Raw genomic sequence first — 72,089 nt, forward strand, 5'->3', positions numbered from 1 at the left:
TGTCTTGAAGTGACATAAGTGATAATGGCAAATATGCCTCGGCTCTAGTAACAAATAAACTGATTAGTCTATGTCAAGAAACTGTGAGAGATGATAGTGGTTCATGTACTGCAGCTAACAATTCAACTGGATGCTCTAACTAAGCGGACGACGAGACTGCGGATATATCGGGAACGGAGCAACTTTTTATATGACTGAAATGTTTCGATGAAGAGAAACTCGTCATAAGAGAAGAATTACTTGGATTTACAGAATAGGGTAAAATGAACGCATAAATGTTTGCAGGGACAATCGTAAAACAGTGCTTCAAGCTCCGAGGACAAGGATACGATGTATACTCGACTATGGCTGGAAAAGAACATTTTGCACAATACCATATTAAAGCCGAATATCCTAAATTCGGCAGAGACCAACGTCGCCTACACTTCCTACTTTTTTAAATCTCCCCTCGTTTTGACGCGAATGAATATTTAAGACTATGTGTTAAGTGTATTTAAAGTGTACAATAACCACAGCCATCATTTGCTTACATGTACATGAGAGTTGATTTTCGTGTGAAACCAACAAGGGGTCATTCTGATCCAAATTTTTCAGTTCATGAATTCCAGATCACCGATTCTCCCGGGGAGGGGGTTCAGCTGACTCCATTTTCCCCAATGTTCGGACGCCCATGCTCTTACGAGCTGCTTATAGAAGGCATTTGAATTCAATAAATTGAAACTTTTTTGTTTGGGAAATAATTGCGTTGTTAAAAATTGTTTGGTCTCTTGAAAGGCAATATAAGATTTGTTTCCATCAAAAGTTCCGTCCGATACAATATGCAATATACTTAAAAAGCAGCATAAAGGCAAGCACATGTTGTATTGAGGATAACTGAACTCGGTTTTGTTCAAATATACGTTCGTACCTTAATTCTTCCTCCTATTTAATTAAAATTTTCAAACCATTCATGTGCATTCATTTGTTGAAAAGAGGTTTTTGTTCAATCATCATGAGTTGAGTATTTCTCACACCGAACTCATTTTCACCTGTTTTCACGATTTTCTTTCTTAAGTGTAGTTGACGCAAAATCCTGTTGTCGTCATGTGTGTCTTTAGGAAATATCCAAGATCGTGGGTTTTCAATGATGGGCTGTCACGATATGATGTCCAGGTGTGTGGGCCGATGTAAATGCTCTTAAATGTCTTTTGTTTCGCGGTTCATCTTAAGCACGCGTTTTTTATAATCAAAACCTTTGAATATTTGGTGCATTTTTTTATCTCTATGTAACGACGTTAAGCAAATAAAAAATATTAAAATACAATTATGTATGAAATTTGACATATCAAGCCGAAAACCCGAAAATAAATCCTTTATTTACTAAAATTGATAATTTTTTCGATGGGTTTTTACTAACATTAGGTAATTAATGAAACCATACGTGAACTGGTATTTGCATATGTATAACATCAATGTGTTCCTTCGGCCTAGTGAGACAGTTATTTGCAATTATGAAATACAAATCTCCAGGCGTATAACCAGTACATAAATTTCGGTTAGCAGTCACAAGTATAGCAGTCACAAGTATATTGTTGCATGCAAATGACCAATAGCGTATACAATCCAGGACAATCCATAAAACATCACACTAATCATAAGAATAGAACTTAAGCTGGTTCACTTACTTGGAAAGGTCAATTTATGACATTCGGTGTTCAAACCAGTTTGAGTGAACGTCAAACCCCTAACTAACCCAGCAGTTATCATTTACAAATGAAAGTACACAATCGCCATCAAATTAACCACACACCATACACAAAAACATTTTTTTATAGTTCTGATGTCACCGCCTTTGAACAGTCAATGTACAAATGAATTGGGTGAACTAATTCACATTACGAGGGACACATACAAAGTACCTTTAAAAATCTACTGTTCCAAGTATTGTTCCTTAATATCACAGGAAGCCCTGGGGCGTTTCCAATTCGCTCGGAGAAGAATTACTACTTGACGAGTGTTATTACATTTGGAAGGTCTGCATTAGATTTTTTTCAAAATGTATATGTGTATGTCATGTGAAAATAACGATCTTGGTTTGAAAAGGTGAAAGGTGTTGAACAAATTCAGTGAGTGAAAGCAATATTAGGTCTCTGTAGGATTTATGCTCTTTACCTAAAACATTGATTTCAAATGCATAGCACTTTTCATATAGCTGCACTAAATATAAAGATTCGCTTCTTACCTTATAATGTCTGTTAATTAAATTCTACTTTCGTTTTCTCACTTATTTGTATTAATGTAAAGGATTGATAAACGGAACGTGAGAGAAATAAAAGTGTCAGTACTTAATGCGCTATGAAACAAGTTAATTTGCAGTAAGTTCTTTTCATACTTTGCAAACATGTAGTGCTTTCGGTGCTTTATATTACCAGTACAGAGTAATTGCGTCATATTCATTTACCAAACCGCATTTTTTCTTATTTTCTAAAAAGCTTATTTGAGAAGTATCAGAAGTTACAGATACATTGTTAACAGTCATTTTCAAGTCTTCATCTTTGTCATCAGTCGATCTAAGTTTCAGGAATTGCAAGAAATAATAATTACAGTAAATCGGACAGTAATAAGAGGGGTGTTACTACTAGATCAAAAAAATTCTTGTATTTATTATTGAGCGTTTCACATAGAAGGACATGTCGCATTCCTACGATGGTTTAAATTCATTTTGTAGCAATATCAGTCGTTTCAGAGTCAGTCAGTATCTTTTGCGGCATATGGTTAAATGACATGCACAGTTCATGTGCGCTTTAAACGGAAACGATGGAGGAAGACATCACTTTGTTAAATAATTACTTGGAAATTGATGTGTCCTTAGGGAGTCATAGTAACGCGTTTTGTGTATTTAATGTGCATTTTGTTTCGGATATTGCTGTCGTGCCAGTACCTTGTAAAACCCAGATACGTCTATGTAGAAAACACATTGTTGTGGTTAAAGAAATGTAATGGCTTTCATAATTGCTGGAATGAATCTGATTGGTGACGGCGCTGAATACAGTTAAATAATGTCTTGTTATTAATTGTGAACATTGTGGAATTGCATTAATTTTTGTGAAAACTGTTTCCGTACCCCCCGTTCTCACATAGACGCCGATTCTACTACGATCTAAGTGTGGCCGAAAACGTGGCCGATCGTGACAAATCGCAGGAGAAACGTAGTAGAGTCTTCATAAGCGCAGTATGATCGCGGTAGAGTCTTCATAATCGCAGAGCTCTACGCTCTCGTCACGCTTATTTTGAACATGCTCAAAACAAGCGTAAAAGGATCGTGTCCAACAAGAATCGGTGTAGAGTCGTAAAAAGAGCGTAGTAGAAGCGCCGTAATCGTACAGGCAGCGCGGAAGCATCGTGGAGAGATCGTCATGATCGTAGTAAAAGCGCAGTAAAAGCTCTCAGTAGCGTCGTAGTATGATCTTGAATGTTGCGGCAGCAAACGCAGAAAGCGTTTGACGTAGGGGCATCGCAGAACGGTCGAAATGAAGACCATTATTTTCCAAATTGCTCGATTAGAGTTCCGATCGGCTCGATCCTTTTTTTCAGATCGTGGCTTGATCGGGATGATCGTCGTAAAGTCGCAGCTATGTGTGAACGGGGGGTTAATTATCAACGTTAAAGATTTGCAAATCTCCCCTTTAGTACCCGTCATAATTGTATACTGATTTTGCTATTTTGGTCTCAAATAAATAAGGTTAACACTTTATTCTTAAAGTGAATATAAATAAACGAGCGTAATGTATGTTTTGCTTTATATTAATGTGTCATATTATATATGTATTATATGTATTATATTGAATATAACAAGACATTGACCAATCAGTTGTCGATTAATCGGGTGCGCCGGTTGCTATCGACCTGTCCGCCATTTTTTCGACGAGTTTTGTTTAAAACGTTAATGATGCATGGTTATACGGTGTCCATTGGATTTATGTAAATCGGACGGTAGGTATCCAGATAGATTATTTGGAAGCATTTAACTTATACAATTTTACAAACCGAAACGTGATTTTGACGAGCGCGAACGGCAGCTTCAATGCTTAGAATGAACAAAATCACCATGATAGAACGTTAATTTACTTTTAAAAAGTACCCAACTTATTTTGTGTGTAGCAGTTCCCACTATTAAGATTGATACATATATATATATATATATATATATATATATATATATATATATATATATATATATATAATATATATATATATATATATATATATATATATATATATATATATATATATATATATATGCAATGCAAAATATGAAATATATCACATTGATATGTACACAGATAAGTGATTTCGCTACCCGCTTTCCGTCACTAATCAAAATCCCTGTTATAAAACGCTATTTTGTGCCAAAACAATTGAAAACAATGTTGTTTCAATATTTTCATAAATAGCATTCATAAATGCCCTAGCAGAATGGTTATTTAATGCCACCATTACACGGGGTAACTTGTCGGTACGCGCGCGAGCGTTTCCTATTGGAAACTTCGATATGCACACTATTACCGAAATCCCCGTTATATAACCTTATTTTTTTAGAAATGATAAAACTGATTTGTTGTTTTAAACTTTTAAATAAAGTGATTCACAAAGGTCCTATTAGCACTGTTTCATGTTATTAATATCACCTCTCTGAGTAATAACGAAGGGGATAAGGTACCCGCTCGGCGTCGGAAATTGGGTTTAACTTTTCGAAATGCCAATTATGAAACTTTTGTTCTTGTCAGATGCACTTTCATACCATGTTTTGTTAATAATTGTGTAATAAACATCGGTACATATCATTGTAGAAGTATTATTTATTATTGTAACCGCCATTAAACCTTGCAACCTTGAGATTTCGGTACCCGCGCCTGAGAGCGTGGCTTGCTTTCCGAAATCCCAGTTATAAAACGCGTATTCGTGTCAGATGCACGTGTATACAATGTTTTCTTAATATTTTCGTAAATGACATCAGTAAATATCACTGTAAAGTGTTATTTATTACAAATACCAACATTAAACCTAGAAACATGGGGATTAAACCTAGTAGTACTTGTTTCTTTTCGGTACCCGTGCAAGCGTCTCAGAGCGTGGTTTACCAATTATATATAGTGAATATCATTTAAAAACTAATCTTTTTTTGCGTTTCCGAATCATTGAGTGATACAAACAATTTTACCAGTGTTATACGGGATTAAAATGATATTAAAATCATCAAGAATATCGCGTTATATAAGCATAGACGCCAATTCGGTTTTAGCCTGTCTAGGTTTTCTGACCGCTATATTATTGCATTAAGTGGGCGGAGCGATTGACTTCCAGGTGTTTTTTTAATCTGGCCCATCGATATGTTACGATGAATATGAATTCATTAAATGACTAGATATACATGTTTTATCCTTGCGCTCGCTTTCCGTTCACAGTTTTGTACAAGCTCATTGCTACAAACTGACCTATGACTTCTTAAGTCTATTAGCACATAAGCAACGGTAATAAGTGGATAAAATATGCCATTTTTACATTTACACTCCTCGTGTTTAGAAGAGTTAAACCATATCACGTCAAGATGCGCAGCTGTTCCGAACTCATATCATAAGTCATCCCTAGTGCTCCCCCCCTATTTAAGACATTTAAGGCTGTTCTCTGAATGAATTTAAACGGGACAACACAGTGTAAGAAGTTGTGTTTGAACATTCTCTGACAACATAAAATCTGCTTTTACTTCTTTTGCATTCCCAAATATTGGTGACAGAGTGTATTTACAGAATGTGTTCTTATGTCATTACTGCAGTGTATGGCATTATAATGAAACAACGCTCCTAGATTAGGAAATAAGTGCAGAAGGTAATTGCCTGGATATCCCCACATAAAACACATACAAATGTGAAATTAAAAGAGTTGTATTTTCATGTGTTCTTGATATTTTTATAATATAAAAATATAGATACTTTCCAGTAACATTTTTAGATTTTTTAAAACTACAATCAAGCTATTCGCGGAAAATTACAATCGGTTTTTTTGAAACAGCGGACAGACACTGGAGATCATGGACTTGATGGTCTATCTCTACTATTATCTTTAATGAGATAGTCTCGAGCATGCGACAGCCGTTCACTATGACAACACCATCGCATGTACAAAATCGCGCATAATAATGGCGATAAAACTACCCATCATATAGGACGAAAACTCAAACATGTTAGTTGAAAATCGACACATATGAACGTGGTCTTTCTGTCTGCAGTTACAAACCATATAATCGCAAATCCTAAGTATAACTTTTGAGTAAAATGGGTAGGCATGATTGATGGATGACGAGTACAATTACATGTGGTTGTAGATGTTGTATTGTACACAAGACCGGATCTGGTGAGACCAAGTGATTCATAACCCGACAATAGGAACTATATACAGTGTTTTATGTTATTAGCATCATAATGTAAAATAAAGCTTTAACACATTTTTATTTAAATATGCGTGAAAGGTCTAAAGAGACAAGATCATTAGACTCATTTAAGGTACCTTAACCTTTAGACGGCGTGACTCTCACATGACTTTTGCACAACCTCTGGATGAACTTAATATTTAGTCATGTTTCATGAAAATCCTTCGTAGGGTGTACGAGATATTGGTATAGTCTCGTGCGTGCGTCTCGTGGTGTTATGGACGAAGATCAAATTTGTACTCATCTCCTCTCTAGCTTATTGTTTGGCGATAGGTTATTTAAATGCATTAAAGCTTCTCACGTGCTAGCTACAGTAATTATCATAGATGTGACATGAAATTAGTTCTTTTTGTTGCCTCGACGATTGTTTTACACCTCTAAATCATAGAGAAATATTGACATACATAACTAAGTGTGCAGCATCAAGCATTTCTGCAACATTCTGTGGACAAATGACTCGTTGTCACTCTAACAATTTCAAACATTGTAAGACATTTTAATCTTATTTGCATTATATAATAATTCTTACATTTTGATTGATATAAGTACAAAATTTGACTCGTTAGTATATATATTTTTTGTAATTTCTGAAGAGAATTCAACCTTGTCTGGGAAATGGAACAATGTCTAAGCGCCCGTCCCAAAACCTAGTCATGAAAATGCTTTATTCTCCAATTAATCGAGTTTTATGTACGTGTAGTCGCCATTGTGACAAATTAGAAAGTACATAACATGAAAACCTACACAAAACATACATCAGTATAATGTTTAATAAAACGACGATTACATTTTTCAATATGTTACAGCGTATTTACATCGCATGCTGCTAACGTGAGATTCGAAAAATGGCTATGAGTTGTACGATACATATTTATGTACACATCAGCATTTTCAGTTAGTGTTTTAAATGTTAGTATTAATGTAAAAAATATGTAAACATACATGATAAGTAGTCAGTTCATCTATATACAGAGATATATTGAATGAACAATATTAGTACATATTCGACACATAGTTATAGTACATACACACTGCAAAGAAGTATAAAAACACACAAACAACCAAATATAAATAAGTACATTAATTTATATTATATCAAATTTCGTGCATGGGAGCTGTTTCCCGTTTAATGTTTAATATGAAACAAAATAAATCAACAATATACGCGATTTTCTTTCATATACTGAATACACTGGTAAATCTGTATAATATTTCATTATAACGTGTTCTTTATCTTCATGATAGAAGCAAATGACTGCAGATAGAAACACACTTATTGCTGTCATCTCATCACATAATATTCACTTTTTTCCTCCAACCGATATCGTTATTTATAATCAGTCCGAGCACTTGACAAGTTATTATTTCTCGCGCACACTTATTTCGGTAATTTTCGATTTCCTTTCGTCTTTGGTATTCTGGAGCTTGTGCCTTTATTCGATAATAAAGAGAAGAAGTTTATATTAAGGTGAGTAAAATAAAAGAGATATGCATTTATTTATAATAAGACAAACTTAAGGTAGAAATTATTATATCATTATGAAATTAAACACAGTTTCAGCAATTTGTGATTTCACCAGGTATGTTAGTTTATGAGAACAAGTATACACTTGTCCCACATCTTTACAATTGTAACTTGGTTATTTTGGTTGTGTTATGTTGCTCTTCTTTTCAAATATTCAGCACGTTAATATATTTTACAACGACTTAATTGGTATTTTAAAAGACATGAAAGAATTTAATAATATAAATGTGTTTAACCTGCACTATGCACATTGGTTTAGGCATGATCGACAGCACTGTAGTCGTCGGAACGTCTGTATGCATAGTTTCATAAAGATTTTACTACATGTTTGTTATTACACATCGTATTCTAAGCTTTTAATACATGCGTTACCCTACCCATATGTAAAACCATTGGACCTCATATAGCATAACAAGTATCCTTTCAATGGAGTTCATTTATTCAAGAAATATGTTTTGATAAAGACACTATTAAAGCGTTTAGGCGATTGCTTTATAACTTACTCTGTCCTTGTTGCGTCTGAAAGCAAATAAAACTGACAATAAATAATAATAATCTATGTATTATAGCGTCTTCAAAAAATAAGCAAAATTATAACTTCACTTTATTAACATTTATTCTGATATTACCGGGAAATTTAATTATCTTACCAGAAAGTGTTTCAAATACAGTTGTTTTTGCCGATTTTGGCCTGAAAGTAAAACAAATGAAGCAGTTAGTGTATTTGACTGATAAACGGTTTAGAGTGTACATTTTGTCATAAATAGTAATAAATAGTTTATAGACACTAAAACAATTAACACAAATACCGATGGTAAACATTAAAATCGATATGTTTATAAACACCGACACTCGCTTGCCAATATCATAAAGCTCATAAATAAAGACAATTATTTTTTAAGTTTATTTAATGTTTTGAGTTGCAAACATTTACCTTTCTGTCACTGAAAGGATAAAATATCGATATGAATACATTTGATATATACCAAATATAATTCATGTATTATGTTTAGGATTGGGTTTAGTTGTAATACGAATGTTACTTTTTAATTTGGTTACTTTTTCAAATTGTAATTGTATAGTATGTATAGTATTGAAAAGATTTTATATATATATTTATACAAAATGAAATGCAAAATAATTCAAAGGTACTTCTTATTAAACACATTTATAATTCTGATTCATCATACAACTCTCAAGATATGTGGGATCGCGCTTAACAATGTTTCATTACAATTATGAATCCAGCTATTAGACGGCTTTCTTTTAGATATTAATATTTCCTTAGGTCGATACGATCAAACTAGTATATTTAATGTTATAGTTGGTTAAAATGAGTGTGTGTGCCATGCTATTAAACACAAGCACCGCACATGCAACTAATGTATTTTCCCAAGTATAACATCATGCTAAACGACCATTTTCTCTGCAATCAAAATTAACCCATCTAAAACGTATTTACACAATTTTGACGGCTGGGTTGTTTAGACAAGGCATTCAAGCCAATAAGCCAGTAAATACAATTAACTACCGCTCTTTATGTAAAATATGAAATATTTTAAATAAAGGTATTGAAATATTACTTATTACTAACTTATATTATAAATGCTGTAGCTACTTAGCTTGAAATGAATTTGTCTAAACTAGTATTGTATACATGTATAAATATATAAAGCGTGATTTAACACCAATAATATATTCATGAATTATGATAGGGGCCGATCGAACGTATGTCAACTCAGGAATAAACAGGTGTGTAAATACATTTATCATTTTGGCAATTTTTAAAAGATTAATAAAATGGCAGTAATTTACAAGAAAGGTAATGATTGTAATGATGCAAAGCATATCAACGTATACAAATATTTCCCAAGTTATGATAATGACGAAACCCACGGCGTGGCGACACAAACCACGTTTTGCATCATAAATATTACTTACACAGACTAATTCAACATCTTAAACGTTTTCTGACTCAGCCTTAAGAATAAAATAAATTTTCAAAGAAAATAATACCGATGGTTCAGCGATATGCAAGTGTTGCAACAGAGCTTTTCGTGGTCCTCACAAAAAAGTTTCAATTTCTCGATAGTGGCCAATGTTTCATATCGGATCTTTCATACCTCGTGTGTGTTTTATACAACTGATTGTGCAAGTTTAAACACGATCCACAGTAAAATGTGGTGCATTTTTCACAATATACTTCCGCCTCTTTTGAAAACCCTTTTTCTTCACAGGGCATGCAAGAATAATCCAGCATGATATCCGATCCTTTATACACTGATGACCGAGTAACTGTTGTCATTTTAAAAATATATCTATATATGATACACAAATATCTGATTAAATCAAGCAGTTAACTGTCTTGAAAGTTTTGTTCTGATAAGAGTCTAAGAAAACGTGTCACATGATTACGTATCTTATCGATAACATCAACTGACCTAGAAAGATTGTTTACTACAAAAATTGAAATTTAGGTCCTAAGATTCGTGTCATCTATAATGCGAGTTTCAAAATAACTATATTTGTTTTGCGTATTGATGGGTAGGTATTGGCACGTACTTTTAATTGCGCGTTCTGTTGACAAAATAGATTAATAATTATTTAGCAAATTCTAGCAATATTCATGTGTACCATCGTACCAGCATTAATTATCGGAGCATTAGCCGACTGCTCGACTTCTCAATAAGTTGAAGTAACCGAGTTTGCCTTCTAGTAAACGGGGAGAGCGCATGAAGTAAATATGTGCAGGATAAATCTGTTACTTTTACTGATACGTTCACCCGTAAAACACTATGCAGATGAAATCGCAGTGCTGTCACTAAGTAAATTTCAGTCAAAATGGTTCGCGGAAAGAAATAGTATTTAGTATTTAAATATATCATTGTCGGTACGTATTGGTTGGTAGCACTTACTTTTTGTTCACTGATTTTGACACAATATTTTTGTGAATGTAGTTCTCAAATTGCTTAGCCCTTAATATGCGTTTTGGTCTAAGACGTTTCACATAGGATCGATATTCATATTGATAGACCCTTCGACATAACTGAAAACGGTATAAGAAAGCTTCTGCTAGACCTTAACCCACACAAGGCACAAGGGCCAGACGGCCTGTCACCACGATTCCTCACTAGTGTTTCAAGCCTGCCTTACGCAAGGTCCGAGTAAACAGTACTCGACGACTTGACGCACGCTATGGTCACTCTAACATTTAAAATGGGCGATCGCTAATTTCTGTAAATTCTGTTAATTTACTACTTTGTGGCCAGGAGACACTCTTTCTTCAAAGTAGTAAACACCGATCTTGCAATCATTAAAATATTTGATTAAATGAATATGCGTATATTAAAACTAGTAAAAGTTGCTCGTTGTGTGTGTTTAAGTATCAATATTCAATCAAAGTAAAATCTTATGTTTATGCATTTAATATTTTTGCTTTCTTATTATTAAACAGCTGCCAGTCATGTACAAAGTACTTTTATAATAAGAAAATTAAACAAGCCACACTTTAATTTTATCAAGAAAAACTGAGATAAACATTTGTATTGTTCATTAATCCTTTTGAGCAAAATTTCTGAGCAAAATTGGCTGAATATGACACACTTCTTTATATGTTTGATTGGGTAATGATTTTACAAGTATAAAATCTATATGTTTAGTTATTTTGTAACTGTTTTGTGTTAGTAACGTTCACTACTGTCATATATAATTGTGTATAAGTATTGACGACTGACACCGATGTGTTTCTTTGATATTCAAGCCTGACATTCGACACTGGACCATATGGTTTATTGAAATCACTGTATTTGGTAGTATTTGGTGAAAGCAATGTCTTTGAGTTTAGTACAAACTACTTTTTACAAAAAGAAAATTATTGGGTTTTAAACAATTGGTGACAATTTAAAAAAATATTTGACAACATTTAAGTGTTACAGTGCCACAAATTTGATGAAAACTGTACTAGATTGTTTTATAATTCTTTGTTAACATTTAAACTAAAACAGTTTGCTTGCGTTAGATTGTACTAGAATGTTGTGCTGTCTCTTATGTAAATTATTCCCAGAAGGATAACATCATTGATTACAAATTTAATGTATATTAGTTTGTGTATCCAAAAAACATGTCCATAAGTTTGTATGACCGTTAAGACATTTGTCCCGTCTTTTATGAGACCTCACCTGAACACTTGGAATACAATTTATTGTTTAAGCAGTATACAAAGTATCTGTAAAAGAAATAATTATACTTCGAAAGTTACTACACCTGCTGATGCAAAGAGTGCGTCTATTTTGAATATATGCATTATGGACAAATTATATAAACTTATATATAAATAAGAGGGCCGAACGGCCCTAGGCCTATAACCTAATATTGCATATGAAAAAACAACAACATTGAAGCCAATTTTTTTACCAAACAATGTACAAAAACCAATTTAATGACAAACGTACACGTGTGAGTTCTTTTATAAATAAATATAACACAACTATTTGGAAAAATGAATGCCAGCAAGTAATATGTAGCAATGACAGCGCATGCACAAAACTTTGTTCACATGTAGATTTGTTAGGGACTGCTACAGTACAAACTACCTGTACATAGTCACAACATCAAATACTGTCGTTGATAAATGTGTTTTTGTCATCATGTGTTTAACATTTTCAAGCTGCAATTGCTGTCAGTGAAGGGTCAAATAAAGTATATAGATTTAAAGCGCTTAAAGGCATTCCGAAACACCCACTTAGAGTACAATCGATCACAAAAGCATAATTGTAAACAAACATTAACCTGATAGCAACATACTTAATTTTTATTCTGATTATCGATGCTTTTAACAGCCAAAATTGACCGAAAGGCTGGGACTAAACGCGGAACTCATGTATTGAAGCTTTGAGGACGGGTCCTAATAAACTTCGAAACTTACACAAACTCACAAAAACGTTCAGTTAGTTGAAATCATGTGGAGTTTTGTATTTTAAGTTGAGCTTTATCCCGACAAGGTATTTATACGAACGTAAATCATACACTTTTTGTTACTGGCACTGGGCAATCCATCCTCATCTCGAGCAAGAGTGGCAATCTTTCTCCTCCCCCTGCTATCAACCTGTATAACAGTTCATGATTCATATCCACAGACGAGAATGTGTCCCGCAGCTGAGACGTGTACATTCCATGAGACTTGCATGTCTGGATCAGAGAACGTGAAGAGAACGTCCCCATCCTTGGCAAGTGTAAGCAGCTTGTTATTACCACGATCGGTGACGAAGATCCTGTCACCGTTATGACCCAAGGCACACTTCAACACTGCCAAACAAGATATCATGATAAATGCTTGATTTAAATCTTATATATAAATACAACAATGCATGCTACTGACAAACAATTATGACAGTTGCAATTTGTTGGTGCGTTAAAAAAGTAATTTTGTAGGACTAGATGGTATTTTCAAGAATCAACTCATACACTCACATTCGAAAGTCACATTGCGATTATTTGCGGTTTATATCATACGTGTGTATACATGCACAATCATATTCGGATATTATAAAATGAAAAGAAACTTGAGTATTCTTATCTAAAGTAAAAATACCTGAATATTCATGAGATATATCTTTATACAATTTCTTTATTAGTTCCCCTCTCAGACTGTACTTGTACAGCGCAGACCCCGAAGTGATGTACAGCTCACCCAGTCGATGGCTAATTCCAATACATTGATCTTCAAGCCGATGAGTCCTGCCTTTGATCAGACTCCCTTTATCCACTGTAAACAATTGCCCCTCGTGTGTAGCTTGCTTATTAAGAGTAATCGCCACCTCTGATCGACAAACATGGCATATGTCGTGCGCATGTGTAACCAGGGGAGTTCTGCTGATCACTTCATATTTCTGGTTCAACAGTTTTCAGCGACGCATTTGAATAGTCCGTTAAGACGATTTGACTATCAGGAAGAAAACATACCCCTGAAATGCTGCACAAATAGGTATCGTCATTTGAATGTACACTGAACTCAGTCTTAACAATCACAGAAAATGCACGATATGAAGTAACCAAATCTGTGTGTATTATTATGCCCAAACCATGTAATTCCGACAAATATTTTTCAATATTAGTGTTTACCTGAAGCGATAATGAAATACCAGGTTTTCCGGAAAGTTCTTGTATATAAGATTCCGATTGTTTTTTCTTTTCCAACCATTTTTGATTTGCTACGAAGACGAGTCCATTATTGTTTTCACCTATTTCATGAATTGTATCTCTGAAACATTTCAACTCCTCATACAGCTTATTGCAGTTATCAACATCGTTTTTAAAGTCTGTCTTGAGGTTTGCAATTGAAAAATCCAGTTCTGTCAGTGTCATTTTCTCAAGCTCATCTAATGCAGCGTTAATTTTGTCACGCACATCTGTTATGTATTGTTTGCTTTTCTTCAATGAATCTTGCAAGGACGCAATGTTCTCTTCTCGACTCTTTCGTAGCTCTTTCAGTTGTTGCGTTATCGTCTTGATGTCATCAAAAAGTTGTTGAAGGTCTCCAGGTGACGTGATATTTACTAAATCTGTTATGAGAGACACCTTAGCGCACTGACAGAAAATACAATATTGAACAGGTCAATATTATGTTGTTTTGTCATAATACGATATTTATATGTAGTTTGCGTAATCTAAAGTCTCCGCTATGTTGTGTACATTTTGGAAAATATGTGGCTCTAGAATGGTCATACAAGTGCACATGGATATGAATAGCTTACGTTATTCAGTTAAATAAGAAAAATAATTTTAGACCTCTGTGTATTTAAATTATCTATCTCGTACAGTTGAATAATTGGCAATTTTTAAAAGATTAATAAAAAGGCAGTAATTTACAAGAAAGGTAATAATTGTAATGATGCAGAGCATATCAACGTATACAAATGTTTCCAAAGTTATGATAATGACGAAACCCACAAACGACACAAACCACGTTTTGCATCATAAATATTACTTACACAGACTAATCCAACATCTTAAACGTTTTCTGACTCAGCCTTAAGAATAAAATAAATTTTCAAAGAAAATAATACCGATGGTTCAGCGATATGCAAGTGTTGCAACAGAGCTTTTCGTGGTCCTCACAAAAAAGTTTCAATTTCTCGTCCATGTGTAACTCACACTTCTCTACACAATCTCGTGTAGCCCTAGCTTGTGGCCAATGTTTCATATCGGATCTTTCATACCTCGTGTGTGTTTTATACAACTGATTGTGCAAGTTTAAACACGATCCACAGAAAAATGTGGTGCTTTTTTTACAATATACTTCCGCCTCTTTTGAAAACCCTTTTTCTTCACAGGGCATGCAAGAATAATCCAGCATGATATCCGATCCTTTATACACTGATGACCGAGTAATTGTTGTCATTTTAAAATTATATCTATTTATGATACACAAATATCTGATTAAATCAAGCAGTTAACTGTCTTGAAAGTTTTGTTCTGATAAGAGTTTAAGAACGTGTCACATGATTACGTATCTATCGATAACATCAACTGACCTAGAAAGATTGTTTACTACAAAAATTGAAATTTAGGTCCTAAGATTCGTGTCATCTATAATGCGAGTTTCAAAATAACTATATTTGTTTTGCGTATTGATGGGTAGGTATTGGCACGTACTTTTAATTGCGCGTTCTGTTGACAAAATAGAATAATAATTATTTAGCAAATTCTAGCAATATTCATGTGTACCATTGTACCAGCATTAATTGTCGGAGCATTAGCCGACTGCTCGACTTCTCAATAAGTTGAAGTAACCGAGTTTGCCTTCTAGTAAAAGGGGAGAGTGCATGAAGTAAATATGTGCAGGATAAATCTGTTACTTTTACTGATACGTTCACCCGTAAAACACTATGCAGATGAATTCGCAGTGCTGTCACTAAGTAAATTTCAGTCAAAATGGTTCGCGGAAATAAATAGTATTTAGTATTTAAACGTATCATTGTCGGTACGTATTGGTTGGTAGCACTTACTTTTTGTTCACTGATTTTGACACAATATTTTTGTGGATGTAGTTTTCAAATTGCTTAGCCCTTAATATGCGTTTTGGTCTAAGACGTTTCACATAGGATCGATATTCATATTGATAGACCCTTCGACATAACTGAAAACGGTATAAGAAAGCTTCTGCTAGACCTTAACCCACACAAGGCACAAGGGCCAGACGGCCTGTCACCACGATTCCTCAATGAAATTCGCCAATGGGATTACCCCTGCACTGACACTAGTGTTTCAAGCCTGCCTTACGCAAGGTCCGAGTAAACAGTACTCGACGACTTGACGCACGCTATGGTCACTCCAATATTCAAGAAATGCGATCGCACAGCTACTGCAAAATTCAGGCCGATATTCCTGACCTCAATCTGTTCCAAAACCATGGAGCATCTATGGTATCCTCACCTATAGTCAGCATTGTTTCAAGGACAGACGTCTCTGCGAAGGCCAACTTGTACTCACGATTCAAGACATTGGCTCATGATTGGACGACGGTAACCAGATAGATGCTATGCTACTTGAATTTAGCAAAGCGTTTGACAAGATACCCCACAAGAGACTTTCCATCAAGCAGGACAACTATGGGATCCGCAATGAACTGCTGAATTGACCAGTCGCCAAATTATCGATAGTCACATAGTCACGTGGTCTAGTGATTAGAAAACTCCGACAAGCAGATCGCAATTATAGCGCATTACGTGAGTGAAATACTATACTTGTAACGATGTATCATGCTCTTTTTATTAAAGCCGCACACTAAACTAAACTGCTTTGTACAACTTTAATACAGTCATAAATGCTTTAGAGAGAAATGGCGTAATCAAAATAAATGAGTTAACTATCAGAAACGTTTCTTATACATATTATAGGAAGTTGATGAAAAATCAGTGGTAAAAATGAGCATTTATTTCATATTGATTTTGAACTTGTATTAAAACCGTCTGGTAGTGAATCCGGTTGCTATTCATATATAATTTTGAAAATATTTTTATTAAATACAAATGACACATCCATATCATGATGGGTTTTTTGTTTATTAAAAATGTTTAGATCTTTGTTTTATTGTGTTATTTTTAAAAAGACACCGATTTTTTAAATTTAGATATAAATTAAATTTTGATTGTAACCATAATATAATACAGGCCAAGTTTCGTGGTTTCAATAACAGATCTAATATGCATTCTTTTTCATTTATGTTTAATGGGAACCTGCTACATTTCACTATCGAAAAATGAAATTTTAGTATTACGGTGCTGTTCACGAACATTCGAATTTAATACATTTAGCATATAAATCATTTGTTTATTTATAGCAAGATGGCCCTTATATGTTAATTGCAATTTTCACATTTCTCCTCGTATCAATATATGTTGTATTAGAAATGTTGTTGTTGTTGTTGTTGTATTATAAGCCTTACATTTTACACTTGAAGTCGCTTTAAGCTAGCTAAGCCGCGTTGAAATCGCCTTTTTGTTGTTTTAACTTGAGTTAAAACAATATTTAAGTTAACAATTTATAATGATTTCCATTGTTTATGATCCACAGAAAATAAATATATAATTGGAAATCATTTAAGTAATTAAATATTTCTTTTCTTGTGTACAGTACCTAACAATGCCGTAATGTTCATTCATTCTGAGATCCACGCAACATACTGTCATTTATTAATCATCGACAATTACGCTGAGATTAATAAGCACGTGTGGCAATTATTATGTTGCCCAAATTGCTTTATAATATTGTGCATCAAACGGTATAACACGTTTTATAGAACGCATAACTGGTGTGGTTACACTATTTATTGTGTTTGTTTTCTCATTACTCGTTCATATGTTCAAGAAATACAGATAAAATAATAACCTTTTATAAAGTATGTATAGCACCTACAATTTTGAATAATGATCGAACAGTAATGATCATGCATTTGATATAAAATCTGTGTAAACTCTTAAAAATTGCGTCCATTTCATATGTACGATACGCTTTGTTTGTCGGACAAAATGGCGGCCAGATAAGCGTTGCTGAGGGGTGTGTGAAAAATCGATATCTGATTGGCTGATCGAAGAATGTGGGCGGAGCGATCGATACTTTGGCGACTGGTCAATTGGATCAGGAGTTTCCTCAGCAACAGAAGCCAATAAGTCCTTGTCGAAGGTCACACCTCATCGTCTGCCCCTGTCACATCAGGCGTCCCCCAGGGCTCTGCCCTCGGTCCCTTACTTTTTTCTACTGTACATATATGACGTGCCAGGAAGAGTGACTTTCACCACACGCCTTTTTTAAAATGACAGTCTACTGTATCGAAAAACTGAAGATACAGACATCCTGCAAGAGGATCTGAACAAAAATGGAACAGTGGGAGAGGGACTGGAAGATGCAATTTTACCCATCGAAATGTGAACCCATCCATTTGACCAAAAAACGGCATCCAATCAAGACGACCTATGAGCTTCACGGCCACCAACTCGCCAATGTCACAAGTGGTAAATACCTAGGGGTCACATTTTATGAAAAACTGCTCGGGAAAATACATGTTGATGAGATCTCCAAACAAGCCAACAACTCCCTTGCCTTCCTAAGACAACATATCAGCAAATGCCCGACTGATGTGAAGGACGATGCTACAAGGCCCTAGTGCGCCCAATCCTGGAATACGCATTTACAGCATGCAACACATATACAGCGGGAAACATATCCCAGCTAGAATCAGTACAGCGCAGAGCTGCATGATTTGTCAAGGGAGACTACAGGAGGACAAGCAGCCCAAGCCATATGATCGCCTCCCTGGGATGGTCATCCCTGCAAACCCGGCGTACTGACGCTAGACTTGCATTCGGTTTTCCAGCAGCTTTGGCACAGTATCTGAGGTAACGTCTCAAGAAACCTGGTGTAGAGTTGGTCCTTTTTGGGAAGTGTTGGTTTTCCATTCCAGATCATTGGATAAAGTAATGCCTTAATATAAGTTACATTTGACGTTTTTAAATTGCGTTGTCAATAGTGTACAAGAAAGTAGCCAAGGATTGGGTACTGAGGAGATATCATTTCTTGGCGTTAAACCGCATTACCTTTATATGGGTCCAATTTTGTAGGTTGTCAAGGTCTTATTTGAGATTCTATGGTCTTTGATTTAGTTCATAGTTCTATACTGTTGGCAATTATCTGCAAATAGTTGTATGTGAGACTTACTCTGTCTGGCACGTCATTGATATGGCAGAGAACAAGCAGGGGACCTAACACTGTGCTTTAAGGTACGCCGGAGCCTACACTAAAATGGTCGGAATTCTCTCCAACTACCACACACATTAGTCAGTTGGTAAGGAGATTTTTTGGAGTATTGGACCGCGAATAGCATAGTTATCAAGCTTCAGCAGTAGGCGTTGGTTGGGCACAGCGGCAATGGCCTTACTAAAATCAAGCATTATGGTGTCAACCTGTTTGTTATGATCGTAGTATCCGAGCGTTTCATCGGCTGTTTCACAAGATTATCCTGAGCGGAAGCATGATAAACGTTTGTTTATACTTTGTGCCAGTCCAAGTGGTTAAGAATATGGGGGCAGATGATATATTCTAATAACTTTGGGAGCAATTAAAATAGTGTCATTATTTTATATATGTAAAGTTTCAACTGTTCAGAACTTACGGGTTGCATGTAAGTATAATACAAGAGAAACACTCACAACAAAACGCTTGAGACATGAAAACATATCAATACATAACAAACAATTTATAATGATTTTCGTTAATTTATTAAATACATACAAGTGCACAAATTCAATTTTCAAAAGCTCTTATAAACAAATATTTGCACTATTATTGAAAAACACAGAATCCGGCATAAGATCTGATTGATAAATACTAGCAAAATAAAAACATATTCAAGTTATATAGTTAATTTTAGAGTTGTTTCATACAGTTTCGTTAAAAGCAGTTTAAAGAATTTCAAGAGGGTAGTCATATGTATAGTAACTCTCTGTGTCAAATAAAACTTTTGGGACGGACAGACGCCATATATTTGACATCTGACCTTGAAGGATGACCTTCACCTTCACCTTTCACCACTCAAAATGTTCAGCCAAATATCAAGTTGCTATCTTCAATAGTGAAAAAGTTATGGCCAATGTTAAAGTTTTTTTCGGACGGACGGACAGACTGACTGACATACTGACGGACAGTTTAACTGCTATTTGCCACCCTACCGGGGGCATAAAAACAAGTGTTGTATAGTATATAACACCATTATATAGGCAAATATTTTCAAATAGTTCATTCAAATAGCCATTGTTTAAGGCTTTTCCAATTGCCTCCTCTAAAGTAGTTATTACTTTTTCTTGCCCTTCTGTTTTCCTCCTGCTGGTGAGGCATCAGGGTTCTCTCCTTGGGCAAGTGCAAGCTGACGTTTGAGGTCAAGAAGTTTGGACACTTCTGTGTCAACCAGCGCTTTCTCTGCCTTTGCGGTCTTTAATTCTCTAACTTTGTTACCCTGGCGAAAAAATAGACACAACATTTTTTTAACATATGCATGGACAATAATAAATAAATGCATTAAATAAAGTAACTTCGTTTGATTTAAACATATTTATTAAGCTTGCTTGCATCGAAAGCCTTAAACTTTAGAGAAAATTCGTTTCCTGTGAGGAACCAATACTCGGCAAGATCTTGAGATCTTACCAACTCCATTTCATCATTGCAACAGCCACCAACAGCAAGTCTCTTTTGAAAACATGTATTTTTAAATCTGGAAACTGCAAATCTCTATCAAATACAACTTTTCAATAAGATCACATACAAACATAATCTAGCATAAATAAATGTGCTGTAAATAGAACACTTCTTGTGGTGCTAATAGCTAATACATACCTGCTCAGTAACAAGCTTATTTAGTCTCTCAACTTCTGCAGGACTGGAAGTCACGTTGTTGGCTGTTACTTTCACCTCCTGTTTCACCCCTGGCTGATCTCCCTTCTCACCCTTCTTTTACTTCCGCCGGTTTCTGTGACGGCAGAGGGTACTTGTGCATCAGCAAGCTGTTTCTTCAGATCCAGGAGGATCTTCACTTCAGTGTCTATAACACCCTTCTCTGCCTTCTTTGCTTTCAAGTCTCGAACCTTGTTCGCCTGGAAATATCAACAGAGCATACCATCAACTCAGGGGTGTAGACATTATCTTTAATCAACATATGTTATTTGCCTATGGACACATTCAACAAAATAGTCTGCAGAGAAAAGTATTTTTCCCATATAAAAATACTGATATATGTTATTCTGAGCATTTCAGTGTTTTTGTCTCGTTAATTATAAATTGAACACATGTATTCTTTTAAAAATAAACATTAAATATTAAGATAATAAACTTCCAACTTTTATCATTTTCACACCTTGATATTGTTCTTGTTCTTGAATAAGTAGATAGGACAAATTTACTCATCAGGCAAAATACTTCTGTTTGTTTATTTGGGCGTTTCATCATTATATAAGTCATATCAGATTGAACTTTTAACCGGTAATTCAACCCACAAGCCGTGGCTTTGTTGCTCTACCAACTAAGCTAGCAGGACTGTTATGAAAAATAAATGCTGCCTTGGACCAAATGGTCATTTTACTTCCACACCCCTGCATTTCATCACCACACATTAAGAATTATCAACTCTTAAATCATCCTATTATGATAATTTCTTACTCACATGTACTGTGAAATAAACATGTGATGTAGCAAATGACTCGTCGGTTTTTTAACTTGTATATAACTTAGCTGATTTTATACCTCTCCGTGTAACTTAACTTATATAACTCTCCTGTTTTGTTATCCCCTCTTGAACCCATAAATCCTCCATCATGTTACCGCCCTTTGTAAACCATTTATATAATTAACTTCTGTATTACCTAACCTTGTAAACCCCCCCATTTTATTCACATTGTTTACCTGCCCATGAAACCACTAAATATAATACACCTCCTATACTACCTCCTCTTGTAACCACTCCATATAATTCATGTTCTTCATCACCCCCCGCCCCTTGTAACCACTCCATATAATTCAACTTCTTTATTTACTGCCTTGTAACCACTCCATATAATTCACCTTCATTATTTACTCCAGTGTAACCACTCCATATAATTCACCTTCTTTATTATCTCCCCATGTAACCACGCCATATAATTCCCCTTCTTTATTAACTCCCCTTGAAACCACTCAATCTAATTCATATTCTCTGTTATCTCCCTTTGTAACCTCACTGTGACCCACATGATTAATTACCTCCCCATATAACCTCTCTTTGACTGACCTGACTTGTTACCTCCCCTTATAATCGCTATATCTCTGCAGGACTGGTTGCTGTCTGGGAGTTCTGTGAAGGTTCCCCTCCTTTCTTAGGCTGTAACACGTTATGTATGAGAAAATGTGCTTGAGATCAAAATTAAAGTAATGTATTAGAGATAAATGTGCTCTTCTGTATGTATATTGTTTTATTGTAACATCTGATTGTTTAGATCAAGATTTTGTATTACTCAACATTTTGTTGGAAACATATATATAATGGCTGTTACTAAACTGTTTACACAGAATTTTCAAAGTTTGCATTCTTCTAATACTTTTTTACATTTTTTTAATACTTTTTTTACTTGTGTTAGGGTTTTCTCGTTATCAGATTCTACTGAATACTTTGTTTTTAATTTTTTATGTAAAATAAATGAGAACTAATTTGTTGACAATTACCTTGTGTTTGCTGGGAGCAGCAGGTCCCTGGCCTGCAAAGCGTTTCTTTAACTCTGCGATTGTGCTTGATTCTATTTTCTGGAACAGCGGTGATGGCTGCAAATAACAAAAGCACTTGTTAGTGCTTGAAACCGAATAAAGAGCATATCAACCAGACAAATACTTTGTATTTTTTAACTCTTTGTGACTGGAATCTTTGAGTGGATGGTTGAACAAAAAAAAACACTTTAACTGCACAAGAATTACGAAACCTTCAACACACCTGCCCAATCTTGTGCCCGGGGTCCAGGTGACACACAAAGTCCTCATAGACCTCATTGCAAGACTGGGGGGCGTTCAACTGGCGCTGGATGGTCGCGCTGACCTCTGGCATGTACGGGTGCAGCAACACGGACAGCAAGCAGGCAAGGTTTGCAGCCAGACTCACTACTGTACCCGCACGAGACCTTTGGACGATGTGAGAAATAAAAAAATAAGGCTTAACTGGGACGATATTTAATGCACAAGAATTTAGTCCCATAAAATGTGCTCAGAGCGAGGCTTTGATTATCTGTAAGAGGCTGAGGGGCTGTATAATAAGGGATGTACAGTTAAATTGTGTTCACCGATATGAACCCTTATTATTTATTTAGTTTTTCTTAAATACGTACAGATAATACTTATAAAAAGGGGCTAAGAAGGAAATGTATTGGTCAATGGATTTTGAGAACCTGCTTATTTAAACTCCTTGTAATATGTTGTTATGTTTTACATGTGTTTGCATATGTGCCAACAATAGAAAATACTGGCTTGCCTTGCAATTATTGTATCCTTTTTAAAAGCTCAATATGCCAATGGTTTTGGTCTTCATCAGGGAGTAAGTTCGGGCAGTTTAATAGCAGTGCATAAGAGTCCAACTGGACTAGTGGACTTGAAAGTTAATGTTAATCCCTTCATATACCATATACTAGAATAGTGTACTTATATACACATATTGTTGGCATCAACTGATATAGGTCAACTACTAACAGCCTGATCAATCTAGGTCAGGTACAATCTGCCTGATCAATATGACTTGAAGTCCATCAAATTATTGTACTATTACAACTTATAATATTACAGAAATATCACATATATTTTCTTTTCAACAAATTCCAGACGTTTATATATACCTCATTATATCACACGGAACAAAAATGAGTACCATCTTGGTTCCTTACTTCTCAATGTCTGATCCTTTCACAAGCAGCCATGGCTTGTTTAACTGCATGAACTGGTTCCCAAGTCGAGATATGCTGAGAACGTTCCGGATGGAGTCCCGAATTCTGGAACAAGATACACAGAATCAACCTTGAAAATTGGTTCCTATTCACACATCTATTTTCAAATAATTTATTTCAAGTACAAGACATTGAAATGCTGGTATCAGGACTTTCTCGGGCTCAAAATATTTGTTGACCAAATTTGCCTCGAAAAGACAAAATTCTTGTCATTTGGGGTTTAAATGGGGTCTCTTTAGCAAGATGGGTTGGTTTGTAGCTGGGTGGTTAGTATTTATATCTTAAGAGTAAAGACATTGTCACAATAAATGAGATCAGTTGTAAATGCATCTCACTTGATATTTTGCTTCAACAAAATGAAGTGTGTTTATTTCAAAAGATTTCCCTATTCCAGGAATGACATTGGTTTATTAGGTAAAATTCTTTGTTTATGTATCTGGTTCTCAGTCAAATGTACATTGGAACATTAAATAGCATATTTCATATTTGAAATGTAATATGCAGAGAGCGATATCTAGTCATTACCATTATTGCTTTTGAATGAAATTACTTTCTTTTCTTGCATATATGAAATTCAATTAATACTTAAAATTACAGACCTTGTATTTTCCATATGGTATATGTTAACACACATCTGTTTACCTTATAAAAAGATACATGGCTTAACAACAAGTCATAAAAATATTGCTAATAAATACTATTAAGCTTACAGAAAGTTTTCTGCAGACCATGGGTTTTCAATATTGCTGATGTCCGTGAGTAGCTATTTGCTTATCAAAATAGTTTCATGGCTTAAAAACAAGTTGGCATCGCTTCTGGAAATTGAAGTTAAATGCACAGGCTAATCAGGGACAACACTTTCAACCTAAACTGGATTTTTGCTAAAATCAGACTTCCTTTACACTAAAATTACAACAAAAGCAGAAGGTGTTGTCCCTGATAAGCCTGTGCAGACTGCATTAAGCCCTGTTTTCCCAGAGTGCACATCAAGATTTTTTGCGAACCTTGCGTTTTCCATATTGTCAATGTATGAACGCAGCTCTCTCGTCACCAGAGCAATCAGATTGAAATCGTCAGCTGAGAGGTCCATCTGTTGTATACTGCCACCAAAACTATTGCTCACAAACATCGGAGCTCTGAAAAATCAGAGTTTTATAAGTTTCAGGATAAAGTTTCCTGGTTTGATCACTGCTTGAACCCTGAAATTTTCTTCAGCAAGAAAATAATCAAAAGTTTTCCTCTCTGCACTCAGGTGTATGAATGGGTATCTGTGCGGGAAATATGCCAATGTCCCATGGCTGCAGACTACGCAGACGGTGAATGGAGCACATATGACCCAGGGATTAATAAAAAGTTGTCTACAAATGTGCTTGTATGTCAATATCAGACTATAAACCTGATTTTTAACAGCTTACTTTAGTTATGCAGGCCACTTAATTAAACTCTTTTTAAAATTTACTAAACAGATGTCAAAAAACTGATCAGAGAATAAGAATTTAGCACAGAACTAATGTACTGGAAATGCTTAAGACTTTGAATGTTCAAGTATTTTGTGTGTGTAAAAGAAGTACAGTATTATGTAAACAACAGGTCCATTTTAATTAAAGGATTCTTTTTTACCTTGACTAAAATTAGTTCACTGTGAACTATGGAGCTAGAATAAATGTACTTGATAAGCTCTGAGATTCAACATTTTAGTACAAGACATTTATAACTACGAGTAAAAACAAGAGATGTGTTTGTCAGAAACACAATGCCCCCTACTGCGCCGCTTTGAAGCCATATATTGACCTTTGACCTTGAAAGATGACCTTGATCTTTCATCACTCAAAATGTGCAGCTCCATGAGATACACTTGCATGCCAAATATCAAGTTGCTAGCTTCAATATTGCAAACGTTATGACCAAGGTTAAAGTTTGGAACAGAATGACAGAGTGACAGAATGACAGACAGGCCAAAAACAATATACCCCTGATCATTCGATCCGGGGGCATAACAAAAACAATATACCCCCGATCATTTGATTCGGGGGCATAAAAAAGAAAACATACAGGCTGCCAGGGTCATCCTTGCCCAAATTTAGGGAGAAGTGACTTTTCCATTTTGCAGAAATTAAGAAGTGACTTCTACTGTTGCTGAATTTAGGGAGAAGATTCATTACAATTGTCAACTGATAGATTCCAGTTAAGTTGGTATAGCCAATCTATTGATCCATTACTTTGTGATATCATTCACTGTGGCCACAGGCCTCTAGTAGAAATAATCCATAGAACCCATCTAACAGAATCTTTTGAATAGAAAATCAATTATACAAACATTACATCCATGTTTTAGAAATGAAATAACTCCTCCAGAGGAAGTTAATTTATCATTCAAGATTACAAGATAATTAAAACCGAAAAAACAGGCTAGTGATGATCATTTAATGTAACAATATATAAAACTAAATATTGACAATTGCTTATAACAAACAAAATCATGATGTTCCATACCTGTTTATGAAGTTGCCAAGGTTATTTAAAAGCTCGCTGTTGTTCTTTAAAAATAGATCATCCCAGCTAAAACTGCTGTCCTGTTTTGGTGTATATGAAATAAATACAATTTTGAATTTTTACATTTAACAAAGCACACAAGATCATCTTGAGTTAGTTAACATATCACAGACAAAAATAAGTACATGTTTTTCAAGCTTAAAATAAATTGATTATGTACATACATTTCACAGACAAAATTAATAAATTGGGTCAAGCTTAAACATAAGCTTAGACATACTGTAAATCTACAATAAGCCTCTCAAAGCTTGATTTGATTGTCTTAGTTTGGTACATTTAACATAATTACCCATACTTAAATCATAGTTTATTACAAAGAAATCATTTGATTTCATTAAGAACTTAGAGGGGTAATAAATTACCCTGCAATATTGACCAATACATTGAAAAATCCAAGCTGTTAGTTGGATCTTTTGCAAAATCAATTTTAATTCCACTCCTTTTTTGGAAATCATTGACTGCGGTAAAAATTAACCCATGAAATCTAATGAAACTGGTAACAAGATAACACATTACTAATTCATAGATTGTAACCTCACCTGAGTTTCTGGCCTCACATAGAGCAGGTAGAACCTGTAGATGTCTGCTGGGATGCCAGTGTCACGTGCCTGATCACCAAACACACCCGTGCCTCGACTCTTGGAGAACTTGCCGTCCTCATAGTTCAAGTACTCTGAAATACAGAGAGGGTCACTATGAGAAAACCAGACTTAATGTATGTGTCTAAAGTGTTGTCCCATATTAGCCTGTGCAGGTCACACAGGCTAATCAGGGACAACACTTTCCGCCTAGATTAGATTGTTTGGAAGAGACTTCATTTAAAAGAAACATTTTATAAAATCAGAAAGTGTTGTCAGTGATTAGACTGTGCAGACTGCACTGGCTAATCTTGGATGACACTTAATGCTCATGCATTACGCCCGGTGTTCCAAGGGCAAGGCTCAGGAAGAAAACAAATAAGAACATAAAATATAATTAACAGGATTTTTGAAACTGCTTTGACCCTTCATTTTTAAGCAGGCTTAAAGGCAGATATACAATCCTTCTCTTTCTGTTTCAAATTAAATAAAACATTGATGAATGCAAAACTAGAATTAACGTACAGAAGGAAAAGGTACCAAATGATTAACACATTCATAAACACTGTTGGGAAATCCCCAGCTTTGTATGCAGATTTGTACACAGAACACATAAACAGAACTCTTGGTTTTCAATAAATACGAGAAAACCTGTTTAAATTGGTCAATTAATGGCAAAGTGATAAGATCAAATTAGTGGGGGGGTTTTGCATTAAAGTAAACAAAATTTGATTCATGCTACGATACACAGATAATTTATAAATTGTATTTAACTTTCCTCATTCAAGCTAATATTTCTTTAAAAAGAAGAAAATCATCTTAAATGAGGTACATTCAAATCCCTGAATGGTAATAAAATATGGTGCTATTAAGGGTAATATATAATATACATAGATAGCATTACATGCATCTCCTTTATAAATTCTTGAAGACGTCTTAAATGTTTATATTGATATTTGAGGTTTCTGTCCTCACCTGTAGCAGACATGTGCCCCACCACAGTGTAGTGGTCATCAGCCCCAAGCAGTGACGCAGGGAAAATCACGCTGTGGAACGGAACGTTGTCTTTCCCGAGAAAATTGTACAGTTGGACGAGTTCTGGGTTCTTCCACCAGTGTGCTCAGTGTAGTTGGCAGTGATTGAGATGTAGCCGATTGGGGCGTCAAACCAAATGTAAAACACCTAAAAAAATATGTGCATGTGAAAGCAAGAAATTAATTCATTCAGAACTGGAAAAATGAATGGAAAAAGGCATGAAGATTTCAACAGGATTTTAATTATGTCACCGCAGTCAACTACTCACAAGTTAACTGGCACATGCTTTGCCAGTAACTGATAACCACTCTACTTAAATCAGTGCACATGCTTTACCAGTAACTGATAACCACCCTACTTCAATTAAAACACATGCTTTACCAGTAACTGATAACCACCCTACTTGAATCAGTGCACATGCTTTGCCAGTAACTGATAACCACCCTACTTGAATCAGTGCACACCCTTTACCAGTAATTGATAACCACCCTACTTCAATTAAAGCACATGCTTAAGCAGTAACTGATAACCACCTTACTTGAATCAGTGCACATGCTTTGTCAGTAACTGACGACCACCTTACTTGAATAAGTGCACATGCTTTACCAGTAACTTATAAGAACCCTACTTCAATCAGTGCACATGCTTTACCAGTAACTGATAACCCCCCTACTTGAATCAGTGCATGTGCTTTGCCAGTAACTGATAACCACCCTACTTAAATCAGTGCACATGATTTGCCAGTAGCTGATAACCACTCTACTTGAATCAGTGCACATGCTTTACCAGTAATTGATAACCACCCTACTTCAATTAAATCACATGCTTAAGCAGTAACTGATATCCACCTTACTTGAATCAGTGCACATGCTTTGTCAGTAACTGACGACCACCTTACTTGAATCAGTGCACATGCTTTACCAGTAACTTATAAGCACCCTACTTCAATCAGTGCACATGCATTACCAGTAACTGATAATCCCCCTACTTGAATCAGTGAATGTGCTTTGTCAGTAACTGATAACCACCCTACTTAAATCAGTGCACATGCTTTGCCAGTAACTGATTATCACCCTACATAAATCAGAACACATGCTTTACCAGTAACTGATTACCATCCTACTTGAATCAGTGCATATGCTTTGCCAGAAACTGATAACCACCCTACTTCAATCAGTGCACATGTTTTAACAGTAACTGATAACCACCCTACGCCAATCACTGCACATGCTTTTTCAATAACTGATACCAACCTACTTGAATCAGTGGACATGCTTTGCCAGTAACTGATAACCACCCTACTTGAATCAGTGCACATGCTTTACCAGTAACTGATAACCACCCTACTTCAATTAGTGCATAAGCTTTGCCAGTAACAGATGACCACCGTCTTAAAATTAGTGGACATGCTTTACCAGTAACTGATAACCACCCTAATTCAATCAGTACACGTGCTTTGCCAGTAACTGATGACCACCCTCCTTAAATCAGTAGACATTCTTTACCAGTAACTGATAACCACCCTACTTCAAGCAGTGCACATGCTTTACCAGTAACTGATTTCCACCCTTATTGAATCAGTACATATGCTTTGCCAGTAACTGATTACCACCCTACTTCAATCAGTGCACATGCTTTGCCAGTAACTGATGACCACCCTCCTTAAATCAGTAGACATTATTTACCAGTAACTGATAACCACCCTACTTCAAGCAGTGCACATGCTTTACCAGTAACTGATAACCACCCTACTTCAATCAGTGCATATGCTTTACCAGTAACTGATAACCACCCTCCTCAAATCAGTGGACGTGCTTAACCAGTAACTGATAACCACCCTACTTCAATCAGTGCACATGCTTTGCCAGTAACTTATGATCACCTTCCTTAAATCAGTAGACATGCTTTACCAGTAACTGATAACCACCCTACTTCAATCATTGCACATGCTTTTCCAGTAACTGATTACCACCCTACTTCAATCAGTGCACATGCTTTACCAGTAACTGATGACCACCCTCCTAAAATCAGTGGACGTGCTTTACCAGTAACTGATAACCACCCTACTTCAATCAGTTGACATGCTTTACCAATAAGTGATAACCACCCTACTTGAATCAGTGAACATGCTTTGCCAGTAACTGATAACCACCCTACTTCAATCAGTGGACATGCTTTGCCAGTAACTAATAACCACCCTACTTCAATCAGTGCAAATGCTTTACCAATAACTGATAACCACCTTACTTGAATCAGTCCATATGCTTTGACAGTAACTGATGACCACCCTCCTTAAATCAAGGGACATTCTTTACCAGTAACTGATAACCAACCAACGTCAAACAGTGCACATGCTTTACCAGTAACTGATAACTACCCTACTTCAATCAGTGGACATGCTTTGTCAGTAACTCATAACCACCCTACTTATCAGTGCAACATGCTTTGCCAGTAACTGATAACAACCCTACTTCAATTAGTGCATAAGCTTTGCCAGTAACTGATGACCACCGTCTTTAAATTAGTGGACATGCTTTACCAGTTACTGATAACCACCCTAATTCAATCAGTGCACGTGCTTTACCAGTAACTGATTTCCACCCTACTTGAATCAGTGCAAATGCTTTGCCAGTAACTGATTACCACCCTACTTCAATCAGTGCACATGCTTTGCCAGTAACTGATGACCACCCTCCTTAAATCAGTTTACATTCTTTACCAGTAACTGATAACCACCCTACTTCAATCAGTGGACATGCTTTACCAGTAACTGATAACCACCTTACCTTAATCAGTGCACATGCTTTACCAGCAAATGATAACCACCCTACTTCAATCAGTGCACATGATTTACCAGTAACTGATAACCACCCTACTTCAATCAGTGCACATGCTTTACCAGTAACTGATTACCACCCTACTTGAATCAGTGCACATGCTTTGCCAGTAACTGATTACCACCCTTCTTCAATCAGTGCACATGCTTTGCCAGTAACTGATGACCACCCTCCTTAAATCAGCGGACATGCTTTATCAGTAACTGATAACCACCCTACATCAATCAGTGGACATGCTTTACCAGTAACTGATAACCACCCTACTTGAATCAGTGCACATGCTTTACCAGTTACTGATAACCACCCTACTTCAATCATTGCACATGCTTTACCAGGAACTGATAACCACCCTACTTGAATCAGTACATATGCTTTACCAGTAACTGATAACCACCCTACTTCAATCAGTGCACATGCTTTGCAAGTTACTGATAACCACCATAGTTGAATCAGTGCACATGCTTTGCCAGTAACTGATAACCACCCTACTTCAATCAGTGTACATGCTTTACCAGTAACTGTTAACCATCTTACTGAAATCAGTGGTTGAGGAGAATGGCTATGGGAATAAGTCCAAACTAATTCATATGATATAGGCAGAGAGGTTTTAATGTGTCGGCACCTGGCCTCAACATTTAAGCATGAAATAACATGAAATAACATGAAATAACGTTACCTTAAGATTAAATAAGCCTTGCCTTGGAAAAACCCGGCTTTATACATATGCATTAAGTGTTGTCTCAAATGCATGTGCACTAAGTGTTGTCTCAGATTAGCCTTTGCAGTCTAGACTGGCTGATCAGGGACACAAATTCCAATTTACTATATTTATGTTGAGGTCAGACATTCTTTTAAATAAAAAATACCATAAAAGCAGAATGTGTTCTCCCTGATTATCCTGCACTGACTGCAAACGCTAATCTGAGATGACACTTTACGCACATGTATAAAGCCCTGTTTTCCCACAGGAAGGCTAAAATTAATTTACACTAATTACAAATATGGCACATTGTCTGTGAAGCCCTCTAGAGGCACAGGTATTCCCCACTTGAGGTCACGACAGATGCATCGAGGTTTGAGCCCGTCTCGTATCCAGGACTTGTTGATCACCTTCGCGTTGTTCATCCACAATCCAGTCTGGAACACGCCGTCCAGGTGGACTTGGAGCTTCGGCTCTGCCTGTGATAAGTTGCATCAATTTTTATTCATGACTTTTGTCAGTGTTAAAAATCAAACGCTTTTCAAGCAAATACCAGTGACTAAACTTTGCTGCAATAAATTTCAATTACTGCTTTGAAACGCACTTTCATGTGTTTGTAGTCCGTTAGAAAACCAGATTCAATTTACTACTTTTCTCACTTGACTCAAGTTTCAAAGGTTTAATTTTCAACCTTTGAAAAGTGATGCGCAGCAAACAGCATGCAACCACGCAGGCTGCTCTGGTTTTATGATGCATATAGATATTTTCACCCATATTACGAGAAGGGCAGGGTTAAAGAAAAGAAGCAACAAGCATCCCAACTTCAGAGCTTTCCCTACCTTGTTCAAAGACACTATGTATCCTACTGCCCGGCTTTGAAGCTATATATTTGACCTTTGACCTTGAAGGATGACCTTGACCTTTCACCACGCAAAATGTGCAGCTCCATGAGATACACATGCATGCCAATTATCAAGTTGCTATCTTCAATATTGCAAAAGTTATGGCAAATTTTAAAGTTTGACGCAAACACACAAACAAACAAACAAACCAATAGACAGGTCAAAAACAATATGTCCCCCACTAAAGTGGTGGGGGACATAACAAATAATAATTTCAGAACATTCCATACACTTTCTGCTGCTTCGTAGTAGTTCGCCCAAAGTAGTCAAAGTCAATATTGAACCACTTATAGATGTCACGGTGGATGACAGAGTACTTGTCACATATCTGCTGTGGGGTGAGACCCTCCGCTATAGCTTTAGTCTCGGTGGCGGTCCCGTACTCGTCTATACCGCAGATGTACAGCACGTTGTAAATGCGCAGACGACACTATCTGAGAAGTTATTTGAAAAGCTTATGAAACTAGAAACTAGCAGTCACAGTGAAAACTTCATCCAGTGCTCCAGCTAGGCTTTAATGGAAGGGTGCCCCGCCTTGACATTCCAAAGCTCCACCTTGCCCGTCCGAGGCCCCGCCCTGCCCTTTTATTTATACAAAAAATAACAAACAACAAAAATAACAAATACAATTACATATGATTATTTATAATTCTATTATTACATTGTAATTAATTTATTCTTCATTGTAGAAAAATGTGCATGGTTTAAGAAAAATGGGAATAATATATTCTTACAATAATTTTAAATAACATAACAATTAACAAGGAGCACTCCAGATACACCTGCGCGCTTGAAAGTGCCCCTTTGACAAAATACTGCGCATCGAAAGTGCCCTTTTGACAAAATAGCCCCCACCCCCTGCCCTTTTTAAATCTTAACTGGAGAACTGATCATCAACTAAATAGTTTGTGAAAATATATAATGATACCGGTAATTATTTTAACTGTTCACCTAAAAAAAGTAATACGAGCCTCGCTCTGGAAATACAGGACTGGACAGGCTAATCTGGAAGGACTCTTTATGCACTTGTATGCATTTAGCCCCGTTTTCCCAGAGTGTGGCCATATAAATGATTGTGAAAATTGTTATCAATGTATCATTAACCAACACTTAATTGTGGGGCACAGTAATTTACCATCACAGGTGGAAAGTATGTTGTATGTGTGACATGAATCGAAAACAAGTGCTATTTTATAATATAAAGAAGTGAACCTCCAGCTGCTGGAGCAGGATTGCATTCTCATTTTATACAATTAGTTGGTCCTTTATTTAAGGCAAGTGACTAATTGCCAAAACAGTACAAAACAGCACAATGCAAAACAACATAAACACATATAAGAATTAAGCCTCGGAACGGTCAATGCAAAGCATTGGGGGTAGGTTCAAACAAATCAATGAAATATCAGGTTGAATAAAAATTGAAAAGAAAAGTGTTAGACATAGAATGAGGAAAGAGCCAATGAAGTAATTTTTTACATTAGTCCTTATTGCAGAATTTTAATTGAAGGTAGTTTGTTCATCAAATCTGTAGGAAGTCACAGTCATAAGCATTTTCATGTTGGTTCCGGTGACATGGAGGATATGGTGTCGACCTAGCGATCAGAAAGTGCGGGGTCGAAGGCAACTATGACAGCATTCTCAGATCTTTACTTTAACCACTAGTACTGGTTTTACCAAGGAACCATACTCAACAACATGGATGAAAGTTGTTAAATAGCACAAAAACAAACCCTCCTGAGAGTAAGTGATTAAAGAGCACCAAAACAGAGAATACATGTATAATAAACTTACAAAGACATACCTACATTCATTGTATTTAATTGCATTACATGCTTATCAAAGTGCGTTATGTCATTCTTCCTCTGAATATTGTTTGAAATTTTTTCCCAGCAGTTTTGTTTTCTCACACAAAACATAAGTGGTCCCAGGGCCCTCGTTTCGGCGTTTTTGGGGCCGAAATTCGGCCCCATTCCCACCTTTAAATAGTAAACTTTTTCCCCATATTTCAGTTAAAATTTCCTATCTATTTTTTTTTTAACTTTCATACCTATGTTGCCAGCTGGTATCGTTCTATAAACCTTTGATTAAATGTTTATTTATGTAAATAACATTAAAATATAGCAATTTTAAGTTTTGAATGGTTGGTGAAAAGATCTTAAATTCCCCTTTTCGCCCAAAACGAAGTGACATTTCCCCCTCTAAGGACCCTGCCCCAATCCCCCAAAGTGTAGCAAGGACCCTGGGTCCAAAAGCGCTCATCTGAGTTAAATAAATGTACCAAACTTGTGGAAAACTTGAAATGGTCGCCAAGTTTTGGATCACACTTAACCCACTTAGCCTTGATATTGTTTTTATAAAAAAACTGACCATGTTTAATCAATATTTAATCATAAATGTGGCTCCATAAGTGATAACAAGGTTTTTCTACCATGTGATAACGTGTTTTGCACACACTTAACCCATATTGTCAACATAAACATTCTGACCAAGTGTCATCAATATTAGTGAACATGAGATGTGTTTGTCAGAAACACAATGCCCCCTATTGGGCCGCTTTGAAATAAAAGTTCAATAAATCATTTGGCAGGTTTAGAAATTATCTCCCTTTAAAAGCTTATTACTTCCCTTGGATTGCAGTCCTACTCGGTTACTCCTTTCTCCATAGATTCAAAAAGATCAGGTCTAATCTATTTAACTGTTCAGGGGTCATTATCAAGGTGGTGTGAAACGCTGGTCACTGTTGGAAGTCATAACATTAGGGGATTTATTGGCCATATCTAATTCCAAGAGATTGCTGTAGAATGCTGATAATTCAGAGGGTTAAACATCGCTCACACACTAAATGAATAATTTGATTGTAGAAAAATACAGGGGAATGCATTTTAATAGGTACCAAAGAGATCATATAAATTAACTAAAGCACATTTTAATAAAGAGCATCTTGCTTGTATTTGAATGATGGATTAAAATAAAATGAACAGAACAGAGCATGTACATAACTTATTATTGAATAGAACAATATATTAATTAATGTTAATTAAACTATGTAATGGAAAGTATATAAATGCGAAGAGTATGTAATGATCTCAGAGCATAATTATAATTATGTTATATAAAATTATAATGAAGATATTTTCCATTACACATATCACAAATAGTCAAATAGAGTTTTGAGCATTCTTGTCAATTTATAATAATAGAATGATAAGCTTCTATATACATGTATATTTAGTACTGTCATGATTGTAACCCAAACTTTTCTAGCAAGGAAATTTCATGGAAAAAACATTAATGTTTACACCAAATAGCGCCGTCTGCACCTGTTGATTGGGACATAAGCTACGGTGTTCGCTATTCAAGTTAAGACTTTTTTAAGAACATCGTGGATTAGGAAAATGTGCAATATTTGAAGAAAATTCCGGATTCAGAGACGTTCAATAAATGTGCCATGTTAAATGGGACTTAACGCCTGTGCGTACAGTGTCGTCCCAGATTAGCCTGTTCAGTGCGCACAGTCTAATCAGGGACGACACCTTTCGCTTTTATTGTATTTTTCGTCTTAATGAGGTCTTTACGTAGCGAAAAACCAGTTTATGCGGAAAGTGTTGTTCCTGATAAGCCTGCGCGGACTGCACAGTCTAATCTTGGACGACACTTTACGCACATGCATGAATACCCGTTTTCACACAGAGTGGCTCAAATACTGATTGTGTCCGTTATTTTTAATTTTGGCAATGATACTATAGCTTTATAACGGGCTTTTGGCTGTTTGAGTCGTGTTGCTTTTGTATATGTTGCAAATTATATTATTTTGTTTTTGCTTTTGGAGGCATTTTTTTAGTCTTTGGATCATGTTTTGCGAAAAACACTGTAAATGAGAAGTTTTAAAGGAGAAGGTTGGGGAGTTGTACTTTCACTTGTTATTAGATTGTTATCGTAGCTATGCACGGGTTGGTGTAAGACGGCGAACGGCCATATGGTCGCAATGATTTAAATGAATAATTCAGGATACGATACATCATACTTAATATATAACCGCAAGATCGTCGCTGTATCATATGACCAGGTGCAGTATATATAATTGGTCTACAACCAGGCACTCGGTCAATCATCAGGGGTCAGCCAGTCACATATTGGAGTGTATTAAAAATTTCGACATTCGGATCGATATTTGAAAAAAAAGATAACACGTTTGTTGAATACGTTTCTTAACGTCCATATAACTTTTTAGTGTTTTAAATGTGTCCGTATATAAATTAGCAGGTTAATTTGTAAGAAAATGCAATTTTAAAATAATTTCCCAGCAGTATTAACCATGTGGAGATGGTGTGCTATACATTTTTCAATTTGCAGTCCGCACGGGCTAATCAGGGACGACACTTTTCGCTTTTATGACACTTTTCGTATCAATTAAGTCTCTTCTTAGCAAAAATCCAATTGAGGTGGAATGTGTCGTCCATGATTAGCACAGGCTAATCTGGGACGACACTTTACGCACATGGATTTTGTCCAGTTTTCTCAGAACGCGACTCAAATTATTAGAGGTAGTATTGACAATGATGGGCTCGACATGTTGCTTAGGCTTCGAAAATGCTTCGGTGAAAGTGTGTGCATGCACGTTTAAGTATTTCGTATGTCCTTTTTGGATAGGTATTCAATAAATTAATTTTTCATAATCATGCCTTAATAGACAGTCAATGGAGCATTTTAATCAGCAGACCAGTTTCAAGTGATATTTACAGATATCTTCATGTCTTTTAAATTTCCGCCAAGTTATTTCATCCCTTCAATCTTTTGAAATGGCAGGACAACAACATACCTATGTATAGGAATATGACATAGGAAGTACGGACTTCGCGCGTCGCATTGTCTCATAATTATGAATATTTCTTTCTTCAAATAAATCTCGAACCTTTTCCTGTAATGAGTTCCGTTCTGAGAAAACTGGTCATAATGCATGTGCGTAAAGTGTCATCCCAGATAAGCCTATGCAATCCGCACAGGGCAATCCAGGACGACACTTTCCGCCTTAACTGAATTTTCGCTAAGAAGAGACATCATTTAAACGAAAAATGCCATAAAAGCGGAAATTTTCGTCCCTGATTAGCCTGTGCGACTTGCACAGGCTAATAAGGGATGACAATTTACGCAAAAACATTATGCCCAGTTTTCTCAGAACGCGACTCTAATGACACGGCCATTGAGCAATCATAAGCAAGAGGTTACAAATTCGATCTTTTCCCCTTTAAGTGTGACCTTGGCCTTAGAGTGTGAATGACACATCTGCTTATGATGCTGAATAATTCCGCTAAGTTATTTACAAAATCCGAATTGATTTTTTTCACAGTGATTACGAAATGGGATGGACGAAGAGATGAATGGAAGAAAAAGCGCACCCCCAGAGTTTCCAACTGGTTTCATCTTCAACCGACCATAATGTAAAAGCTAAATATCGACAAACTCGAACAACGTTTATTGTTAATTATGCAAATTCCAAACCGCTAGCTAAGTAAACACCCCTTTGGACTGAAAACACACATCCTTGTCTGAATGTATACGCCTTGCTTCGTCAATCTTTGGTAATCAAAACGTGAAGATGAATTTATTAATATTTTAAACACGTAAGGTTTATTAAATTCGCAGCGGGACCTGAACATCAGTTCGTATTGCCATAGGTCAATTCAGATTCTCTTTTTCGGTTTATTCATTTCATGTCAACTCGTTTTTGTCTACCCTTAAGCTCCGCGTGTATTTGCTTTTTATCTCGGATTTTTATTAATTCGGAGTTTAAGCCATGCATGGAGTTTTTGAAATGAAATATTAACAAGTAATTTATGAATGTTTAATAATCCCCACGTTTTTAAAAGCGTGGGGCTATTGTATTGATCTCCGCTTTATTTTTTATCGGACCATATTTTCTCCTACACTATTAGCACTAGGACCTTGAAACTTGTTAACTATGAGCATATGTGCGACGTTGACTGTGACGAAATTTTGATCTGACCCCTGGGTCAAAAGTTATGGGTAAATAAATGGGTAAAATAACTCGATTTACTTACAACATGCGACGCACATGATAACAACTTTTGACCCAGGGGTCAGATCAAAATTCAAATAGTGCACCGTCGCACATATGCTCATAGCTACCATGTGTGTAAGTTTCAAGGTTCTAGTGCTAATAGTGTAGGAGGAGATGGAGGAGAATGGGGGTTGGGCTGGGGCCCACAATTTTGTTTTAACATAACTTCTTCATTTATTCACCAATTGGCGTGACGTCACTTTAATACTGAACATCTCTTATGTCAACACGGGCGGCGCGGGGATATGCGTCGGCATCTGCCGCGCCATTTCCAGTTAATATTAAGTTGATTTCACAAGCTTCAGTGTATTCCTATCCTCGACCCAAGAGAATGTGGTTAAATATCAAAACACCCTTTAATTTCAACTGAGCCGCGCTCTGGAAAAACGGGGTTTAATGCATTTGGTTAAAGTGTCGTCCCAGATTAGCCCTGCACTCAAAGGAGGTCCCTTCTCAGCAAAAAAAGGTTCTGAAAGAGTAAAGAAAACTATCTTTTAAAATCATATAAGTTCTATTAGTTTTAATTTCAATAATTTCATAATACATGTTCGGTGCTTGTTACATGTAAAATTTAAAATCTAACAAAGGTTAACATACAATTATTTTACTAACAAATTTCAAGCTTACTCGTTTTATACATATCCATTTATTATATTTTATTTTTATTTTTTTATTGGCAATTAATATTTGGCACAACTGCTTATTACACTGGTCGATAACCCTCTGAAACATGTGCAGCAGATTTAGATATTGCCAGAGATAACACCTGGGTGTATTTATTTTCGCCAAGCAGGCTGTGGTCAGCCTTACAGGGGAGTATGCTTTATGACCACAGAACAGTTAACACTGATTAGTTCTGCTGATAAGCGATTGCTAAAATCTAGCCGTTCTGGGAGTAACTTGGTAGGACTGATTGTATTTTTTTACTTTTAACCTTGAAGGATGACCTTTCACCACTCAAAATGTGCAGCTTCATCAGATACACATGCATGCCAAATATCAAGTTGCTATCTTCAATATTGCAAAAGTCATCGCAAAACTTTAACCAAGGTAAACGTTTTTGGACAGAATGACATAATGACTGACAGACAGGCCAATCATAATATGCCCCCGATCATTCGATCCGGGGACATATAAATGTGGTTAGTTGAATGGAAATGAGATAATCGGTGATGACCCAAGATGCATACAGCGTGATTCCAGACTTAGGAAATACATGTAGACTGATCGCAATAACTCAATTTCAGCATTTTATTAAAAATGTTATACGATATTTGAAAATGCGAAAATGGGTCTAATGCCATATGCAGGCTATTCTCGACCTACACTGGGTGCATAACACCCATTTTCTTATGATGCAGCTCATATACAAATCAGTGTTTTAAATTCATCCACCATTGGTAGTATTTTGTTTTGACTTTGATCTGATTGAAGTATTTATAGAGAATGTTTGAGGATGATACTTTCATGATAATGTATTCCAAGAAAACGCATGTATTTTTTTCAGCATTTATAAAACTTTAGTCACAAACAAGGAACAATATATATATATATATATATATATATATATATATATATATATATATATATATATATATATATATTATGCTGTAAACAAATGATATACAATGTATTTTTTTAAATAATAATGATATGGTAACATAGGGACGACAAAATTATTTTAACATTTGAATAATCGAATGAATATTGAATGTTAGCCATTCAAGGGTTGAAAAGCTATTCAAATATTCACAAATTTGTATTAATATTAAAAACCAAATAAATTTCCTTTTCTAAAAAGTTGTTTTTACTAAACACAAAGATATTGCGTTTACCAAACATTACAAAATACATTGATTTCAACAAACCATATGCTCCAGTGTCGTATATCAGGCGTGAATATCAAAGAAACACCTCGGTGTCAGTCGTCAATACTAATACACAATTATATATGATAGTAGTACACCTTGACAGTTATTAAATAACTAAAAATATAGTTTTATTTTTATAAAATCATGACCCAACCAAGATATAAAGAAGTGTGTCATATTCAGCCATTTTAGCTCCGAAATTTTGCTCAAAAGGATTTATGAACAGTACAAATGTTTATCTCAGTGTTTCTTGATTAAAATAAAAGAGTGGCTTGTTTAACTTTTATAGTATCAATGCACTTGGTACAGGACTGGCAGCTGTTTATAACAAGAACGCATGAATTGTAAATGAATAAACATATCATTTTACTTTGTTGGGAACTTGATAATTAAACACACACAAAGAGTGTCTCCTGGGAATCAATCTTGCAATCATTTTTGAATAATTACAACTTCCCTTGCATGCATATGAATGCTGCATTCTGATTGGATAACTTGTTCACGTGACCAGTTTTTATTTTCCGATGAACCCACTTCGTATGCAAATTTAAACATGAATATTCATGACGCTACTTTTTGGTCATAAACAAGTTGCCAAAATGACGTTATGTTTTGTGCTAAACTTAATAGTGATTTTTAATTGGTCAATAGCGAAATGACGTTATATTTATTGCGCGAACTTCAACGATATACCCCTTTGATGGAGATGAAACCGAAACTGAAAATAGATGCATACGCTAGATTAAAAAGGAGTTTATGACCCTTGCCACGATAGAATTTCAGATTTAAGATCATTTTATGTTGTAATTATAAGAAATGAATAGCATTTTTCTGCATTTCATCGGTGTATGAACTGTCTGGAAAATTACGCCTTATTTGCATATACGCCAACGAATATGCATATATTCAAACTAGAAACACTTAATTTAGAAAGAAAAACATAATAATATAACATAAATAAATACACGTATTCTTGGCATTAACACAAATAAAATCTTAAAACAATGATGGAAGAAATACGTTCAAAACTTGTTATTTACTCTATGTAACTATGTTTTTCTTGTAACAGAACAAATAATGACAGTTAAAAAATGAAATGAAAACAGAAAATCTCTCCTTAACTACGCTATGCAGTTATTTTTACTTTTCAAAAGAACTATGCAAAAAAATATAATATAGTATTTCAAATTATTCTAAGTAAATCATGAATGCACACGCTAGACATTTTCAATATAAAGATCAAGATTAAAACAATACACTGATTATATACAATTCAAACAAGAGATGTGTTTGTCAGAAACGCAATGCCCCCTATTGCGCCGCTTTGAAGCCATAAAGTTGACCTTTGACCTTGGGGGATGACCTTGACCTTGAACTTTCTCCACTCAAAACGTGCAGCTCAATGAGATGCACATGCATGTCAAATATCAAGTTGATATCTTCAATATTAAACAAGAGATGTCAAAGGACAGCACGCTCGACTATTCAAGTGCTTGACAGTATAACGTAAGCCATCATGGAGAGGGGTATATAATGTGGGTGTGTGGTAATTTAATAGATGATCTTTCAAAAATAAGAAAAAAAAAGAAAAAAACATTATTTTTTTGGGGGGGGGGGCCGGGGGGCTTAAGGGATGGTTTGGGTAGAGTCCATTGTGGTATGTCAGGTAAGTGTTGTTTTGTCAGAGTATGAATCAAATGTGATCATAAATAAAGAAGTTATGGCAATTTAAGCAAAATTTATTAATTTGACCTTGAGAGTCAAGGTCATTCGAAGCTCAAGGTCAAATTCAACTTGCCAGGTACAGTACCCTCATGATAGTAAGAAAGAATTTGAAGTTTGAAAGCAATAGCCTTGATACTTTAGAAGTAAAGTTGATCTTAACATACAATTAACAAAATATTCAAAGTTACTAAGACAAAAAAGGGCCATAATTCCGTAAAAAAGCCAACCAGAGTTATTCAACTTGCCATTTACAGTCTTCTTACGATAGTTAGCGAGTTTTCCAAGTATACCAAGAGATGTGTTTGTCAGAAACACAATGTCCCCTATTACGCCGCTTTGAAGCCATAAATTTTACCTTTGACCTTGAATATGACCTTGACCATTCATCGATTAAAATGTGCAGCTCCGTGAGATACTCATGCACGCCAAATATTAAAATTTTATATTTAATATTCAAAAACTTATGACAAAAAAGGTTAAAGTTTTAGGAAAGAAAAATACAATGATATTTCACCTTTGACCTTGAAGGATGACCTTGACCTTGATTTTTCACCAATCAAAATGTGCAGCTCAATGAGATACACATGCATGCCAAATATCAAGTTGTTATCTTCAATATTTAAAAAAGTTATATAACTTTAACCAAGGTTAAAGGTTTCTGACATAATGACAAACAGACAGTCAGGGCAGAAACAATATACCCCCGATCTATCGATCCGGGGGCATAAAATTATATCAAACTATAACAAAGGTTAAAGTTTTAAAACAGAATGACAGTATAACAGACAGAAAGGATACAACAATATACCTATCTATCTATCGATCCGGTGACATACAAATCAACAGCGTGTTTGGCAATTATTCAAGTTTAAACGACAACAATAATTATTTTCCTTGATGAAACATCTCCATTATTTGTTCTATGTACAGTAGGACTCAAGTACAAGGAAGCACATCTAAGAAGGAAGCACTTCGTAATTTGCAAATTAGCTGTTTCAAGACTAGAAACAAAGTTTTTGATTTTACAATAACAACATAATCTTCTAAATAATTTCCGCATAACATTTTAAGTGAAATATTTCCTTCTCAAGTTCATGAGGAAAATAAGGTTTGCCTTCAATAAATTTTCTGTTAAATATACAGCTATACAATAATACAGCTATAAAAAAATATAAATTTAAAGTATTTTTTCTCCACAAGCTGCATCAAAAAAACACATCAAAATATTTGTGTTCCATACATTGCTCATGATCAAGTATATCCTAACACCATTCTAATATAATCCTCCTGTGCAATGGTCTGCTTACTTTGAATATGTAGGTTACATTTTTTTAACTAGCGTGGTATTTAACTCAATATTATTTCAGCCAATTAACAATTTTTGCGAACTATTTCCCATAGACCAAACTGCATTCCAAAAGGTCATTCCCAAATTTTTACAGCCTGTTTGCCTATTTAACCTCTTCCAACTCGATGTTCCAAGGAATCCGACTCATTGGAAGTTTGTATCACCATTTCATGAACACCCATGCTAGCTGCCTCAATAAATTTAAGCTTTTGGTATCAAATGAACACACAAATCTCTGAAATGATGTCACTGTAATTTTCCTACTAGTGACACAATAATCAACCTTCAGATCATTGTTTATTAACTGGATTGGCTCTTCCTCTTTTAATACTGTATCTGTCCTATGACCAGTGACACAAACTTTTGCAGGCAGTTCATTGTCTATAAAACTAAGGTATGAACCAGAAAATACCACAACTGATTTTCTGATTGCAAAGATATAAATGGAATTATAGCTATTTCATTAAAAAAACATTTTCAGTAAGGAATTGACAATTACTAAAATAAATTTCAGTGATACTCATCTCTTTGTAAAAAGCTCAAATAGTAAAAGTATCAGGTACAACAAGAGCTGTCTCCATAGAATGACATATGCTCCAAATAAACTTTTTTATAGAAGTTATTGAAATGCACTAAGTGACCCCGTGACCTAGTTTTTGACCCAGCATGACCCATATTCGAACTTGACCTAGATATTGTCTAGATACAACTTCTGACCAAGTTTGGTAAAGATCGGATGAACATTATTTGAATTAGAGAGCGGACACGAAAAGTGTTAAAGACTGACAGACTGACGGACTGTGCGAAAACTATATACCCCTATAGTGTATTTTTATGCCTGAGTCTTGAATTAAGCGACCGCTTTAAGGTAAAAGTGGTAAATCTGTTGACCGTTCAGGGACAAATCAGTGTTGATTGTTTATCTAAGCCGATAACCTTTGTTGTGCTTTCACACCAGCCATTTTTCCTTTGTCTCGATGACCGGTTCTGACCGGTGTTAATGCTGACTGCGTATCAATTTTTGATGTCGAATAATACAGTGAGGTATTGCCAACAGTCTACGGGTTAAATAGTTTACTATCTGGGACTTTAAGTGACAAATTTGATCGCCGATTTTATTGCAGAAACCATGCGCCGACTCGACAAACATTTTCACAGTGTTCTCGAGAGGTGTAAAAAATAAACTATTAATCGGTAAAATGTAGCGAAATATGTTCATTAAAAAATGAAATTGTAATTATGCTAATTAGTTGGTATTAGCAAATTTTCCAATCAAGCGAGTTTATTTAGTTTTCAATCAAGGTGTTTTATTTTTTCCCTATGTACCATAATCGAGTCAGATATATACAAGCTTACATGCAGAAATTAAAATGTCAAAACGGAAAGTATTAACGTTAAATGAGAAAATTCGGGTATTGGAAGTGTCGAAGAGTAAAAGTGCACGTGAATTGAATCGCGAATGAGTTTGGAGTCGAAAAAACCCATTCTCCGTGCAAACCATATACATTGTATTTAGAATTAGAGAGAACAAATACAACTTATTTCAAGTAAAAAATTGTTTTATTCATTTTATCTATATTTAGATTCATTTGATTACAAAAGGAAAAATCGATGTGTCAAAAAGAAATAATCCGATATCTGGATTTAAAATCAAAGGTCCGCATTCATCCAAGGTTGGCACCAATCGACCGCCCCTGGTTTTAACCGGCGGTTTTTACCGGTTAAAACCGCCCCGGTCACTCCCAAAGTGGTCATTACTGGTCAATACTGGTCGATTGAACTTTACCCCCAATTTTGATTAATATTCCATGCTTAATTAAACAATATTGATAATATAAATTAAACAAACATGTTGCCAATAATGTCTTAAGCTATTAAAACCCACTATTTTATACCTGTTCATGCAATTTGTAGGCCAATCTCTAAAAATTTAGCAAATGAGTCAAGTTGGTCAATTGGATTTTGCTGGTCGATTGAAAAAAATTTTCAATTCTAACGAATTATGAATGCTCAGAAAATTATGTGCTTGATTCAACAAGAACCTGTCAATTACTGTGTTTTAGTTGTTCCTCATGCCCCACTGTCTCCTCAGTCTTTCACAGTCTTCAAACCTATACAGGTTAGGGCACCCAAAACTGATAATAGAGCCTTACATGGCACCTTTGACACAACCCTTACTTGTCATGTATTCTTGCCTGGATTTCTTTAACAAAATAGTGAAAAAATATTCTATTTTACCATTGAAATAAAAAAAACTTAATAAGAAATAATTATTAAAAGAAAGAAATAATTGAAAAGAAGAGTCTAGAGTAGACCCACAATTGGTAAACATTATTTGTTGCTAAAATCAAGAACTTTGATTGCTCATTCATTTGAAGACCAATTGAACTTTAAAGTAAGAAAACCCTCTTAATATAGAAAAAAATACAAGTTAGAAGTAAGTATTAAAATAATAACATTAATAGCAAGTTATCTCATTTTGTTTGAGTGAAATGAAATAGCCTAAGGGCAGATTTTCTTCATTGTCACTATCAGAGACATACCAGTGCATGCATTTTAGTACCAATTAAGGCTTAGGGGCCAGATTATTTATGACCCTAGAAACCACAAGAGTTCTGTTTGTCCATCAGCTTATCAAATAAATATATAAATAGATCAGTGAAATACTATGGTAACTACAATAGTAATAATACTTCAGTAACAGATGTGATACACTGAGATAAAGATATTGCCTTAGTTCTTTTGTATTTGAGACCGTTTCCATAAATAATAAAGAAGTATTTTTTTACAGCTTTAAAGCTTTTTTTACAATAGATAACTCGAAAAAAAGTTTATCAATTACAGAATAATGATTGATTTAATATAGAATAGCTTAAATTCTTCCTTTGTCATGTTTAAATGCTACAATTTTCAATCGACCAGTATTGACCAATAATGACCAGTAATGACCAGTATTGACCGGTTTTAACCGGGTATTGACCGCCGGCCCGGTCAATACTCAATTGACCGGTCAATATGCCAACCCTGCATTCATCATAAATGGCCTTTTTTATTTAAAGACCATTTTAATAAGAGACCACTTTTGGTGACTCCCTTTAGTGGTCTCTAAATACAAGATTGACTTTATTGTACTTTAAACACCAGGATTTTGCCTGAAGCATATTGTCCCATAATGATTGAGGCTGTGCTCCTGATGTAGAAGACTGATTTTGGGTCACTTAGTCCATCCCTATTGGTAGCAAGAGTTGCCAGCTTCTTCCTGCCTTCACCATCCAGCTGCATGAGATTGTTGGATGTCCCTCCACAAACCAGCACCTGTCCCTGAGCTGTCACATGAATACCACATGGCCATTTTAGGTCTGGGTCTGTAAAGGTGAAGAGTACTGTACCATCTCTGGCCAGGGTGAGGACCTTGTGATGGTCACCGTTGGTGACAAATATCTTGTCACCTGTTGGACTCACTGCACACTTCAATACTGCAAATGAGAGTAGTATCAATGTAGTTAATTCTTTACAGAACAAATATGTTCATAAAGACACATACGTCTTATTCAGATAATGATTCAAATTTATACAGAATATTTTTTTTTTAACTATTTAGCTACAACTAAACATGTATGAATGCATAATTATGCTGTAATCCTATGGTGTACACATTTATAACATTTTCACAAAAATACATGTGGTTACTGAGATACGCATCGTGCTGAAATAATTATGATCATGGCATTATTTTAAATTGTATTATAAAAGCCTCAACTTTAAAACAACAAAGAAACAAGTTCTAATGATACTTAGCAAAGGAAAGACTTAAATGTATGGCAGTTCCATTTGCATGCATTGCCAAAATCAAGTAATTCAGTTCATAATTTGAAAACTAAAATAAATATGGAATAATTTATTGAAATGAAATTTACATGTTAACTATAAAGTTGAAAAAATATTAATACATTCCAAATAATATCTGGATATATCCATCATAAAATTACCTGAATGCTTGCCTGATGTTTTCTCATACAGCTTATTCAACAGGTCTCCACTCATTGAATACTTGTAAAGTGCAGTGCCAGTGGTGAGATACAGGTCCTTCTGATCATGAGCAATACCATAACATTCATGTTGAAACTGTAACTTCATTCCCTTAACCAGCTGCCCAACATTCACGGAGACAAACTGGACCTCATGTGTCTTGTCCTTATTCACAGTGACAGCTACTTCACTTGGTGTGATTAGACACATGTCACGTGGGTGAGTATATAAATCACAGTGTCCCACCACTTGGTATTGCAGATCTAGTAGCTTTACACATTCATTTGCATTATCTGCAACAAGAATCTGATCATGAGAGAGAACACAGACGGCAGTGATATGACAGCTAGATGAATCACTTGCTATTCCCACATCATACCCTTTCACAGTGAATACGTCAATAAACACTGGCCACTTACTTGTGTCTCCCCTTCCATATGTCACATGTTTCCCAAACAACTGACTATGCAGGTTTATACACTTTGCACAATAACATTTTTGACAGTTAGTGCAGTAAAATTCTGCCCACTGGTCAAAATTGTGCTCTTTACATGGCGAACAACAAAAGTCTGTAAATGAATCAGAGCCTTTATCCACAGTTGACTGAGAAAAGGTCGCCATCTTGAATATTGAGTTTAAGGAATGAATTCTGTTAGACTTCACTTTAATGATAACTTCAATATTTAATATGTTCATACTACGACAGAAATATTGTCCAAACAAAAGCACATTAAATAGTTATGTCAGATTTCAATCAACTAAAAAATTGTTTGGTTCTAACAAGATAAACTTTAGATAACTTCCGCAGTTTCAGTTATTTTGATCAAACCCGTAAATATTGGTTTAAAATGTAGACAGACGCTATGAAATACCTCATGTCGTAACTACCTCTACTTAGGTTTATATATAGGTGTGTATATAGATTAGCTATGAAATCTAATAGCTGTTACATTTTTTTTCCTTCTCAATGACAAACATAGTTGTGATACTTATGTCAGTTGTATTTCTCATGTTTCACCTAAGTTGTGAGATATTTTTGGCAGTGCATTAAACCACAGATGGTGTGTGCAACATAATTGCCCCGCTAATTGTATTCTACGTTGTTTTTTTTGTAGATGTACTAATCTGATAAAAGTATTTGCGTAGTCTGAATTTTGATTGTTGTTGCTCTCATTAGTAGTTGTTGTGTACATGTATATCCTATATATGGACAACAACGCATTTTTGTTAATGAATTGCAAACATGTCGCATATTTAACATTTTTCTATGTCCGAATAACAGTAAAATAATCATTAGCTTGAATTTCATAAATTATAATTTGGCAAAGTTATCTTATTGTATAAGAAAACCATGAAAAATTCAGCTTCAGATGGCCCCCCAAAAAGACAAATGTATTTCTCATGTGTCCAGCTTTTGACATCCTAAAAGAAGCCTTATTATCACAGTACAAAGCAGTAATTTTTGTAAAAATGTTATATATTAATTGATGTCTTGTTGTTAGCTCCACTGGCCAAAGGCCAGCGGGGCTTATGTCATGGTCCTGTGTCCGTCGTGCGTGCGTCCGTGTGTTAACTTTTCCTTTAAACATCTTCTCCTAAACAACTGGTCCAATTCTGATAAAATTTCTCAGGAATGTTCCTGGGGTGAACCTCTTTCAAATTTGTTCAAATTTTGTCCCATGGGGTCAAATTTGACCCTGCCCCTGGGGTCACAAAATTAAAAATTTGCTTATACAGTACAGCTCACGCAAAACCAACAAAGTCCGCGGCTATGCCGCGGACAGATTCTTCTGTTAACGTATTTTCGCCGCGTATTTATTCGGCATGATGCCGAGGCACTCGGCGAAATTTCGCGGAGTGACGCCGCGTCTGTTTTTGCCTCGGCATCGATTCGCGGAGTAACGCCGCGTACATGCGGCGATTTGCCGAGTATAACTATTTACAAATATTGATTGTATACTAATCTATAACACATGTTATCGAAATATAGAAACATGCACAGAAAATACGCTATGCGATTGTTAACATTTCTCTATATCTGCATACATTTAATTAAATTATCAATCGGATGTCATCTGTCAAAACAATTATTGTGTATGTCGATAACTAGATCTATATCGAGTTAAAGTTTACACAGTTAAATCCCGTAGATTATTTCGGAAACGAGACTTGCTTTAAACGTCTGTCATGTCGCCAAAATTGTTGCTCAATAATTTAAAGAAAATAAATGTAGTATTAGATACACATTTTACAACATGTACATGATTCTAGGCTTGTTATTCTTTAGCAAGGCAACCAAAATTCTAAAGATGGCTGCCAGTGCAGCAACCATCTGCGAAAAAAGAGAGACATATTGTTGTTGCTTTGTCTAAGTTATCTCTATAACATTAATATGAGGATAAACAGTGCACCCACATCTCAACCTGTGCTTTGCGACACACTCTTTATAAATTTGAATGGGTTGTGTGCATTTCAAACTTGCGGTATAAAAAGCTATAACATAATTTTGAAAACTAAGATTATGCAATAGCGAACAACTTCAGTACCTTCAGCGATTTGATATAATGTTTTATTTGACCGTACGATTATTAAAACTTAAACATAACATATTTTTATAAATCTTAAACTTGTAAAAATTCCAAAGTATGTATGTTATGTTCAAATACCCGTTATAATATAGAAATGAAGCTTGCACTCTGGTATATATTGTTGGGACGCATTGGCCATGGCATGTATTACTAGTATGTATTTGTCTATTGTTGAAGATCGTGTACCTTAAACATGATGAACGGGAGGGCTTGTGCGCTTGATATTTCGTTTATGTTAATACACCCAATATTTATAAGACCCATGGCGAACGCCTCATAAGTTTAAATTGTACTTGTGAAATCTGATACGGCTTTGGAAAATCCCGGTCTGTTGCAATCGATACCCCTGCAAAGCTTGTTTTTGTATATGATAAAATAGGTTTGCAAGTACGTCCTTTAATTTTTGGGCTTGCTGTTTTAAGATTTTGTGAAATGGGAAGAACATATTTGCAATGCCAATTATTTTCAATGAATAATTAAGTCGGGCAGACATAGCTGATATCTTATTAACTACTTTTATGAATAAAACTTCCGTGTGTAACGCAAATGCTTGATATATATTTGTTATTCCAATTTTCGGAACTGGACATACCGATCGTTAAACTGATACTAGATTTGCACACTCTTAAATAAAGAAAAGAAAATTCCCCTACAAGCTGGCCATTATTTACGTTATTGATAATACACTTAGTTTTTAGATGTGTATTTATATTCTTTTCCTACGAGACATGGTTTACTGGGATATACACGTAATAGGATGATTCATTTTATTAAGTGCGATCAGTTATTATTTTCTGTTTGAAACAAGCATCATAAAATCGATTAATTGTATAATAGAAACACATAACATATTTTTATTATATATATTTATGGTTTTGAATTCATGTTGCATTTTATTATGTTGTTTTTTTTTTAATAAAAAAGTGTATATCCTATGTACTGCAAATGACATTAAGTCTCGTCTTATTATATACCATGTTGTACTTTATATATAATGTGGTGTCCGTCAGGATGGGTTTATTGGTTTTCTTTGTGAGTTATATTCTTACAACAAGACTGGCGGCAGTTTAAATAATATATTTATTTAGTAGGTTTAATATGTTATTGCAAAATTAGACAAGTTTGGTGGACACTTTCTCGGAAATACGTTACAAGTTATTTTTAGTTACCCAAGATGTTTTTACTCACTTTACTGCCCAGACAAGTGGAGCTACCAAGATGGAAGTTGTGCTGTCAAATTCAAATTCTAGCGCCCTTATATACTTTCTGGAAAGTGCCCACGTGACCTTAACTGACCAATGACCATATGACAGCCTGCCAGCATAATAACAATAAACCAATAGGATTCTGACAGCTCGGGAATCATCCAATCAGAATCCGTCAGCCTGAGCTGTCAGAATCCACAATGATGCTGGCAAATTCTGTGTCATAGCGGCCATGACAGGTCAGATTTATGCATAACATTTACATAATAATGCATAAATATGGCTTGTCAATAAACAACAGGATCGAAATGGAAACAATACACATAATACTAATAGTTCTGTTAGTGCAGTTAATAATTCGTGGTATTACGGAATAAGTCATGGAAATGAAATGGATTATTGTGTTAAAAGGATGTAAACAATCGACATTGCAAGCCTTACACGAATAACAAGGTAAGTGCAATTATCATCATCATCATCATCATAATCATTAGTAGTATAACTTTGGAAACTGCATTCCACGTAAGTATAACAGTAAACAATAAAGCATTTAAGCATATAATGGGTGTGGGGTGGGTCATTACAATCGCCCCACCTTTCTAAAATTAAAATTCTCCTGAATTTTGATAGCTCAAAAACAAACGTCATGTGGTAGTTATCACATAAAATATACTGCAATTCAAACTTATTATAAGAATAACATTAATTAACAAACGAACATGAACATTAGAAACAGTTGGTAAGTAGTTGTTATCCAGTGCATATAACTTCCACCAAATACCATTACGCCGTACTTATTCACTCGGGGTAATAAGTCACACTAAGATATTTTCAATCTTACAAAGGTTCTTGTTTTGCATTCAATGGTTGTACACTACACAATCATTATGAAATAATTACCCACACAGTAACGTAATAGCGGTACATTCATATCGCAAATCCCTATAAGGTTGGCGTGCACAGACAATCAAACTATTGATTTTAACTTGAACAGCAACAACAATATCAGATAACAATACTGAACATAATAAATTTAAATTCGTTATAATTCGTGAATACGTTTACCAATTATCGATAATACAGTAACTATTATCAAATTTTAAACTTAACGCGTAATCACACAATTTAAGTTACCCCTCTGTTTCAGGTGTAATTTAGAATAATGACATAATGAACTTAATAAAAAAACACTTAGTTCAGTCAATAAACAATAAAATGCAACATATTTGTGAATCAAAACGACAATACAATACATCAGTCAATAAACAATCAAATGCAACACATGTGTGAATCAAAACGACAATAATAATAATAAATTATCAGTCAATGTCCAGACTGAATGACGCCGTAAAATAGTTTGCATGTTAGTTAGGTGTAGCCTTCAACACCGGAAATTGAGTCACGAAATCAATGTATGGAAAACGACTGTTCGCAAATAACAACCACATGTTTGAGGGTTAGTTTTTCATCCAAGTGAACCTCGCCGTTCGTGGTAAAGTATACCTTTATTGTCAAGCTGTCTATTTAACTATCATTTATCGAGTTTCTTTGCTGATGCTTCACACATTTATTAGTTTTAAATTAAAGGAATTGTTAATAATGTTTGGATCAAGATAAACTTGGCAATCGTTCACACGCTCAGCAATTATTTGTCTTGATAACTTAGTTACACATATATTGTTACAGATTTGAGACATCAAAGTCTGAAGAGTAAAATCAAGACCAATTTCATCAGTCGAATATAGTGCAATATACGACGAAGACATCAGGGGAGCACGTAATGGATCGACATCAGGAGAGCAAGTCATGGATCGACATCAGGGGAGACAATCATGGATCGACATCAGGGGAGCACATCATGGATAAAGAACAATACACGAAGAAGAAGACATCAGTTATTTCTTTTTCAAACGTAATGGAATCTCCTTGCACGCTGCTATTAATTTATCATTTGCAGTGTCACGCATCATGGATGCAGATTCGATCATGCGCAACCATTTCATGTCCTCTTTCCCTAGGGCAATTTCCCTCAGTCTCACATAAATAGCATGACACGAATGTACATTTGTATCGACTGGTGCCCTCGGGCTCAAACTTCCAGGCAAAACCAGAAAATTGAAGGCGTTCAGTAGTTCCACACGTTCAAACTTGAAATCACATCCCCTAGCCTGCAAGATTGACATTGCCTGAAACTCTGTGAGCATTAATCGCAGATCTGCTGACATTCCCTTCCAGCCACGGGGAGGCCATTTGAATTTCGGTTCCAGGAAGGTAACTGCCTCATCCTGGTCCCACTCTCGCCGGGCTGGAGGAAACAAAGGCATCGCGCCCATGGCTAGCAGTTTCTTGGCTCTCATTTGGTTTGATGGTGTTGGGGGAAGACTTGGCACCAGAAATTCTGAGTTCTCACTTGAAATAATCTCAGTTGGTCTTAAATGATGAATGATGGCCTTTATGGGGGTCTTAATCGACCTTGAAACCTCAACGCAGGCTGCAGGTTGTGATGTAATACTCGAAATGGGTGGCACCGAAGACACGGACGAAGACGAAGTTGCAACAGGCACGACGGAGTGGCCGGCGAGATAATCGTCTGCAAAGGCGGTCTCCAAATAGTCGGCCTGAATTAGAAGCTGTCCGGGGTAGCCCATACTGTCTTCAAACGTAGAAGTAGCTGTGATCTCAACTTCATCTAAAAGTGGAGTTGAGCCACCTGACAAATCATCCGATACCAAGACGAAAGATGGGACATGGTTGAATTTGATTGAAGTAATGTGCTCAACCCCAACTCCGATTCCTCGAGCGACTTTCTCCTTGGTGTCTCCATCCGCATCCACAGGACTGGTAAACTCGTCAAAGGGACTGTTTGAGAGTGGCAGCTGAGCTAGCCTTTTGGCCAAACGTCTCAGGATTAGAGGATGGTTAAATATGTCATCAGACAATTTTAAAGAAAATGACTGATTGTCAAATTGTCCTTCAACAGTAGAAGATCCATGTTTAATGGAAATATAAGAGACCGACAGGGTGCTGAAAGTGTTCTTTGACCCTGAAGAAATAGTTTGCCAAAAGCTGTGGTATGTTGAACGTGATTGTCCATAAACCCTAACGAAATCATCCTGGAAAATTGCTAGGCAAGCCATCTCCCTGACATGGAAGGCCGTCTCCGGAACCTTCGTATCTGGGTGAACCGTAAGGATGTGGCGTTTCATATCAGCTGCGCGTTTAATGGTTACATGGCAAAATGGACACTCCACTCCCAAGCGCTGATGTACAGTCTCGACATGTCTCTCAAATTGACGTTGAGTTGCCAATGTGGCATGGCACAACCAACAATTTTGGTGTTTCATTCTGTAAATTTACAAAAAGGTATAACAGTTTATAAGTTTGAAATTTGCTTCTTTATATGTTCTCGCTTACTTATTTTCATCTTCATAAAAAAAGTTATATGAGTCATTTATACATAACACTCCATTAACTCAAATATATGTGTTTTACACTTTAAGAATTTTACAAATGTCTGAATGTTTAAACAGCAAGCCAATAATGTTCTGTTCAAATTGCATGTTATTGTACACATAGATATAGTTCACCAAATCAAAATGTTATATGCAAAAAGCAAGTTTATTTGTTTCAGGTATCAACGAAGTGTCCACCACCCTAATAAAAAGGCAACACAAGTACTCAAAGGTATCACACATTACTCTAAAAACGACTAATTACTTTTAATAGCACTATTTTGAAACGTCTGCTCCAAATATATAAAACATCATATTTATTTAAATATGAAAGAATAACCGATAACGAATATGGTTGCGCAGGCCAATTCAATTATCAAAACATGTGATATATAGCCCATATCACATACTATGGTGCCTTTAACACGGTCACCACAACTTCATGAGCAACTTAGCTGATTCTCCCCAGCTTTTGCAGCAGCTCATAAACTATATATTTGGATCAAACCGACACACAATATAGTGATATAAAAATTAAGTCATATTTACTTAATTCATTTATTTATTCGAAATCTGCACTTGTCTTATTGCAGAATTGAGCAAACCAAGATGGAATATGGTTTCCTTTGTAGGGAATTAATCTGTCTATGTGATACACTTTTGGCTTTAACTTTAGTCCACTCTTTACTAAATAGGTTATGTCGTCTAATTTCCTTGTTATTACATATGGACCTTTCCATTTGCAGGTCAATTTCGAACAGACTCCAATACGTCGAATCGGGTTATACAACCAAACAGCTTGGCCGACCGAAAAAGACCTCTTTTTCGCCTTGATGTCATAATGACGCTTCTGATATGCTGTGTTCTTACGAAGAGACTTCCTCGCAATTGTATGACAGCTCACCAGGACCGTCTGTAACTGGCTACAATATGACTCTGGATCACGTGCCTCAATTGAAGAATTTGGTGACCCGATAAATGCCTCTACTGGTAGGGTTACATCACGCCCAAACACCATTTTGTTGGGAGTTACACCAGTACTGCTGTGCACGGAAGCACGATAAGCCATGGTTAGCTGTGGAAGGTACTCATCCCATCTCTGTTGGTCATCTTCACAATAAATGGCCAACATGGATTGAAGAGTTCTGTTGAATCGTTCTGGACAACCATTACTTTGGGGTCGAAGCGAACTTGTTGTTACTTTGTCGATGTGAAGAAAATCACAAATATCTTGAAAAAGCTGTGAAGTGAAATTTGTCCCTTTATCACTTAAAATTTGTTGAGGACAACCAAACCGACAAATGAAATTATTTACTAAAACATCAGCAATAGTTTTTGCTTCTTGGTTAGGCAGGGGATAAGCCTCAGTCCATTTTGTAAAATTGTCCACTACTACTAAAATATATTTGTTGCCTTTCAGTGTTGTACTTAAAGGACCTAACACGTCAATGGAAATTCTCTCCATTGGTTCACCATTGATATAATTTCTCATTGGGGCTTTAGGAGCTGTATTAGACTTACGACATGCACATTTATCGCATTTAGTGATATACTTATTAACATCCTCTTTCATACCTGGCCAATAGAACGATTGTTTAAGCCTATGTAAGGACTTTTCTAAACCCAAGTGTCCAGCAGACGGAATGTCATGCGAATACTTAATAATTTCATCTCGTTTCGTTAACGGTACAATAAGTAAATTTTGTTCGAAGCCAGTTTCCGTGTCTATGAAAATACAATACAATATTTGGTTAATTACTTTAAGTCTATCCCACATGCGCCAAAGTGTTTTAAGATAAGAAGTACCATCTGATATTTGATCCCATGAAGGCCTATCTAATTGGTTTGTCTTAGCATTAAGAATAGGACTAATATTTGGGTCATTTAATTGGGCAACTAAAAGGTCATCAGGGGTCCAGCCATTTATAACTATTTGTGCGTCTTGTTGTATTGCTCGTATAGTTACACTGTTATTTTGGTTTATGATTAAATTATTATCACAATCACTGTCAGTATCTTCATTATTTAAATTCTCTTGTCTTTCACAAACTTTACATGGTCGTCTACTTAAAGCGTCAGCATTTGTATGTTTGAGCCCAGGCCGATGAACAACATCAAGGTCATATGTTTCTAGTTCCTGTAACCATCTTGCCATTTGACCTGACGGGGTTTTCAGCTTTTTGATCCAACTTACAGCTGCGTTATCAGTTCTAAGCAATGTTTTCTGACCATATATGTAGGGGTGAAAAGTTCTTGAAGCCATTACGGCGGCCAAAAGTTCTTTTCTTGTTGCACAATAATTTTTCTCGCATTTACTAAGACCTTTGCTCATGTAAGCAATTACACGTTCATGACCGTTTTGCACCTGGGATAATACACCCCCAACTGCTAAGTCACTAGCATCACAATCTATTATGTATGATAATCCCGTTATTGGATAAGCTAATATGGGTGCTGACGTTAGCGCCTGTTTTAATGTTTCAAATGCACTATTTGCGTCCTCATTCCAACAAAATTTAATACCTTTTTCACATAACTTGTGGAGAGGTCGAGCTATTTTAGCAAAACCTTCCACAAAACGTCGATAATATGAGGCAAGACCAAGAAAACTTCGCATTTTTTTGACTGACGTTGGCACTGGCCAACTATGAACAGCTTTTATCTTTTCCGGGTCAGTGGAAACTCCTTCCTCAGACACTATGTGGCCTAAGAAAGTTATTTTCTTTTGAAAGAAAGCACATTTGGAAGGCTTTAACTTTAGATTGGCATCAACGAGTCTGTCAAAAATACGGGACAAACGCTCCAGGCCTTCAGAGATGGTGTTTGCTGGCGAGGTTATATCATCCATGTAGAGGACTAGTTCTACCCACTGCAAACCGCGTAGAACATCCTCCATGCAACGTTGAAAGGTTGATGGAGAATTCGCGAGGCCGAACGGCATACATACCCACTGGTACAATCCCAGTGATGTGGCAAAGGCCGTCTTTTCACGGTCCTCTGGTGCCATTTCAATCTGCCAGAAACCGGAACACAAGTCCATTTGGCTGAACCAGGTCGCACCGGCTAATGAATCCAAACAGGCATCTGTTCTAGGAAGAGGGTACGCGTCCTTAACGGTAACATCATTAAGTTGCCTGTAGTCACAGCAAAACCTAACGGTAGAGTCCTTCTTTGTTACAATGACAACAGGAGAGGCCCAAGGACTTTTGGAGGCTTCAATGACATCCTGTTCGAGCATTTTCTTGACTTCATTTCGCTCAGCTTCCTGTTTTGCCAATGGTAATCGACGCAACGGTTGTTTAATTGGTAGCGCTTGACCAGTATTAATACGATGTTGTACCCGGTTACATTTTCCAAAGTCACTAGAATGTTTTGCAAAAACAGAACTGTATTTTAATAATAATAATGCTAACTGATGACACTCTTCTTTAGCTAGAAATTTCGAGCTTCTATCATAAAGATCTTTTAAATGCTCAGGCAAATCAGTTCTACTGGGGTTTACAATTTTATTTTCACTAGTTGGTGTCACTGATCGTACTTGAACTTTATTAAAAATTTCTTGATCAATGTATGGTTCACAAGTGCCAACTGATTGGTTTTCGTGTAAAGTTACAGAGCTGTCGGAACAGTTTACATAATTAATTTTAAGGTCACTATCGTTTGTAGTTAACACACCAGGCAACATAAGACAGTGAGGATTTGCAGAGCCGATAGGTTCCGCCAGCGAGTACTTTGTCAGTTTATCTTTATTAGAAATGCCGACGGATACAAAAGCTGCGGAATTGGCAGGAATTACAATTGTCCTGCGCACAATAACGCGACATGAAAAAGATTTTTCAGAGCCCACAGAGCACGGGATCTCATTACAATGGGTAACAAGTTTACCGCTTTTGTAATCAATAATTTCAACATATTTCAAGAGAAAATCCTGGCCTATTATGCCATCTTGCGAAATGTCACAAACTAAGACCTCAATGTTGAAATTACAACCATTTAATGTAACTTCTAAAGCAGTTTGACCATGACAGTTAATTTGATTTGAACCGGCATCGAATACAGGGGTTGCAAATGGAGTTAATAAGTATTTTGAAAGCTTAGGCATATTTTGATAAACGGTACTTGATAAAATGGAGCATGTTGCACCGGAATCAATTAAAAATTCTACTTCTTGAACATCAAGTTTGCCTGACACGTAAAAACCATTGTCCCAAACTTTATCAGAAAAACTACCGGTGCGAATTACATTTCCAGCAGGCCGATTTTGATTGGATTCAGTCGACACATGACCTACTGGGTCGACCGTGATCCGTTTCCCTGAGACAAATGTGCAGGAACGTTTCGAGAAACTTCGCCAAACGATTGACGTTCACGCTGAGGACAGTCCCGGAAGAGATGCGCTTCCGAGCGGCACTTGAAGCACTTGCGCGACTCGCTCTTTGTTTTGGGTGACTGTTGCGTTGATCTTGCCAGAGACACGCTTTCAAGACGCTCCAGGCGGGAGTCGAGACCCTTAATGAGACCTGACAACTTCCGGTCTATGCCGTTGGTGTCTACGGCTCGAACACGGCTGGATCTTTGTTGATCATACCCGAGGATCGACTCATACTTATCGATCACTGCAGCGGCCTCGTGAATACTGGAACAGTTCTTGTCGATACAGCGACACTTCATTTCGGGTGAAATTATTTTATACAGTTGATTTAAAGCAACAATGTCCTGTGATTGTGTGTTCAATTGACTGTACGCTTTCTTTGTGAGTTGTCTTATGTCGTCACAAAGAGAGATGATGCTTTCTCCGGGCCGGCGCTGTCTATTCTCCAACATCCCAAGGTACTTCGATTCATGCACACTGCTGCCGAATCGTTGTTTCATACGTTTTACCAACGTACAATAATCGCGGCGCTCGTACTCGTCCAGGCTCATATAAAACTGCCTCGCCTTTCCTCGAAGACTGGATGCTAGGAATAAAACACGGCTCCTCTGGCTCCAAACACAAAGCTCGGCGCAATCCTCAAAATGGGAAATATAACTCTCCCAAGGCTCTTCGCCGCTGTATGGCTCTGGCTTGAGATGGGGGACATGTTCGGATGCCCTCCAGTTGTTACAACGGTCAACACCTACGTTGTTGAAATTGAGATTTTGCGCTCGGCCATGTCGGCGCACGGGACTGGACCCAGCCTCGGAATCACTTTCCGACGTACACGGCGGAACAGGTGTTGCTCGCTGACGTCGACGATGGCGACCAGTAGACATGGAAGAAGTTACTGAAGCTTCACTCCTAATTTCGAATTCACTATTTTCTAAATTTCTCAAATTTAACACAACCTCGGAATCCGAACTTTCGCTAGCCATATTTTTTAATTTGCACTTATTTTATAGGAATAGTCAAAGATTTATAGATTTATATTAACCACAATATTTATTAAATGTTCCTTGTACACGGGCCTTTTAAATAAACACAATATGTTAGTTATGCAAAAATAACACACAATATATTTTATATAATATATATTAGATCTATATTGCGATTCGCGAATCACGGATAAAATATTTTAAATTATCGAGGGATATGCCCCTTTAAACCACTTCAACGAGCGCTAGTAAATACTGCGTCATATATTCATCCAATGACGTCATCACATTGGAATTTACTATAACTTCAGGCGGGTTTGTAAAATCGTCCTTCGGCACTGAACGATCCCCAGTTCTGACACCAATTGTGGTGTCCGTCAGGATGGGTTTATTGGTTTTCTTTGTGAGTTATATTCTTACAACAAGACTGGCGGCAGTTTAAATAATATATTTATTTAGTAGGTTTAATATGTTATTGCAAAATTAGACAAGTTTGGTGGACACTTTCTCGGAAATACGTTACAAGTTATTTTTAGTTACCCAAGATGTTTTTACTCACTTTACTGCCCAGACAAGTGGAGCTACCAAGATGGAAGTTGTGCTGTCAAATTCAAATTCTAGCGCCCTTATATACTTTCTGGAAAGTGCCCACGTGACCTTAACTGACCAATGACCATATGACAGCCTGCCAGCATAATAACAATAAACCAATAGGATTCTGACAGCTCGGGAATCATCCAATCAGAATCCGTCAGCCTGAGCTGTCAGAATCCACAATGATGCTGGCAAATTCTGTGTCATAGCGGCCATGACAGGTCAGATTTATGCATAACATTTACATAATAATGCATAAATATGGCTTGTCAATAAACAACAGGATCGAAATGGAAACAATACACATAATACTAATAGTTCTGTTAGTGCAGTTAATAATTCGTGGTATTACGGAATAAGTCATGGAAATGAAATGGATTATTGTGTTAAAAGGATGTAAACAATCGACATTGCAAGCCTTACACGAATAACAAGGTAAGTGCAATTATCATCATCATCATCATCATAATCATTAGTAGTATAACTTTGGAAACTGCATTCCACGTAAGTATAACAGTAAACAATAAAGCATTTAAGCATATAATGGGTGTGGGGTGGGTCATTACAATATCCTATGTACTGCAAATGACATTAAGTCTCGTCTTATTATATACCATGTTGTACTTTATATAATCGTCTTTTCCATAAACTCATTATAAGTATTATGGATATGTGAATAATAAAGCACAAAAATATAGTACCACATATAAATGGGGGACACACCTTCATATATTGGCAATACACCTCTTTCGTTTTCTTATTTCATTCAAAAGTGTAAGCTCCCTTTAACAGGCCTACTTTTATTCCCGCATCATATTACAAGCTTAATGTTTACAGCACACAGCGATAACATGTTACGAAACTGCAACTAAATTGCATGTTAAAACCCTCTTAAAATGCAATAATTTATGTCAAGGCCTCAATTTCATTGTGGAAAAGTATACCGTACTTAAGCATGGCCTACGTGCATGTTAGCGCTGAAAACATGACAGTGCGCCGTTAGTTTAGTTTTCAAACAAACATTTGAATACGTATTGTATCTTTGCAATCTGATACAACGCCCAGGAATGGCGGTCTGATAAAATCAATATCCCAGCCAAGCCTGCTCTACATTAATATATTTTGCATACCAGCAGGCTAAATATAGTTTCTTAATTGTCCATGACAACAGGAAGATAAGTATCGAATGTGTAGAATTTCCAACTACTAACCAAGAGAGTATTACCACTTAAGAACAATTAAACAGGTGCATGCCATGGTGGTCTGATGTGTCATTATGCAAGGATATTTAATACGTGTTTCTTCCGATCATATTATTTTCCTGCCATTGTAAATGTTTTGCAATATGCATTGTATTATACATCAAGCCTTTTCAGACAACTATTTGTATGATCAAGAATAATGAACATTCATGAACAACACGCTTTACATTGTAGTTAAGATCTTTAATCCTGTTACTTGCAAACGCCTATGCGCCATAGTGTGGTTTTCAGTAGTTATGTGAATCACATTATATTACATGTTAACTTGTATAAACAGCCATTGTATTTAAGTAGGTCATGGTTGTATTGATTGCTGAATATTTGCTTGGAGAGGCTTCTTAAGTTACAGGCGCGATTATGTTAATTGATTATTTAAGTCTAAAATAGTGTTCAGGTGATCATTTTCGTCGTAATTGTAAAGCTTTTTGGTAATGCGATAATTTTAAGTGTGGCAGTTAGAGCAGGTATAAATACCATATGTTTCAATGCATATTTTGCCAAAAATCATGATAAAGGTTTACCACTGAAAACTTCACGTATCATTGCCTTCGATACGTATATGTAAGGCAAACGTATAATGGTGTTACGATTACAACCTTTTGGTAATTCATGACACGCAAGGAATTTTGTAAGAATAATGTAATGACAGTGTTCTTATTTTCTTAACGTAATGTTCAACACATGAATTTGCGGGGTACAGAATTCGCGCTATATCGATTGCCAATGTGCTCCTGCGGTCTTTATCTTTAATACCCAGTCCATGTTAAGAAAAGCTACTTATTTTTAATCAGAACACTCGTTTAACCCTTTCCCTATCAGCAAAGTGGAAATGGCTATGTGCAAACAGCATAAAACCAGAACAGCCTGTGAGTAACTCGCAGTCTGTTCAGGTTTAATGCTGTTTGCTGCTCATCAGTATCTAATGTTTGTAGATGAAGGCTTAAGAACTTGAATCGAGTAAGAAAGGTCTTAAATTAAATATAACTTTCCAAGGGACTACACATGCGTGAATATACGTATCTAAGTGGTAAAGGGTTAAAATGAAGCCTATTATGCTTGTTCGATGTACATGTATACACGTCAGTTCTTATGTTTAGCGGTCCACTTCTACATCTATGTTCAAATGCGGTCGTGATATTGAACATAATCAGCATCATCATCATCATCAGCAGCAGCATCGGCGGCGGGGCGGCGGCGGCGTCGTGGTCGTCGTCGTCATTTTCATCACCATCATCATCATCATTTGCATATGATACTTCACGTGTCTGAGATATATGTGGTTTCATTAGCTGAAATACAATAATGTTCTGTGAACAGCAGTATTTGGCATACGTACGTGTTTTTTTATGCCCCCCGAAGAGTGGCATGAAGTTTTTGAACTGTCCGTCAAGCCGTCCGTCTGTCTGTCCGTCAGTCCGTCCGTCCGTCCGAACACTTTATCATTGGTCATAACTTTTGCAATATTGAAGGTAAAAACTTGATATTTGGCATGCATGTGTATCTCATAGAGCTGCACATTTTGTGTGGCCAAAGGTCAAGGTCATCCTTCAAGGTCAAAGATAAAATATATGGCTTCAAAGCGGCGCAGAAGGGGGCATTGTGTTTCTGACAAACACCTCTCTTGTTAGTTGTTCGCTTGCGAACAATTAAGGTTAAGAGCTAGTTTTGCAAGTCGGTCTGCTCTTAACTACCCTAAGAACGATGACCACCGCATCTGCTTGTGCACACTGATTAGCCTGTTTATGCTTCACCACTGGTACACTGCAGACAGTGAGTGTGTGTATGTAATCAATAGTGATTAACAGCCTGTGCGACGACATTGGCCAGTTTGTCATTGAAATCTGTACATATTGGCAGAGTTCAGGGAAAACGGGGCCTTATGTATGTCAAATAAGTGGTGTCCTGTGCACACTGATTAGCCAGTGCAGTTCGCACAAGCTAATCAAGGACGACACTTTCTGATTCTATGGTGTTTTTCGTTTAAAGACAGTCTCTGGTACTGGGTTGACAATTTATGCATATACATTAAGCCCTGTTTTCCCAAGAAGCTGCAGTCAGTATACAATACACTAATTGTTTCAGTAATGAAGGAACTGAAACAGCGTAACGGTAACGATACAGTGTGTTTAAATTATATTTTATTTAGAGGAATTGTCCGAACGTAGTTAATCTACATTTAATAAACATCATGATTTCGGAACTTGTAATCAGTTTCTATCCCAGGTAAATTATAGTTTATAAGATTGTTCGCCGAGTGACTCAGCGTCATATCACCAACAATTTCCTCGGCATCATGCCGAGGCGTGCCGCGGCGTGTCTCGGCGAACAGACACGGCGACTCGGCGACCAGATGGTCGATGCCGAGTCGACTCCGCGAACAATTGATGTCGTCAAACTCCGCGGATCGCGGAATTTGTTGGTTTTGCGTGAGCTGTACTGTATAAGGCCCATTTTGTGAAAACTTTCAAAATCTTCCCGTCCATAACCATTGGGCCTAGGGCTACCAAATCTGGTATGTAGAGACATCTAATAGTTCTCTACCAAATTTGTTCAAATTATGCCCCTGGGGTCAAATTTGACCCTGCCCTGGGGGTCACAAAATTGAACATAGGCTTATATAGGGTCTAATTTGTGAAAACTTTACAATCTTTTCGTCCATAACCATTGGGCCTAGGGCTACCAAATTTGGTATGTAGTGGCATCTTATAGTCCTCTACCAAGTTTGTTCAAATTTTGCCCCTGGGGTCAAGTTTGACCCTGCCCCGAGGGGCACACAATTGAACATATGCTTATATAAGGCCTTTTTGTGAAAACGTTAAAAATCCTCTTGTCCATAACAGTATGGCATAGGGTACCAAATTTGGTATGTTGTGACATGTAATAGTTCTCTACCAAGTTTGTTCAAATTATGCCCCTTGGGTCAAATTTGAAACTGCCCCGCGGGTCACAAAACTGAACATATGCTTATAAAGTGCTTATTTTGTGAAAACTTTAAAATCTTTTTGTCCATATCCATTGGGCCTAGGGCTACCAAATTTGGTATGTAGTGACATCTAATAAACCTTCTAATAAACCTCTACCAAATTTGTTCAAATAATGCCTCTGGGGTCGTCTTTGACCCTGCCCCGGGGGTCACAAAAATTAATAAACGCTTATAAAGCGCCTATTTTGTGAAATCTTTAAAAAAATCTTCTTGTCGAAAACCATTCTGACTATGGCTACCAAACTTGGTATGCAGTAACATCTTATAGTCCTCTACTAAGTTTGTTCAAATTATGCCCTTTGGGTCAAATTTGACCCTGACCCGTGGGTCACAAAATTGAACATTATATACGCTTATATCTTGCTTATTTTGTGAAAACTTTAAAAATATTCTTGTCCTTAACTCTAGGACTTATGGCTACCACATTTTGTATGTAGTGAGATATAGTAGTCTTCTACAAAGTTTGCTCAAATTATGCCCCTGGGGTTAAATATGACCCAGCCTAGGGGGTCACACAAGTGTACATGTGCTTAAATAGGGCCTCTATTTAAGTATTTGCACATGCCGATAATATTTGTTTCAGCCTTTTTTTCAGCAGTGGGACAATACAGGGCCATTATGGCCCTCTTGTCTTTAAATAAACATCACACAGTTCTAAAAATAATAATTAAAGATAATACATATGTTCAATTTACAAACCACAACATGGGTAACATGTGGGTGGGGTAATTTAAGATGTTTCTTTGAACATCAACATTGTTTTTTCATTTGTTACATCTGAAATATTTTCATAACCATGTACATGATTAATATTTCTACGTGTGTCACATTTCAGTTGATAATTTGATTGTTATGGAGCAGTTATTATATAGATATGTTTTAATTACTATTACAATGTTAGTCATTATATTTTTGAAATAAAGTCTAGATGAAAATGTCTGTAGCAAAAAAAAAATCCACGGTGACCTATTAATTGCTTTACTTCATTTTAATGCTAAGCTAGTTTCCTTTAATTATTGAGAACTTCAAATGAATATGAATCTTACATCAACAGAAATATGTATCTGTATTGCATGTTATCTATTTTGAACTGTGCAATAAAAAATTCTAAACAGACAAAAAACTAGTCATACTTATTTCTCATTATTTTTTACGATTTCCAATATTTTTGGTTTTAAAAGTGTTCAGTATGATAATTCAAATGCTACAGTTGCTAATCTAATACAATCTCAATATTACTATGCCATTTTAAATGTATTACGCACAAACATTTTACCGTACCCCCAATTTTATGCCCCGCAAAATGACCTTTTTTCAAACGCACATGGCATTTAAAAAACCTTCGTTATCTCAAAATTATTCACGGTAACCTCCCTTTTTTATTTTATATTTATTTCAGATACAGATCCATTAATCACCATACAAAAAATTATAGCATTCCGGATATTTTGAAAATTTTCACAAAACGATCGAACATCCTTAATTAAAATGATGTGTGTTTTGTGTGTTCTTCAACACATGTTGTCATTTAAAATTTATATTAATGAAGATGAGCTCTACATGATATGCTTAAGTCAAAAATAAACTATTATGTTCTGTTCTATTAAATATAAATTTAAAACGAAGAGCACTCACCTTGGTTCAAGGTCAAGAAATAATCAAAACTTGACCTGGCGACCTAGTTTTAGGACACATATGACCCAGATTTAAAATTGACCTTTTTCATTGTCAAGATAAACATTCTGGACAAGTCTCATCAAGATGGAGTCATAAATGTAGCTTCTATAGTGGAAATGCGGATTTTCGAAGATTTTACAAAATGAGCTAGTTTTAAGACCAATACAGAGACATAATATTTGAACTCAAGAAACAATACCAGAAGAGAAATTCTTATTAACTGTGCTAGTCTGTCATTACAGGGAATAGACCAATTGCCTATACAAAACAGGACGATATACCATGTATATACAACATGACATTAAACAAAATGATGATTAAAGCTGGGGTCGATGCTTTGCCCACAGCAAAGTATTAAGGGTTTAAACCTTAAATTAAGTATCAAACCTCACCCTTGGTCAAGAATTTATAATTCACATACAGGTGTAAAACTAATCACATATCATTGCTACTATAAAAAATAAACAGGAATCTAATTGCGATTTAATTACTCAATGGTTGAAAATGCACCAAAACACCAACTTTCTAAGGCACAATGAAATGAAATGAAGTAAATACAAGTATCAACTTCATTCCTTCTTGTTTACAATATTTGAGAAAGTAACATCATAAAGTACAAACCATAGATCATGGTAATGCATCTCAGGAAGAAACCGCAGTGAAGGGCATTACAAGACTGATTACATAATTAGGATGTTAATACAATACTACAGTTTGTTGTTTTACATTCATCCAATAGTTTTTAAATCCACTTGGTACAAGTACCGGTACTAGTCCAATTTGAATAAATATTACCGGTATGCAAAATCCTCAAATTGGGAAAATTCTAGTAATGAAATAATCAAATTGGGACATTTGTGCTGAGTAACACACATTTAATTGATTTGATTTGTTCACTTGCTGAGAGTTTGATTTTGGAACAAAACAGCCGCAACGTTTCTTTGTTTTGCAAATTTTTCCAGACATTTGGGAATTTTAGCATATTTGCTTAATTGGGAAAGTACCATTTAACCAGTACTTTATAAAGAATAAAAAACATTGCTGTCATCATAAGTATTGTTTTATGCCAGAAATCAATATGATATATTTGTTGACTCAGCAAAACATTTTGCTATCCATGTACTCTCAGCAACCTACCATGTGTTTATGTTAAATTTTAGTGTCCATGTTTCGTAAGAATGAACAAAGTAAAGGGCATTGGGTGCAGATATTGTACACATGCATCTGTGCTACACACTTTTTGTTTTTGGCTTATAAACAAACACTGATCAATAATAACAAGGTACTTGGGACCAATAACATCTAAATGATTTGTGTGTTAATTAACCTTAATACATGTATTAGGAATCACGTATTAGTGTTTAGGTGAGGCAGTAAATTCTCAATACTATTGCTTAATTCTCAAAGAAGTTGCATAAAAATGGAACCCCCATCCAAGCACTTGTATGATTGATTGGGGACATTATTGGAATAAGGCTGTCTTCACAAAACAAGAGAATCTAATTTATGGCGATTTTTAAGAAAAATTATGCCATTATCATTTATGGCCATTTTGACCTTTGAACTCTTGAATTCTTTCCCATAACACGCCGTCCAATGACTGTGAACATAATTTATGTACAGAGTCATTTTAACATCATTTAATGAATGCCATAGTTATGGCCCGGACAAGATCATTTATGGCCATTTTTTACTTTTGAACACCAAGTGTGACCTTGAACTTGGAGATATCGATGTAATTCTTTTGCATGACACACTGTCAAATGATTGTGAACAAATGTACCTAGTAATTTTAAAATCTCAAATGAATGACATAGTTATGGCCCGGACCAGCTCATTTATGGCCATTTTTGACATTTGAACTCACAGTGTGACCTTGACGTTGCAGATATCGACAAAATTTGTTCGCTCAACACACCGTCCAATAATGGTGAACAAATGTGCAAAATGATTTTAAAATCTCACAATGAACGACATAGTTATGGCCCGGTCAAGCTCATTTATGGCTATTTTTGACCTTTGAACTCACAGTGTGACCTTGACGTTGCAGATATCGACAAAATTCGTTCGCTCAACACACCGTCCAATAATGGTGAACACATTTGCCAAATGATTTCAAAATCTCACAATGAACGACATAATTATGACCCGGACAAGCTCATTTATGGCCATTTTTGACCTTTGAACTCAAAGTGATCAAAGTGACCTTGATCTTTGAGATATGGCCCGGACAAGATCATTTATGGCCATTTGTTACCCTTAAACTCAAAGTGTGGCATTGACCTTGCAGATATCAACGTTATTCTTTCGCATGACACACCGTCCAATGATGGTGAACACATGTACCAAATGATTTTAGAATCTCACAATGAACGACATTATAATGGCCAGGACAAGCTCATTTGTGGCCAATTTTGACCACTGAACTCAAAGTGTGACCTTGACCTTGGAGATATCGAAGTTATACTTTCATATGACACACCGCTCAATGATGGTGAACAAATGTGCCAAAACATTTTAAAACTCACATTGAACGACATAGTTATGTCCGGACAAGCTCATTCATGGCAATTGTTTACCTTTGAACTCAAAGTGTGACCTTGACCTTGGAGATATCAATGTAATTCTTTCGCATGGCACATCGTCAAATTATGGTGAACAAATTTGCCAAATGATTTTAAAGTCTCACAATAAATGACAAAGTTATGGCCCGGACCAGCTCATGTATGGGCAATTCCAAGAGTAACCTTGACCTTGGAGATATCGACGTACTTCTTTCGCATGACACACTGTCCCATGATGGTAAACAAATGTGCCAAAACATTTTAAAATATAACAATAAATTACATAGTTATGGTCCGGACAAACGTTCGGTTTAAAACAAACCAAGTGACCCCGTGACCTAGTTTTTGACCCGGTATGACCCATATTCAATTTTGATCTAGACATCATCTAGATACAACTTCTGACCAAGTTTGGTGAATATGGGATAAAATTTTCGGGACAGACAGACCGACCTACCGACAAAGTGACTCCTATATAGCCCCCATTACCAATCGTAATGGGGGTATAACTAGGAAAGGCATTATATCAATTAACACAAAAAGACTGCTTATCTTGAATAGGTACATTGTTGCCTTTTGAAAGAAACTTAAGATAAAATACAGAGCCTAAACGCCTTAGGTGGCTCTGCTAAAACAACATTAACAAGAGATGGGTTTGTCAGAAACACAATGACCCCTACTGCGCCGCTTTGATTTATTTATTTTTGATTTTGATTATATCACTTTAAAAATATTACTCCCCTTGTAAAAATGATCTGTACCTGCCTAATGATAAATATAAATTATCTCGCTTTAAAGCTTGTTACTTCCCTTGGATTAGTTTGTTTTAACCTTTGAGCTTGAAGGATAACCATGACCTTGACCTACACATACATGCCAAATATCAAGTTGCTATCTTCATTATTGTAAAAGTTATGGCCAATGTTAAAGTTTTCGTACGGGCAGACGGACAGACAGATCAAATGCTATATGCCATCCTACCGGGGGCATAAAAAACAAACATGTCATCGGCTGTTTCACAAGATTATCATGAGCGGAAGCATGATAAGCGTTTGTTTATACTTTGTGCCAGTCCAAGTGGTTAAGGATATGGCGACCGATGATATGTTCTTATACCTTTGAGCGCATTGTCGTTATTTTATAAAGGTACTGTTTCAACTGTTCAGAACTAACGGGCTACATGTAAGTATCAATAGGGTTGAGCAAATTTGACGATTGACGCATGACCTTAACAAACTTAGTTGGGGACCAAGGTTATATGATGCACACTTTTTTAACGCCTTACCCATGTGATTTTAGAGAAAAATAATTTGTAAGTTATTTAAATACTGTATATGTCTATAATACATAATTTGACCCTTGGGAAGATTTTACACCAGCAACATGATTTGAACAAACTTAGCAGAAGACTACTATAAGATGTTACATGACAAGTACCGGTATACATATAAGGACCACAATTAACCCATTGGGGGGTCCAATTTTGATACCCTGATTGGAATAAACTTGGTAGAGGACCTTTATATGATGTTACACACCAACAATTAAATCCCTAATCCTTCTGGTTTCAGTGAAGATTTTTACAGTTATTTAATATTTAAGCCAATATAAATCTTGTGACCCATGTGGCCAGTTTTGACCCCATGAGGGGCATGATAAGAACAAACTTGGAAGAGGACAACCATGCAATGTTACATCCCAAATACCAAACCTATTGGTCTTAGCTGCTTTTAACATAAACAGTTTAGAAAAACAATATATCAACAGCACAGGAACAATTTTGAAGCCATGTTTATTTTTTTAACAAACTTTGTATATGACAATCATATGATAATACACACCAAATATTAAACCCCTGACCCATGCAATTTGCTTTGTTTGTTTGTTTTAATGATTTTGCGCCCTTTTTAATAAGTTATTCGGTCATTTACCAACTCGCACATTAATGGGATAGCTGACTAGTACTAGGTGCAAAATACTTATGCCAGTAACTGACAAATGCCCTGCTTGAATCAGAGGGGATAAGGGCTGTAAAAAGGATTTCATTACAGCTCTCCACAGAGGTAATATTGTTGAGCCGCGGATTGAACCAGCAATTCTCGGATTTATAGTCCAGTCCACTTACAGCTGAGCTTGCCGACTGTTGCCATTTCATAGATTTTAAAAGTAATTTACTAAATACATAAATCATGTGACCCCATAGGTGAAGTCAGTTTTGACGCAAGGGGTATGATATCAACAAACTAAGATGACCACTAGAGGATGTTACACGAAACATATTTAAGTTCTGACAGTTCTGAAGAGATTTCATTATTTAAATCTATAAATTGATATTTTTTGGCAATGGTGACATACAAGGAACCTGACATTTTTCGAACAACTTAGTAAGAGGGTCACCCAATAATCAATCATGGGAAGTTTGGTTAAAATTTGTCATAGGGTTACGAAAGAGAAGTTGTATAAAACACAAGATTAACACAATTTACAAACAGTACCCTTATCATAAAAGCTTAAGTTTCATTAAAATGGAGTCAAAAATGTTGCTCATTCAATGATAACAAGATATTTCTAAGATTAATTTGTGTGACCTAGTTTTTGGAAGCACTCGATCCCAATTTAAACGGAGCCTAGATATTGTCAAGAAAAACATTCTGACCAAGTTTTATCAATACTGAGTCATATATGTGAAATCTAGAGTGATAACAAGATTTTTTGTACGAAGAACGACGAATTCATTTGTTCGTGAATGTTCAGATATCGTAG

General features: G+C 36.0%; 1 protein-coding gene, 1 long non-coding RNA gene and 1 pseudogene across 2 annotated transcripts; 1 reads left to right on the top strand and 2 right to left on the bottom strand.

The window, feature by feature from the left end:
* Positions 1-20,096: 20,096 nt before the first annotated feature.
* Positions 20,097-34,408, bottom strand: LOC127846187 (methionine--tRNA ligase, cytoplasmic-like; annotated as a pseudogene).
* Positions 34,409-45,603: 11,195 nt separating this feature from the next.
* On the bottom strand, positions 45,604-48,445 carry LOC127846672 (uncharacterized). The gene is made up of 2 exons (XM_052378158.1): positions 47,610-48,445; positions 45,604-47,096 (listed from the first exon to the last, which is right to left on the bottom strand). Exons 1-2 carry the CDS (start codon positions 48,343-48,345, stop codon positions 46,744-46,746), a joined length of 1,089 nt encoding a protein of 362 aa, XP_052234118.1. The 5' UTR covers positions 48,346-48,445; the 3' UTR covers positions 45,604-46,743.
* Positions 48,446-54,827: 6,382 nt separating this feature from the next.
* LOC127846674 (uncharacterized) lies at positions 54,828-56,900 on the top strand. The gene is made up of 2 exons (XR_008033606.1): positions 54,828-55,126; positions 55,641-56,900. It is a non-coding gene; the product is annotated as an uncharacterized LOC127846674 (long non-coding RNA).
* The last annotated feature ends 15,189 nt before the right edge of the window (positions 56,901-72,089 follow it).

Source organism: Dreissena polymorpha, chromosome 9 (genome assembly GCF_020536995.1).
Source record: "Dreissena polymorpha isolate Duluth1 chromosome 9, UMN_Dpol_1.0, whole genome shotgun sequence".
NCBI classification, from domain to species: Eukaryota; Metazoa; Mollusca; class Bivalvia; order Myida; family Dreissenidae; genus Dreissena; species Dreissena polymorpha.

What these genes read in the sequence shown, in the direction of transcription:
- LOC127846672 (XM_052378158.1), bottom strand. Translation starts at nt 48,345, where the DNA reads ATGAACATATTAAATATTGAAGTTATCATTAAAGTGAAGTCTAACAGA. An exon ending in AACATCAGGCAAGCATTCAG is followed by an intron (nt 47,097 to 47,609) that starts GTAATTTTATGA and finishes TCTCATTTGCAG; the next exon opens with TATTGAAGTGTGCAGTGAGT.